General features: G+C 38.5%; 8 protein-coding genes across 8 annotated transcripts in view; 2 read left to right on the top strand and 6 right to left on the bottom strand.

Annotated features, from left to right (window-relative positions):
- LOC134647358 (translation initiation factor eIF2B subunit delta) overlaps positions 1-10,018 on the bottom strand; it is a 13,874-nt gene extending 3,856 nt beyond the window's left edge. The window contains exons 1-9 of the mRNA XM_063501693.1: positions 10,005-10,018; positions 9,878-9,911; positions 8,409-9,203; positions 7,911-8,075; positions 6,715-6,842; positions 5,948-6,047; positions 3,903-4,082; positions 2,464-2,591; positions 1,484-1,661 (exon numbers count right to left, since the gene is read on the bottom strand). Of these exons, the coding sequence (XP_063357763.1) occupies positions 1,484-1,661; positions 2,464-2,591; positions 3,903-4,082; positions 5,948-6,047; positions 6,715-6,842; positions 7,911-8,075; positions 8,409-9,203; positions 9,878-9,892 (1,689 nt within the window). The 5' untranslated portion in view covers positions 9,893-9,911; positions 10,005-10,018. The remainder of the gene's footprint in view (positions 1-1,483; positions 1,662-2,463; positions 2,592-3,902; positions 4,083-5,947; positions 6,048-6,714; positions 6,843-7,910; positions 8,076-8,408; positions 9,204-9,877; positions 9,912-10,004) is intronic.
- Positions 10,019-11,125: 1,107 nt separating this feature from the next.
- LOC134647357 (N-acetylgalactosamine kinase) lies at positions 11,126-12,847 on the bottom strand. Its single transcript, XM_063501691.1, has one exon. It carries the CDS (start codon positions 12,630-12,632, stop codon positions 11,166-11,168), a length of 1,467 nt encoding a protein of 488 aa, XP_063357761.1. The 5' UTR covers positions 12,633-12,847; the 3' UTR covers positions 11,126-11,165.
- Positions 12,848-16,011: 3,164 nt separating this feature from the next.
- Positions 16,012-22,766, top strand: LOC134647668 (oocyte zinc finger protein XlCOF6.1-like). Its single transcript, XM_063502023.1, has 8 exons — positions 16,012-16,242; positions 16,857-16,979; positions 18,480-18,601; positions 18,857-18,992; positions 19,608-19,832; positions 21,069-21,224; positions 21,639-21,756; positions 22,498-22,766. The coding sequence occupies exons 1-8, from the start codon at positions 16,123-16,125 to the stop codon at positions 22,734-22,736; spliced, it is 1,239 nt and encodes a 412-aa protein (XP_063358093.1). The 5' UTR covers positions 16,012-16,122; the 3' UTR covers positions 22,737-22,766.
- Positions 22,767-24,728: 1,962 nt separating this feature from the next.
- Positions 24,729-29,616, bottom strand: LOC134647542 (zinc finger protein OZF-like). The gene is made up of 6 exons (XM_063501895.1): positions 29,398-29,616; positions 27,941-28,235; positions 27,360-27,405; positions 27,012-27,165; positions 26,186-26,413; positions 24,729-25,202 (listed from the first exon to the last, which is right to left on the bottom strand). Exons 1-6 carry the CDS (start codon positions 29,509-29,511, stop codon positions 24,747-24,749), a joined length of 1,293 nt encoding a protein of 430 aa, XP_063357965.1. The 5' UTR covers positions 29,512-29,616; the 3' UTR covers positions 24,729-24,746.
- Positions 29,617-30,991: 1,375 nt separating this feature from the next.
- Positions 30,992-34,251, bottom strand: LOC134647356 (zinc finger protein OZF-like). Its single transcript, XM_063501690.1, has 6 exons — positions 34,066-34,251; positions 33,354-33,591; positions 33,070-33,145; positions 32,830-32,986; positions 32,035-32,268; positions 30,992-31,618 (listed from the first exon to the last, which is right to left on the bottom strand). Exons 1-6 carry the CDS (start codon positions 34,183-34,185, stop codon positions 31,154-31,156), a joined length of 1,290 nt encoding a protein of 429 aa, XP_063357760.1. The 5' UTR covers positions 34,186-34,251; the 3' UTR covers positions 30,992-31,153.
- A 3,248-nt stretch (positions 34,252-37,499) lies between these two features.
- On the bottom strand, positions 37,500-39,480 carry LOC134647541 (uncharacterized protein DDB_G0290685-like). Its single transcript, XM_063501894.1, has 2 exons — positions 39,375-39,480; positions 37,500-39,184 (listed from the first exon to the last, which is right to left on the bottom strand). The coding sequence occupies exons 1-2, from the start codon at positions 39,478-39,480 to the stop codon at positions 37,500-37,502; spliced, it is 1,791 nt and encodes a 596-aa protein (XP_063357964.1).
- A 4,473-nt stretch (positions 39,481-43,953) lies between these two features.
- On the bottom strand, positions 43,954-66,663 carry LOC134647350 (probable peroxisomal acyl-coenzyme A oxidase 1). The gene is made up of 13 exons (XM_063501687.1): positions 66,411-66,663; positions 64,020-64,179; positions 60,833-61,001; positions 57,324-57,447; positions 56,561-56,805; positions 54,833-54,993; positions 54,131-54,293; positions 52,889-53,079; positions 50,549-50,701; positions 48,483-48,588; positions 45,943-46,095; positions 44,529-44,645; positions 43,954-44,167 (listed from the first exon to the last, which is right to left on the bottom strand). Exons 1-13 carry the CDS (start codon positions 66,535-66,537, stop codon positions 44,024-44,026), a joined length of 2,013 nt encoding a protein of 670 aa, XP_063357757.1. The 5' UTR covers positions 66,538-66,663; the 3' UTR covers positions 43,954-44,023.
- A 2,022-nt stretch (positions 66,664-68,685) lies between these two features.
- The window catches only part of LOC134647346 (large ribosomal subunit protein eL19), a 6,569-nt gene continuing 4,057 nt past the window's right edge, over positions 68,686-71,197 (top strand). The window contains exons 1-3 of the mRNA XM_063501683.1: positions 68,686-68,799; positions 68,995-69,101; positions 70,789-70,952. Coding sequence (XP_063357753.1) covers positions 68,795-68,799; positions 68,995-69,101; positions 70,789-70,952 — 276 coding nt within the window. The 5' untranslated portion in view covers positions 68,686-68,794. The remainder of the gene's footprint in view (positions 68,800-68,994; positions 69,102-70,788; positions 70,953-71,197) is intronic.

Below are 71,197 nucleotides of genomic sequence, written 5' to 3'. Positions count from 1 at the left end.
TAAACTATTTATTTCAGCATTATAAAAAATATATATTTGAAATCCCCACAATGAGCCCTTTTATTTGATATACCTACCTATGACATGATTCAGTTTAAAAACTTTTTTTTCCGTTTTGTCATTTACCCCCCAAAAGTGACCCCTATATTTCAAATTGATTTATTTACGTAACATGTCTTTGGGTCATACACTTATATTTGTGTACCAAATTTCAACTTAATTGGTCCAGTAGTTCCGGAGTAAATAGGCTGTGACAGGCGGACAGACAGACGCACAATCCTAAAGGGTTCCGTTTTTTTTCCTTTTACCTTACCTTTAGGTACCTCCTACGGAACCCTAAAAACGAATTTAGTAACTGCTGAAAACTATCCTATTTCAATTATGCCGCCGTGATCTGCCATGGGGGTTTATTCTATACCTCGAACTTAACATTCTAGTTACTAGAATATTTGACTTACCTTCTGCATGATATAGCTGGCAGTAGTGATATCCAGATTATTCCAGATACGTGCAAGGCACGCCATACTAGACCAATCTTCGCAGCATCTCTCTGCCATGGGGGTGTATTCTATACCTCGAACTTAACATTCTAGTTACTAGAATATTTGACTTACCTTCTGCATGATATAACTTGCAGCAGTGATATCCAGATACGTGCAAGGCACGCCATACTTCACCAATCTTCGCAGCATCTCTCTGCCATGGGGGTGTATTCTATACCTCGAACTTAACATTCTAGTTACTAGAATATTTGACTTACCTTCTGCATAATATAACTGGCAGCAGTGATATCCAGATACGTGCAAGGCACGCCGTACTTCACCAATCTTCGCAGCATCTCTCTGCCATGGGGGTGTATTCTATACCTCGAACTTAACATTCTAGTTACTAGAATATTTGACTTACCTTCTGCATGATATAACTGGCAGCAGTGATATCCAGATACGTGCAAGGCACGCCATACTTCACCAATCTTCGCAGCATCTCTCTGCCATGGGGGTGTATTCTATACCTCGAACTTAACATTCTAGTTACTAGAATATTTGACTTACCTTCTGCATAATATAACTGGCAGCAGTGATATCCAGATACGTGCAAGGCACGCCGTACTTCACCAATCTTCGCAGCATCTCTCTGCCATGGGGGTGTATTCTATACCTCGAACTTAACATTCTAGTTACTAGAATATTTGACTTACCTTCTGCATGATATAACTGGCAGCAGTGATATCCAGATACGTGCAAGGCACGCCATACTTCACCAATCTTCGAAGCATCTCTCTGCCATGGGGGTGTATTCTATACCTCGAACTTAACATTCTAGTTACTAGAATATTTGCCTTACCTTCTGCATAATATAACTGGCAGCAGTGATATCCAGATACGCGCAAGGCACGCCGTACTTCACCAATCTTCGCAGCATCTCTCTGCCATGGGGGTGTATTCTTTTACCTAAAACTTAACGTGCTAGTTACTAAACTTACCTTCTGCATAATATAACTGGCAGCAGTGATATCCAGATACGTGCAAGGTACTCCATATTTGACCAATCTTCGCAGCATCTCTCTGCCATGGGGGTGTATTCTGTTGCCGACAACCACGACTTCGAACTTGACGCCAGCGATCCACGCTTCGCGGAAGATGCGCTCTATTAGGGATGAACTGTGGATGGAAGAATGTAGTGAGAAAAATAGGTAGCGCAATATTTATTTAAGTACAAACAACATCGTTCAAAGTGAACAAAAAAAAGCTGTAATAATAGATATTGGGAGTAAAAAATATAGCTTTTAATTGGCAGATTGTAATAATGTAGAAAAAAATTGTGTTTATGATTTTTATCTCCATTTTATAGTCCTGAGCAGCGTTTCCCAACCGGCAGGGAGCACAATTAAGAAGTCTTATACTATGAAACGATATGATTGAGTGAAATCTTTTTAGTTGTCAGTGTCAATAATTTGTAGTATGTATTGTGTATGTGTGCATTCTCCACCTTACATGGCGACCCTGCCCTTACCATCCGTAGGTGAGTATCTTGTCCCCGTGCGAGATCTTGTTACATAATAAAGACCTATATAACCTATTATCTATTATTCTTCAGCAGTAAACACATTAATCTCCTCTATCAACTGTCCTCTGGGTACCCTTACATGGCGACCCTGCCCTTACCATCCGTAGGTGAGTATCTTGTCTCCGTGCGAGATGTTACATAATAAAGACCTATGTAACCTATTATCTATTATTCTTCAGCAGTAAACACATTAATCTCCTCTATCAACTGTCCTCTGGGTACCCTTACATGGCGACCCTGCCCTTACCATCCGTAGGTGAGTATCTTGTCTCCGTGCGAGATGTTACATAATAAAGACCTATGTAACCTATTATGTATTATTCTTCAGTAGTAAACACATTAATCTCCTCTATCAACTGTCCTCTGGGTACCCTTACATGGCGACCCTGCCCTTACCATCCGTAGGTGAGTATCTTGTCCCCGTGCGAGATCTTATTGCGTACTGCGATGCTGATGGCCTCGCCCGCCATGTCAATTTGTTCGCGGATGTATCGGTCTATTTCTTCATGTAGAATTTTCTTGGCCTGCCAACAACAAGTCATATTTATATTTAGAATACATTTCTTACGCCTTCTATACATTAATACGGTTGTTACGAAAGCGACCTTCCAACCCAGAGGAGAATCTAAGCTTGGGGGTCATCCATTAATTACATCACACGTATAGGGGGAGAGGGGGTCAAGAAAATGTGACATGTTGTGACAGGGGGGAGGGGGGAGTCACAAATTTTGTGACGTCACTTTAACTTATGTATTTAATTCGCTGTACAGTTTAATAACAAGTTTTTGGAATGATATTAATTTTTATTCGTCTAATTTTATTTCCTAATCAGTTTTGGGTTATAACTAATATTTATCTTAAAAAATATTTTGCTTAAATATTAATAAAAGGTACACCTACCTACACCCTAATTCGATTTGCCGATTTCGTTGAAAAAATGTGACGTCACACCAGGGGGGAGGGGTGTGCCAAATGTGACCAAGTGTGACAAAATAACTAGAAATTCGTGTGATGTAATTAATGGACGACCCCTTAATTGGGATCATTCCAAATTTCTAACTGTGTTTTCTTTCACCGATCAAGTTCAGATAAAAACAGGTGCCTGTGCATTTTTTTTTCTTAGCGAGCCGTGGCAAATTTAGGTACAACGATATGAGTTTTTAGTGGCCTAGTCTTCTAAGCCTGGTTTTATGTTTTAGATAGCAAAAGATGTCGCAGATTGCAAACTGGGACTGGAACCTCAGGTGGCATGAGCTATCTCTAGGGTTGCCATAATTAGTCGGAACTGATAAGGGACAGTGGTATTCTAGAGCGCTATTAATAAATCAATAAATATTATAGGACATTTTTACACAAACTGACTAAGCCCAACGGTAAGCTCAAGAAGGCTTGTGTTATGGGTACTCAGACAACGATATATATAATATATAAATGCTTAAATAGGTACATAGAAAACAACCATGACTCAGGAACAAATATCTGTATCACCATACAAATAATTGCCCTTACCAGGATTCGAACCCGGGACCATCGGTTTCATACTATTCATAGGCAGGGTCACTACCCACTAGGCCAGACCGGTCGACAAAATACGAGAAATTAATATACGGGACAAAAACGGGACCAGTAAAAATACGGGACGTGATATTTAAATACGGTGACAGTCCCGTATATACGGGACGTATGGTAACCAAATGCTATGCTATCTCTGCCAAAAATGTGGGAGATCGCGTCGGCCTCCACAGTCACCAAACCCGTTGCCTAAACAGCAATGCATAAATCGTCTGCAATAGACGCAAAGGCCTGTGATGATGAGTCTTCTAGATGAAACTTACGTCAAACTCGTCCACATTATGCGGCAGCTGCGTCAGATGGTGCCTGAAGAACTTGACGGCGTTCACTTGCGACGCGGTGGGTTGTCGCATGCCCCAGAGGTAAGTCAGACTCTCTTTTAAGTGCGTCTCGAGGCCTCGCGCGTATTCCGTGCGCGCTGGAAGGGTGTAGTCTGATACCATCTGAAAGAAAATCAACCTTTTTCTACTCCAGCACTTAAATGTGTCAATTAAATGACTGACAGTGATATCTAAATCAATGTCATTTGAAATGATTTGTCTATAGGCTCATAAGATGACTGCTAGCAGTCATCTTATGAGTATAATACAACTGCTTTATTTTTTTTAAAGATACAAGTTCCGATCATCTTGATTGAAAGAGGTATGTTTTCATTTACAATAATAACTCTTTTTTTTTTAAATAATAACTCAATTTTTTTTAAATAATAACTCTTTTTTTTTAATAATAACTCTTTTTTTTTGCTGCAGCTGTCATAGAAAAAGTAATGTATGCAACAGCTCATAATTGGTTCTTAAAATTCTCAGGTCTTTTTTTACAAAACTCGACTACGTCTCGTTTTGTAACTTCGACCCTTGAATTTTAAGAACCCTTATTATATCACTGTTGCATAAACTACTATTTATACCTAGTTATATATAGTTAGTTTTTTATAGTGGCGCGGAGGGCTTCGGCCCGCAGTCTGCGCTGGTCAGTCACCGTTAACGCAAGCTCCTGATGATACTACTCGGTACGGAGTGAAACAGTTCTTGGCTGTATTTGTTGCAAAAAGTTGAAAGGATGCAGAAAGAAAGGAGTTGAGGTTGTAATTAGTTAAATATTAAAATTATTTTTAAATGTGTTACTCAGGTAATTTTAGTCTATCGGTAACGACATTTTAGCACATATCGAGCGTTAATCGACTTAAATTACGAGAGTAACCGGTTTTAATATAATTACATTATGAGGTGAGGTTATTTTTACAGTGTTCTTATTTCTTTATTTCTCTATTGCACCATGGTAAATAATTACAAGATGTTAAAAACATAAAACGTATCTCATGGACCCGGAACGGGTATGGCAGTTAAAACTTAAAACTAGGACTAGTGCTATTAAAAAATAAAATACATTTATGCAAACTATTACATTCTGCAAGTGACATACATACAGTGCTATTAAATATATCTTGATTTGATCTAATTAGTAATTACTATAAGAGTTTAAGAAGTTATCGAAGAGTTCACGTATTTCTTTAACCCTTTGTCCCCCAAAGATGTCAACTGACGCGCGTTGCTACAATCCAATCCAACCTTCGAGCATTCCGACAAAATTCACAATGACGCGCAGTGCACAATAGGCGTGGCGTTCGAAGGGTTAAGACATAAACATCACTATCACTACATAGTATACAACAAAGTCGCTTCCCTGTCTGTCTGTCTGTATGTATGCTTAGACCTTTAAAACTACGCAACGGATTTTGATGGTTTCTTTAATAGATAGAGTGATTCAAGAGGAAGGTTTATGTATAATAGGCAACATGACTAATTTTTTTTATGGTATCAATCGATCGGGTTTGTTTTTAGGATCAAATGTCTATATGGGACCCATTGCATTAAAGTAACACAAAAGTCAGAAATTGTAGTCAAAGTCCGATAGTCGCACTTCACTCGCGAAACGCCCTATACAAAACGGCCAGAGGCCGTGACGTCATCGCCCATCTTGTAGTATGGACAAAACAAGAAAATTGCGTTTTTGTCGGTGAAATATTGCGTTTATGTATATAGTTGCTATACAATATTTTTTTTGGTGAAATGTAAGGAATCGAATGGTACACTTACTTTTATCGTTATTGGAAGTTAAAAAAAACTTAAATTTTGAAACTTTCAGGTCCTGTAATTTTGCAATTTTTCAATATTTTATTTTAATATCCACATTATTGTGATAAATTGCTCGCTTGCTATCTATTTTACTAGATTTTGTTATAAAATTCAACATGTGTCATCATCCCTATTTGTTAACCCGTGCGAAGCTAGTATTAAACAAACGTTACCTTCTTCAAAGCATCGAGCAACGCTATGCACCTGGCGTTGGACCCGGACACCACTCGCGACGACAACTGCACGCCCAACTTGATGACCGCGGGGTGCAGGCTGCAACAACCACATTACATCACGGACTAATTACCAGAGATATGTAATGAGTAACAAGGAAAAATAGGATTAATGATATAGAAAATACCCCATACATGTTGATAACATTCAAAAACCGATTTAGATTTTTTTTTTGTTGTTGTCCTATTAACCCTTATTGAACTAGATGCGTAATGTAATGTTGTATAGATTGTGGGAAAAATAAAGAAAATAATCATAAAATAATATATGCATATTGAGCCACGGGCTTACAAAATGTACGATGTAGATCTACATCATTATGCATTCCCATTGGGAACCGAGAGAACTCTTCAAATACTTACACTAGGCACACTGGCACATATATGTAGGTACGTGATATCGGATTTTTTTAAACTCCTTTATTTGCTGATGAAGACCATTAAATGATGACCTATTATTCTAAAATCTGTTTTTTTTTTTTTGTAAAAAGTACCTATTAAGAACCACGAATTTCGATATAAAATGTTATAATTAAGTGAATTTAAAAATACCGACATCCATTTTATTTAAAAAAGAAATGTTATGCTCGTTTATGGATTACCTGTAATTTATGTTAATATTACTAAAACTTTGTTTGTTTCTCGTATAAGTGATTTATAATCTTAGAGAAATAAATATATTTGAACTGAACTGAAATGCAACTTACTTTGAGTTGATGGGGATTGTCTGCTGCTTGTCGGAGTCCACGCTGAGGTGCTGGAACCAGCTCACTCGCGGCGCCACTTGCGGTTTCGGCTTCACTTTCTCTAATGTCTTCGGTTTGGGAGATTTCTCCTGAAACAGAGATTATTTTTATTGTTGTTCAATACTGGTAGAGTTTTAACTTGTAATAAACTTCATAATGTAGGTCAGGAGCTACATAACTTTAGATCTCATTGTTGCATTGTTTCCTAACCAGAATCGTAAGGACAATTGAGCGTTAATGAGGATTGAACTCACAACCTTGGCAAAATTTCGTTCCGTTTCGTTTCGTTTGTCGTTTCATTTTCGTTCATCCTGGCATCGCCATCAAATAACAAGATTCTGGCGTGTTATGTATCGTTTCGAGCAGGTGATAGGAGAAGGTATTGAAACACCTAAGTTTGATTGTATACGAATATATATGTCTGAGAATGGCTGAATTGTGCCATCTATCGCCTTGAAGAGGCGTTTCATCACGCAATCTTTGACAAATAGAGCAAACTAGGGTGTACACCTGAGTGGCGTTCGGCGCAGTTCCGCCAAGGCATCATAGAGTGCGCTGTCAAAAACAAATGAAAGCCAGAATAATTGAAGTGATGCTGTCAATCAATCTTCAGATGAGAACATGATGAGAAAGAATGGGAGAAGATAACGTCTGTGGCGGTTCCTGGGTCTAATCCACTGGTTTGCTTTGAATAAGAAGTGTAACGTGTGCTATGATTTGTAATCCTAATCAGTCTTATCCAGTAAAGACTGAGTTGAATAAAGTATTTCATTGACGAGGGCTCGTCATCCATGATTGAAGGTCCTGATGTGCTCCTGATAGTATGATACGACCACGATTCCGACATATAAATATTCCCTAAATGCCTGCCTATAATATACATGTTAATATACAGGTTGCACTGACACAAGCAATATGCGTTTATGTTACGGTAAACAAGAGTGCCACCGTTAAACACTGAAAGTGGCTAATTGCCATATTACAGTTTTAACCCTCTGAACTCCACACCTAGTGTTATACAACGCACCAGCGTTATACCTAATCGGAATGCAGGAAATTTGACAAAACCGTGCGCGTCAAGATGACAATCATTGGCGGTCAAAGAGTTAAGTTTTGGCTTTTACCAGAAGGGATAGGGCTTGGAACATGTATCAAACCTTGTCAACAGCAGATTGGGCAGGTGCGGTAGTCTCTTTAGGCTTGTCAGCGGGCTTGGTTGCAGGCTTGGCAGCAGTGGTAGCCTGCTTTGCTGCTCGTTGAGCCTCCTGCTTGGCTCGCCGTTCGGCCTTCAGCTCTGCTTTACTCTTGCCTGATTCTTCCGACTGCAAAAGTTAAGATTTTACGAGTAATGTTTATCAGAATTCAAACTTTTGTGGTTTTTTGATTTTCAAAGAAAGGGCTGAAAGGGCATTCTGAGTAAGAAATACATATAAAAGTAGGATCTGGTACAAAAGAGTTTGTGCATAAACTTGTTTGTGATAATCACTCAAACCAAATCAGAGTGTAAAAATATTGATTATGTGATATTAAATAATAAAATGAAAACTAAAATATTTTATGCTTCTTTCTCATGAACTTTTGAAGCAACAAATTTAATGACTACATACTTAATGTAATACTTCAACATAATTATAATATAAAAATAGTATAGGTACCTTTTTGCCATCCAATTGAATTGCCTGCACCTTAGCAGTGACATCTTGCACTTCTTTAGCTACAATGGCTATATCCTTCAATGTGTTGACAACATCTTTAACAGTCATCTCCCCATCTCCTTTATGAGCATCTTCTGATCCCTTCTTCTTAGCTTGCTTAGCTGCTTTCTTTCCTGCTCTTTCAGCTTTGATTTGATCTTTAGCCTTATCATCTGCGGATGTAGCAGCACTTTCTATTTTATCTGCTTTTTCAACAGGTTTAGGAACTATATCTACTTTAGCCTTGATTTCTTCGTTCGCTGCTAGATTTCTTTCTCTAACTATAGGTCTCTCTGCATCAATGAGAGCCTTGTCAACCTCATCTTTGCCTTTGACAGGACATACTTTAACATTTTTTGCTGTGCCTGCTAAATCTTTAGCAACCTTTCCTTCTGGTTCTTTCTTCTTCTGTTTTGCTAATTTCTTAGCCTCTCTGGCGGCTTTAACTTCCTCTCTAGATTTCTCTGTAGAAGACATTTTTGATTCTTTAACTTCTTTGGGTGTTATAAGTTTTTCTATATCATAACTTTTGCATTTAGACTTGATTGGTAAGGAGTCTATTTCTAGTACAAGGGAGCTGTTTGTGGCTTGTAAGAAGGAGATATCTCTTCGGATGCTGTCAATAATATTGATGGTTTGATGGGTGGTGATAGGATTAGTGGTGCGGGCTGCGTGGAGCCGCTTGCGCCTGATTCTTCTCTTTTGTGCTGTGCTTAAGTCCTGTGAAGACTCCTCTGGACAGTATGCAGTAGGTTCCTATATAAACATTAAAGTTACATTGGCAAATTTTTTTATTCAACATGCAATCTATGGAACAGGTTCATATATCATAATCATATAGAAACTGAAAATAAAACAGGATGTGCAGGACAAAAGTAAACACATGAATTTGATAATATTTATTTGATGTCACAATATTGCAACATTAAAGTAAGTTTTTTTTCTTTGTTCCAATATGCAATATTGGATGCAGAATGTGCAATGGTTGTAATAGGTAATGCAATTTAAACAATATGTATAAATTTTGAGTTAAGAAATTTTAATTTTTGGGGTACACAGGGAAATGCCTTTTTTAAACCTTAAATCAAAAGTAAGAGATAGGAATTAGGATAGGATCAATAGCAATAAACCAGTATTTGCATGGTTCCATAGTTTTCTATTTAAAAATTTGTCAAACATTAGGAATTCATAAAACTTGGCAGGGAAAGTAAACATTTATATTTAACTAAAACTACTAACCTAACATTATAAGAAAAACACTTTTTGTTTAAATATGACTAACACAGATCGAGAAGGTTCATTCACAGACATTTCACGGATAAAAAGCACTCAATACGATATAAACATTACTATTATTCAGGCACAAATAAAAAGTTTGCATTCTATAACCTCAAATACAGTGACACATCAATAGAAAAATTATAGTATACCTTATACAAGAACATTGCTGGATTCCTTAGTAAGCTATGAAATAAATTAACATGAGAAAAATAAACTCATAAGAATCATAAGTTTTCGATTTAGTTGAATAAAATAGAAAATATTGCACTTACTAACCTCTTTTTATGGGAACTAAGTTACAATCACTGCATACTAACTGCATAAATAGTTATGAATTACAAAAACTACAATTTTCGATAGGAATTAAGGAACATTATATTATCACACATTAATCTGAAAACTAAAAATAAATAGAAATTTTCATAAGAATTACAATATACAGCTGAAACGAGTGAAATGTCAACGTCAAATTTAAACGTCAAGTACAGAGGGGTTTGACAGCATGCAATAGCGCGTACATAGCGCGTAACTGCGTACCACCTGCGTTCTATTTTTTTGAACTCCGCAATACTCGTTATACAGCATGTTGTTATTTTCTTTTAATTTTATAAATTATAAGAATACTATTAAAATTTACGATTTATAAAGTATAAATAACAAATACATTTTAATTAAATTCAAATCCATTTATTGAAGACCAAGTAAGGATCAATTTTATTTGTTATTGATATTTTTAGTAATTTAATTTAGTAGGTATTATTTCGGTTTTTATATTTTTAAATTATGTTTGTCTATAAATTTGTTTGTTAAGTAGAACTTTTCTCACTGAATATAAGCTGAAGAGTTTAGTACCTAGATAGAGTATATCGTATATCTAGTAAAAATCTCATCTAATAGTGGAAAAAAGACACTACAACCGCTACAAAGGTACTAGCTGCGTAATGGCACCTAATTAAATAGGTCAACTGCTTCCGGTTTCCGGTATTCAGTCGGATCATGTAACAAAAATAATAAAACAACATGATTGGTGATATACAATTTATTATCAAGTACAATCAATAAATTATATTTTATGAATAGTATACTTTAATGCATTTAGTTAATTAAGATATAAGAAACTTAGATAACTACATGGCTCTCATATTGCAACGCTTCATGGAAACTTAATAGACTTAATTACATTATAATACAAAGAAGAAAGTGATGCACAATAGCACACTAAAATAAATTATCTAATATATACCTATTTCTTACACATTAAATTGAAGTAACTGATTAAAAAAAACTAAAGTAATATCTCAACATAAATTTACAACCTAATAAACAATAATTGGCACCATAAATGCATTCGATGGTAAGTTTGATATACTAGATTTAAAACGATTTATACATATGTATACTATATTACATTAAATCAAAAGAATTACCGTTACGTTATTAATTTTCATAAATTATAGCACCATGGTTAGGAGTGGTAGCGAAAACATAGAAATGCGCATTACCCTTATCTATATTGCAATGTTTATCATAAAATTCCTCTTTTAATGTCTCAATATAATTTTCTAACATATTCTTTGGACAAAGAGCCACAGCGCAACCACCCCATCCTGCACCAGTTAATCGTGAATGTACTCCCAATTTTCGGGATATTTCTACAATGCGATCCAAGTTTGTATGAGAACATTCGTATAAGTTCTTTAGGCTTTCGTGGCTCTTTAACATCAATTTCCCCAGAATAGCCAAAGTTTCATTCTGAGATTCTCCGTTAGTCGGGTGACCATTCGTACCATTGACTTTGCCATTACCAGAAGACTGGTTGCAGATATTCCGAAATTCCTCTACTCTCAACGCTTCCTCATAAACATGCAGAGCTCTCTGCTTTAATTTAAATTCATTGATATGCTTTGTATTTGCAGTAAGATACAGATTTTCCAATTCTTCTTCGCCAATCTTCAAAATTGTGCAAACTTCGTTCTTTGTATAAATATCTTCTGGTAAATATGTATGCACCAACTCTATCATTTCTTTTAAGCTTTTTCCGATTTTGTTATGAGCTCCGCTAAGAGTTATAATCTTTTTATCGATTGGTATTCCGTTTAGTGTAAGCAATATTTGTGCTGCCAGTCTACATTCAATAACTCGTCGGTTATAATCATTTGTTGCTGCTTTGTTGGCTTCAGCTAAACTGTGGGCTACAACGAAAACAGCATCTTCTGGTAGACTCACTGATGTTGCTTGGAGAGGCTGAAACGTAATGTATTGTGCACAGTATTTTTCTGCTAGAAAAGCAATAGCTTGATCCATTCCGCCTCCTTGAGTACCGATATATCTTTCGCTTTTAGCGCACAACGACGCTATTTCAGTTTTGCTCATAGATACATTTTGTGCATATAAAAATGATAAGCAAGCAGCGCTTACAAGTGCCGACGAACTAGAAAGACCAGAAGCTGGAGGAATATTTCCATCAATATAAAGTTGTAAGCCATTATCCATCTTATTTTCCAAATGCTCTAAAGCCCCTTTTATACCGCATAGTACGTAGTTATACCAAAATGGTTTTCCATCACCATCCGGTGTTATCTCAATCTCTTCGTAAGTTGTAATTTTCGTATTAAAACTTTTGTATTTACTGTTGGCATTTCGAAGATAAATTGCCGGTTCTTGTATCAAACTTGCCGCAACTAAAATATCCTGCTCCAATGCCATGGGCAACACTGGGTAGCCACAATAATCAATATGTTCACCAATAATATTTACACGTCCCGGAACTCTCACGTAAAATGACGGCTTGTTTCCAAATTCATCTTCAAATAAACGAGATAAACGATTTATTCTTTCATCATTAGGTGTGATAGCGATTGGTACTTTATCACTCTTGAGTTCACTTTCCATTTCCGTTGGCATTAATTAGCACTTGTTGTATACAAAGCGACCGTACTGCGGCACCGCAATAATATAACTGAAAATTTCGTTTATCAGCAATGGGATTTTATGCCACTGAACTACACACTTCACTCAGTTACACGTACACAATCATAACATAACAAAGTGATGTCGCGCCCGTTTATTCACTGCAAGATTGTCTCGTATGAAATATTATACATTTTGGTTCATCTCCACCGACAACATCTATAATTTAATTGATTCATGGGTTGTGAACGACCATATACAGTTATTTAATTTTTTTAAATGAATCTACTTATATCAAATTCAACTCAAGGAATAGAGAGGAGAATAGTAAACAATAATTACAGAAACATAACCTTAAATAAAACTATGCTATATAGTTGGGTGACGTCTTCGTTTACGCTTCTTTCTCGGCCGATGTTGCGAGTCGAATTTACAGTTAGGAAAGGAAACATGTTATCAAAACTAGTATTGCTCGAAGGCATATGTGTACATATAATATACCTACATAAATTAATAAATAGGTACAGTCTTATGAAAATTTCAATTAGTTATTCTTAGGGTTTGCAATCCGGATCCGAAATGTATGAAATTATCCGGATCCGCGGATCTTCCCATACATTTCGGATCCGACGTGCAAACCCTAGTTATTCTTGATAAAATTTGACTTAATTTTTCTTGATATTATGCTGAAGAGGAGAGTGGACGAACAATTTCCATTATGAACCTTATAGATATGCCCATTCGGTTAACTTTTTATAATTAAAAAACCGGCCAAGTGCGAGTCGGACTCGCGTCCCAAGGGTTCCCCGTACATTAAATCCGACCCACGCTTCCTGTCATCTATAGGTAAAGAACTATTTTGTGTATTTTTATGATTTTTTTTCAAAAAATTTGACCCAGTAGTTTCGGAGATAAGGGGGGGGGGGGGGTATCAGACGGACAGAGAGACGCACGAGTGATCCTTTAAGTGTTCCGTGTTTTCCTTTTGAGGTACGGAACCCTAAAAATCGAAAAAGTAGCTATAAAAGTGGCCTTGATGCAAGTCAATCATAGGCTCAACCGAAAAATGAAGTAGAATATTCTAAATTATTTGTGCCTTAATTACTATTTAAACTTGTTGCTACAAAATATAATGTAAGTGATTAATTTAATACAAACCTATAGTAATTAAGAAATATTTCTCACTGTCCATTGCTTAATCAATTGGTTTATAGCATCCATTGCGTACTTACATAAAGTAGATCTTTATCATAAGTACCTTGATTAACAGGATTAACTAGATTAAGGACATGACACGTAAACACCAATAGGTTTATTTTGGAATAGTATTACTGGACACCGCTTTTATACTTAATTAGAAATAGGGGTACCTAGCCAGCAGCCAGCCAGTAGGTAGTTAAATGTTATCAGCAAATAAAATGCATCATATTTAAACATTTATTGCTCAACATCCGTTTAATTGCAACGAAGCGATAGTGTACTTATTTTCATATACATGCATATCTTATAAGTACTAGGTATCCCGGCTCGCGGCTTGCAAGTTATTGATATTTTGTTTTTGTTCTATACTTTATCTTTATTTTTTGATACACAATGAAGTCGGTTAAAAATATGTTACTATTTGTTATTGAATCAATTGAATGGTTGAGTGGTGGACAATACCTGTTACTAAGTACTTTGATAAACCTGAGGAAATTCTCAACTCCATAAATGCCCATTGTTCCATTCAAGTATGCTCAACATTATCAGAAAACGATACCTATAGAGAATTCTCAGAAGGCATGTGACTAGTATAAATTCATTCAAGTATGCTCAACATTATCAGAAAACGATACCTATAGAGAATTCTCAGAAGGCATGTGACTAGTATAAATTAAAACAAAGCGATGAATTCTATTTCTATCAGTAATTCCATGTTCTAAACTATGTATGCTAAATTTAAAAAATGTGTTTCGTGTAAGACTTAAAATAAAAACAATTATGTAGGTAAGTACCTACCTATCCTCACAATTAGAAAAAAAAATTTTTGTTTTTATGAATAAATAAATACTCATTAGAAAAAACCCAGCCAAGTACGAGTCGGACTCGCGTTCCAAGGGTTCCGTACATTACACAATTTTTAACAATGTAATTTTTATGTGAAACGTGAGTGAAATTTCTATTAAAACGCGTAGCCCGTAGCCCCGGGTCGGATCAAAAACTTAAGTAAATTAAGTCCGGTCCGAAACTATTGGTAAAGAACTATTTTGTGTATTTTTTTTTTAATTTTAGACCCAATAGTTTCGGAGATAAAAGGGGGGGGGGGGTAACTTTTTGCCAATTTTCTTGAATAACTGCTAAACTATTAACTTTAAATTTATAAATAAATATATATTTCAGATTCTTACAATGAGGTCTTTCATTTGATATGTAACACGATATAGTTTGAAAAACTTTATTTTTTAATTTACTCATTTACCCCCAAAAGTGGCCTCCATATTTAAAATTCATTGGTTTACGTTACATGTTCGTCTTTGGATGACAAACTTAAATATGTGTGCCAAATTTCAACTTAATCTATCCAGTAGTTTCAGAGAAAATAGGCTGTGACAGACGGACAGACAGAAGCACGAGTGATCCTATAAGGGTTCCATTTTTTCCTTTTGAGGTAGGGAACCCTAAAAATATATAATGTTATAGAATAGAATAGAAAAACGTTTATTGCAAAAACTTGTATATACAGCAGCATAGAAGTAAAAAAAAAAAGATCTTATACACTAAACAAACAGTTAAAACTACTTGTAGCTTATATATGTAGCTTAATGTTCGTAGACAATGCAGATCATTTCGTTATTACAATTTATTACTGATTCACATTATAACAATAAACATACTATCAATTGGAACACTATGGACGGAATAAAGATATTATTTACAAAAAACTAGGCAGCAAACCATCACAAAACAGGAACACTCTGTATAAATCTTGTTTTGAGTACATTTAAAATTTTAAGTAATAAAATAATATTATGTTTAGTTACATTGTGTATATATATGTAAATGTAATATTTCAGTAATGTAACTAGTACAAACCAATGATTACTATTGATTACAATAAATAAAACCAACGACCGTATTTTTGATAATTCATAGTTTTCGCGCCATTTTTTTTTTTAAAGTTAGTTTGAGGCGAGTTTTAAAACTTATTATTCCATGTTACGTTTTATTAAAAGAAAATGTAGCAAAAAATGCTGTTTTATTTTTGATAACATTTTTAAAGTTTCTTTAAATATAAAATTAATTTCTTGTTTTGTAACACTATTTAATCCTCAGCGTATTTGTGCATGTCTTAAACGTGCTCATATTGTTTTCATATTCAGTTTTGTTTGACAGAAAAGCTTATTGTAAATTGCTAAATTCTAATTTAAATAATTTGTGATTATTAAAAACAATTCTCGTGTACTACTCATATAAATCGAATGTATGTTTAATATACTTATACGAGATGGACGAAGCGCTTGACTTACAGAATGTATGCAGAGCGTGCTTAGCGAATGGAGAACCCTTGAAGGACTTGTTTTCCGTGTGTTCTTCCGATGTATTTAAGTACTGTACGTCTATTGAGGTATGCTATACTTTTTTACAAGATCTATTACCCGTATAAGTTAAGTCTTCCAATATTTTTAACCTTATTAAACATAATTTAAGTTCGTTTTTTTTAGCATTAGAAAGAACTTGCATGAAGGTAAGCGATCTTGACATGTCTTTTAATTGAAAAACGCTTTTTTAAAATCAAAAACTATCACTTATGAAAGCAGAAGAATATAAAATGATCGCATTAGATTCATAATTGTTACATATTTGCTGTAACTTATTTTTAAATAGTTATTTTCGATACAAGTGCGAAAAAGAGGAAATTCGAAACGAGTGGCGATAAATTAAAACACGACCGAAGGGAGTGTTTTAAATCGACACGAGTTGCGAATTACCTATTCGCACGTGTATCGAACAACGTTTTACAGTACATATGGCACTTTAAAGTTTCGACATACGCACGAAAAGTGCTATTTTACGCACTAGTGCGGAAAAGTAGCCCCATATGTACTGTAAATGTGTTTTTCAATTAAAAGACACATCAAGATTGTTTACCTTATCTATAATGCTAAAAAAAAACGAAGTTTATAGCATAGAGTTAACAGCAATGTAAGTTCCCACTTTATCAATTTTTGTTTATTCCAGATTTCCGAAAGTGATCCCTTGCCGAAACTAATATGCCAATCATGTCTAGACTTATTAAACCAGCTGTATTATTTCAAACAAGTGGTTTCCAGGTCCAATTCTATACTGAGGCAACAGTTAAAGGTACTATGCTACACATATTTTACTAGATTCACAATACAAGAAACAGGAAAAATAAGTGGATGTTCCTTCTAGTTTGCTTAAGGATAAAAATTATGCTAAAGCTGGGTTAAGTATGCGGAGTTAATAGCGATTGCTATCCTGTTCTTGCTACACAACACTTAATATACCGCACTGAGCTTTAGCACTAGCTAAGCACCACCATTATGGTTTCATTTAATATCTTTTATGTTGAAATTCACTTCTTGGGTTGTGCCAGCAGTCATCGCTTTCCTCAACATGTGAAACAGTACATTACATACCTAGGGAGGTGAATTCGTAAATGCTCCAGATCGCAGGTGTTTGTAGTTGTCCATGAATATGCGATCTGGGGCTTTACGAATTACCGCCCGTGGTTTGTATAACGTTTCACGTCTTGCCTTGGCCAGGAAGTGAGATTTTCTTCCAGATAGTGGTGACCGGTTAAAAAATAAATAAATACAATCTTCTTCTTCTTCTTCTTGTTAGGGGCTATATAAGGCTCCAAAGCCTATGTATCACTGCGACCATCGCTGATCTATTGTGATCGCCACCTACTACAACTCTCGATCCAAACATGCAACTTCAAATAGCTGCAGGATCTTTTTGAACTCGAGAGACTTTACCTCCTCCGGGCGCAATATGTGCCCGCCCAGGATTAAGTCACGAGTACGCATTAGGCAAGGGCACTCTGTGAGGATGTGCAAGGGCGTCTCCTCTGCCTCCATACAGAGTCTGCACCGCCCCATGTCACGTTTCCCCATGGTGTGCATGTGCTTATTTAGGCAACAGTGCCCAGTAAGCACCCTTACCAAGTTGCGCAGTTGGTTCCTAGACAGCGCTAAGGCGTTCGAGGACGCCTTTTTGCTGAAGGCCTTGATAAGCGCTTTGGAATGGTTCAAACCTGTTGTTTCCCTCCAGAGTTGAATTGTTGTGTATTGACAGTAGGTCTTTAGGATGAGCCGCGTTAGGCTTTTGGGGATACCACAAAACGGCTCAGGACTGTAGTTTATCCCTTTAGCCCCTGCTCGCGCGAGCTCGTCGGCCTTTTCATTTCCTACGATACCCGCATGCCCTGGGACCCAACGTAGAACAACTTTGTTCCTGGCTCCAAGGTTGTTCAATAGTTGCCTGCAGTTCTCAACCAGCCTCGATGTGGTGACATCAGAGGTTAGGGCTAAGAGTGCCGCCTGGCTATCCGAATGGATATAGATTGTGTGATTACCGTAGTTGCTTTGCAGATTGATTGACGCACATTCTAGGATGGCGTATACCTCCGCCTGGAATATAGAGCAAAAACGTCCTAGGTTTAAGCTGATGCTTTTCCTAGGCGCTTCACCGTATACTCCGCAGCCTACTTCAGATCCGGATTTGGAGCCATCAGTGTACCACCTTAGGCTTCCTTCTTTCCACTTAATTTGACTGTTTGACCAGTCCTCCCTCCAGATAAATACAATACTAATTGATGAAAAATAATCACTTCAGGTGAAGGATGAAGGTCAATCTACGGAAAATAATATAAATGATGTGCTAGCCGAGCAGGGCCTTCAGGAAGACTCCTCATCAAGTCCTGAATCCAGTGAGCCATATGAGGAAGCACCAAAAAAGTTTGTTTCTTGTTCTTTAGTTCTATATTGCTACGTTTTACAATTAACATTATATTTTAATAGGTGGTTAGTTTTTAGTTATTTTTTTTTATTGAAAACAACAATCATCCCTGTTTATGTTATTATTCTGAGCTAATTTTAGAGCTAAGGAATTTGTTGAAATATACCTAAAATAATTTATTAATTGAATCATAATAAACTAATGGTGACCCCTATGCTGTACCTAAATGATACACATGATGTTTTTGTTTGAAGGAGAAAAAAACGAGTGTACAGAAAAACTACAGAACAATCAAGTAAAAGGGACCGCATGAAATGTGTTAAGTGTGATAAGAGATTCCAAAAGTATGAGACCCTGGAGGCTCACATGCGGAGCCACTTTGGAAAGAAGGTAAAATATTTAGTGTAATATTTTTATACATGGGTGCAGGTTTTAATTATTACAAAAGTGATTTGTGAGGGAAAATTAGGCCTTATTGGGATTAAACCATTGACATATAATATCTAAGGACGGGCTAATGGGGCACTAAAAATCGTACTAGTTCAGCGGTGTTACTCACGAATTCCAGCCAATCGTGCAGTCTAACGCGTGATGCGAACTCATCAACCAATCGCGTTGTAGCAGTTTCACACCGCTGTACTGGCCCCTGTTTTGCCTCATTTTTATTGCCCGTAAAGCCAGTCCCTACATATCTATGTCAATGGATTAAACCTTATTCTTCAACAAAAAGCGATCAGTCGTAAAAATCCGCACATAAATTCCTAAAAACTAATTCGAATTCGCAACACCTTGTTTGAAAGTCTCACTCCATTATAAAAAATTTCACCATACGGTGATAGCTGTCATCTGCATACAATTTATCACCTTAGAACACAAAATTGTATTGAGATGACAGCGTTCACCGTACCCAAGCTCTGTAAAAAAATATTACAATCTGCCTAAGGTTCAACCCATGTTAAGAGGTACCTGTCTTTAAGTGTTAATTTACCTAAAACATCCCCCCAGCCAGACATCAAATGCAGCGAGTGTGACAAGACGTTCCTCACGTTCCGGAGCCTCACCAGCCACTCCCGCACCCACTCCGGAGTCAGGAAGTACCAGTGCCTGACCTGCGGCAAGGACTTCGCTTACCTCAACGTGCTGAAAAATCATGAGTTGATACATGCTGGGATTAAGAAGCATGCCTGCCATTTGTGCGATGCTAAGTTTGTGCAGGCGCATAATTTGAAGGTAGGTTTCTTTAATTTTTTGGACGCCAATGACCGATATATCCGCACCGTAGGTTCAACGCCAAAGACCGATTAATCGGTCACATATCACAGAGCAACATAGACCTACGTGCATATGCATAAAGTTCAATTTCAGTTTTGACACTTCGGTGACGTGGCGTCAGCGTGACAGGTTAAAGGTTAAACTCGTCGCGTCGAAAAGGTTAAATTCTTGAAGAGATGTAAAATCTGACTGTGCCCGCTGGTGTAGATGGCGTTGAACTGTGTCATACGTGTGTCATGGACTGTCAAACGTCAGCTTTATCCTCCTGACGACGGACGTCCTACACGTAGTACGTACATGGGCCCCAATTGAATTATGTATTCATGAAAATGTATTTAGTGTGAGATCAGGCCCCTATTTCACCACGGTGACAGGTGCGACAATTGTCGACATCACTGTTACTGACGTCACAGGCCTCCATAGACTATGGTAACCGCTTACCTTCGACGGGCGGTGTGCTTGTTTGCCATCATAATATTAATTTAAAAAAAAAACTTCATTATATCGCCAATAAATAAGTACCTACTTATTTTGCGAAGCTAATGATAATTGTCACAAGAAACACGACAATTGTCACGAAATTCCGACACAGTACCACAGTACTCATTTCCTATCAAGAATTACCGAAAGTTCTATTAAATCGTGTGACAATTGTCATCATCGTCATCATAAACTTCGAAAGAGAAATACCTGTTTTTTGCCGATATAAGTTTTTTTAAATAATACAATGATGGTGGCAAACAGGAATACGGCCCGCCCAATGGTAAGCGGTAACCGTAGCCCATTTGTCGAATTGTCGCACCTGTCGCCGTGGTGAAATAGGGGCCAGATCATACATGATCCGAAATTATCCTGACAAATCAAAGGAAAACTTAAAAAAATTACACTATTAACAAATTGATGCAAAGCTTTTCTGCCCATATTGCTCTATCTATTCTATAGTAACACACGTCTGATACTGAGCCGCTACGAGCTAAATTGAGTTAGTATCACACGTGTGTTACTAGGGCGCTCGACTTGTATAGCTGGTCAACCAAATCTTGTCAGTAAAAAAAAAGCGCGAAATTCAAATTTTCTATGGGACGATATCCCTTCACGCCTACATTTTTCAAATTTGCCGCCTTTTTCTACTGTCAAGATCTGGTTGACCAAGTATAGTTAATAACTTTTGTAATGAAAGTTTTTTTTCTACAGATGCACATAGAAACGCACAAGAACGAGAGGAACTACGGCTGTTACCAGTGCGGCAAAAAGTTCGCGCAGCCCGGCAACCTCAAGATACATCTCATACGGCACACGGGCATCAAAAACTACGCCTGCACACAGTGTGACATGAAATTCTACATCAAGGTAACTTAATTATGGGCCAGTCTTGGCCGAAATCGGCTAGGACTGCCTTATCATCATATTTCAACTATATAAAGTTGTATTTCTGCAAGTGAAACGTTTTCTTACAGAAATGTTTGATAAGAAATTTACTTTACTATTTTAAATTCGATCGTTACCATAGGGATAGTTCTTATTAAAATAGTTTATTTGTTTATTAATGTTAAGTCGGTTAAGTAAGAGTTCTTCCTTAAATGGCCATGGCACCTCACTATTAAGAGTTCAGTCAAACATATCTTCAAAACTATCACTAATATCACTTTCAATAGAATGAGAAATCATTATGGTTGTCGTTTCTAAGGTTTTTGAGTACACATAATATTTCAGGTTTATCCAAATACAATTTTTCCCTCAATATAGTTTAAATTGTGATTGCAGGCAGATTTAGTGAAGCACATGCGATCTCACTCGACCGAGAAGCCGTTCTCGTGTCAGCTGTGCGACAAGACGTTCAAAAGTAGGAGTTTCATGGCGATACACATGAGAACACATACAGGTAACGCCGTTACTATTAATTACTACTACGTTTGAAATTGACCGAGTTCCTAACAGTTGTCAAAAATCACACAAAAATTAACTCTATTGCTTTAGACCAGCGGTCGGCAACCCTATGTGGCCCTTGCCTGCTAAAAGGTTGCCGACCGCTGAGATTATGACGTATAAATTAACAATTGCAGTGTGTGTGCTATCAAAATCTTTGCAGACTTATCTTGGTCTAACTCTAGTAATGTTTGAAGTACTTGAAATCTGGGATGTTGCGGATGCAGATTTTTTGACATCCGCGGATGCGGATGCGGATATTTAAAGGCTCACAGCCGCGGATGCGGATGTCAAGATTAGGTACTTAGAAAACGTCAAATATTACATTTTTAGTATTTTTTTATTTAAAAAACCGAAACGTTTAGTATTTGAGCAAGAATATAGGTACCTATTTATAGGTGCGTTATATTTAATAAAGAGTAACTTGGCCGACTTTTCTGGATCTAGACCATTTCGTTATAGGTAATGACGAAATTACCTAGCACTTACGCCGCCGCTAAGACGTTCCTGTACCGACTTGTTCGACATCCGCATCCGCATAAGCTCCGCATCGAATTTATGCGGATGCGGATGCAGATGCGGATGTTGAAAATAATGCGGAAGTTCCGCAGTTGCGGATGCGGATGTTCGCAACATCCCTGCTTGAAATATTCACTATAGTCTGTATGAGGCATAAATTAAATATTAATGTTTTCAGGCGAGCGCCCATACGCCTGCGACCTCTGCCCCAAGAAGTTCATGGCCCGCAAGGACCTCCGCAACCACCGCATGATCCACACCGGCGAGAAGCCCCACAAGTGCCAGCTCTGCTCCCAGGCATTCATACAGAAGTGTGCTTTGAACAGACACATGAAAGGACATATGAGGGACGACCGGCCGACGATTCCGGACCATGCGCCGCTCGCTGTCACTTACGAGTGGAGGAACGATACGTGATTGTGGAGGTAAAGCAGCATCCTCTGAGAGGTTTGTCTGTTTCTACAACATTGGTGTTAAACAGTGAAGCTGTGTCATATTAATGAATTTTAAGTGATAGTTGTGTAGTGCATCCTTTGGGTATAGGATATATTTTGTTTAGAAACCCCACAAGCGTTTGTTTTAACTGTCGACATAAATCCTGGTCACGGCACCAATTGATGAACATATCATGAAGTTGCTATAACCATAAGGGTAAAGAAACAGATACAAGATGATACCCAAAAGTCTTAAACCTTACAAGTGTCAGCTCTGCTCCCAGCACTTCATACAAAAATGTGCTTTATATAGACACATGAGGGATGAGTGGCCGACGATTCCGGACCATGCGCCGCTCGCTGTCACTTACGAGTGGAGGAACGATACGTGATTGTGGAGGTAAAGCAGCATCCTCTGAGAGGTTTGTCTGTTTCTACAACATTAGTGTTAAACAGTGAAGCTGTGTCATATTAATGAATGTTAACTTTTCCACGCCGTGTCAAACACAAAAGCTGTCACTCAGACGCCACATCATTGAAGTGTTAAAACTAAAGTTGAACTTTATGTATAAGCATGTAGGTCGATGTTTCTCTGTGGTCTGTGACCGATTAATCGGCCTTTGGCGTTGAACCTACGGTGCGGATATATCGGTCATTGGCGTCCAAAAGGTTAAGTGATAGTTGTGTAGTGCATCCTTTGGGTATAGGATATATTTTGTTTAGAAAGCCTCAAGCGTTTGTTTTAATTAACTGTCGACATAAATCCTGGTCACGGCACCAATTAATGAACATATCATGAAGTTGAAGTAAAGAAACAGATACAAGATGATACCCGAGAGTGCTAAACCTTACAAGTGCCAGCTCTGCTTCCAGGACTTCATACAAAAATGTGCTTTATATAGACACATGAGGGATGAGTGGCCGACGATTCCAGACCATGCGCCGCTCGCTGTCATTTATGAGTGGAGGAACGATACGTGATTGTGGAGCTAAAGCAGCATCCTCTGATAGGTTTGTCTGTTTCTACAACATTAGTGTTAAATAGTGAAGATGTGTCATATGAATGAATGTTAAGTGATAGTTGTGTAGTGCATCCTTTGAGTATAGGATATATTTTGTTTAGAAAACCCACAAGCGTTTGTTTTAACTGTCGACATAAATCCTGGTCACGGCACCAATTGATGAACATGTCATGAAGTTGCTATAACCATAAGGGTAAAGAAACAGATACAAGATGATACCCAAAAGTGTTAAACCTTACAAGTGTCAGCTCTGCTCCCAGCACTGCATACAAAAATGTGCTTTATATAGACACATGAGGGATGAGTGGCCGATGATTCCGGACCATGCGCCGCTCGCTGTCACTTATGAGTGGAGGAACGATACGTGGTTGTGGAGGTAAAGCAGCATCCTCTGAGAGGTTTGTCTGTTTCTACAACATTAGTGTTAAACAGTGAACATGTGTCATATGAATGAATAGTCACAGTAAGTATGTTTGTAAGTCTAGCAATCATTTCATTATTTTTGTTCTTAGTAGATAATCATGGAAATCTATGTAATTTATAATTAAGTTTCTATCTAGCAAGGAAAAGACAATATTGTATAAATAATTTATTTGTGAAACCAATTATAATTATTCTCCATAAATTACAACAAAAATCTTTCTTGTCTACTAGACATTAAGTAACGGCAGCTAAGTTGCAGATGAAAGATAAAATTGATATTTTATTCTTGTAAATTATAAATAAACATAAATATCGTTATTAGTATTTTTTATTTTAAGTTACAGTCTCCATCAGTTACATCGGAGCGACGAAGGTGCTCAGAAATAGCTAAATGCGTGCCTCCTATTGTCAAGGCGTTAGGTTAGGTACATTTGTCCTATGTAATAGGCATTCCATAGCTTGTTACATGTTAAATCGTATAATACGAACATTGCATCCGGGCCCATAGCACATAAATAAAGTTATGTTTAGATTTTTCTTCTTACAACCTACTTATTATGCACCTTCATATGCCGCCTCCTAGAATTCCGTCTGGAGAACCTCATTCCACACACAACACACTCAAACGGTTTTTCTCCAGTGTGGCACCGTTCATGCTCCTCCAACCCGTGGTGGCCAGCAAAGCTCTTCGAGCAATACTTGCAGCTGTAAGGTTTCTCGCCAGTGTGCATTCTTTTGTGGGCCTTTAGAGATGGTTTGGACGTTAATGACCTTAAACATACGTCACATTGGTACATAGGATTTCTTCCCTCGTGGCGCATAATATGTTGTTTAAGGTAAGCTTTCTCTGAGAAAACGTAGCCACAGTAGTCGCATATGTACTGTCTGTTCCTGTGGTTTATGAGGATGTGACTGCCGCAGACCTTCTTGTTGATGAATTTCTTGCCACAGTACTCGCATGGATAGTTGCGTTCGCGGTTTTTGACGTGCGTGTCTAAGTGGTGCTGTGGATGAAGGAGTTTAGCTTAATAAAAGCTTTTATTCTTAGGGCCTACCTTACAAAAAAAAACTATTTTAAAGCCATACACTAGTATGTGATGTGATGCACATTAGGCCTTAGGATAAGATAGCTAGTTATGATGGATATTTCACTGTGAAATAAAAAACCTTGCCGAATAATAGCAATTGCATGGCACCTTACAAAGTTAAAGGATATCGCCATCTAGTGAAATTTTCATCAAAGTTGTTCACTATACAAATAATTCTTTGACTTTGGCACTCTGATTAACATCAGCAATATCAACATTACGAGTCAGTTGCACTAAACCATCTGTCAGTTAAGGAGAAATTAACGTTTATATGAAAATTTAACTATCCATTCTTCCGTTGTTACCACTGATAACCGGAGGGGAAAAATCCCAGTTGTTACCACTTACAAAAACTTGGTGGTAACAGCTGGGAATAACCCGGTCTATCTTTTTGAGGGCTTTCCCACATTAAAGATAATAGTTATTTGTACAACAAAAGATCAAAGTTTGACATTTCTTCGAGTGCTTATTTTGAGTCCCGTGCAAGCGAAAGATTCTATACTAGATTCACGAGCGTAGCAAGTGAATCTAATTTAGAATCTTGAGCGTAGTAAGGGACTCAAAAGCGCACGAGATGTAAATAACTTTGATCTCGTGTAGTTCACAAAACTTTTCACCTCAGCAGTGAGAACATATTAGAGAACCCGAAAAATGTATTCCTTCTTCATCACTTACCTATTCACTCATGTTTTCTTAAGATATACTAACAATTAAGTTTTCACCTCAGCAGCTCGAACAAATACTTTGCTACTTAAAAACAGTGAGCAAAATCGCATTTTGCTCACTGAGTGAGCAAAATCACATTTTGCTCATTTTGTCTCACTCAGTGAGCAAAATGCTCACTGTTTTTAAGTAGCAAAGTACCCTTGTTCGAGCTGCTGAGGTGAAAAGTATCTTACCTTATATGTAGCAGTGTTCTTAAACACCTTCCCACACTCCTCGCAGACCCGCTGCCATTTTTGCTCGTGAGTTCTCTGATGACACCTGAGAGTGTGCGGGTTTCCGAAGACTTTAAAACATATCTGGCATGTCACATCCTTGAGAGTATAGTCGGTGTGACTAGACTTTATATGGATGCGGAGCCTCAAAGCGCTCTTGAAGGGTTTGTGGCATATGTTACACTCTATCTAAAAATGCATTTTAGGTCAATACTGAGTTATTTTGGCTCAGGACCGCTTCGTCTACAACCACAATCCTATTTTGGTCACCTTCTTAACTTGTTGTTATTGTCATCACTACACCTTATAAAACAAGTCCCCCGTCGCGTCTGTCCGTTTTCACCTATCAATAGAATGATTGAGGAAGGTTTAGGAGTATAAGAGAAAGATCCCGGCAATTTACCAATACTGCTTTTCAGTTGGATAAAAAGCTATTTGCAAAAGTTAATGAAAACTGGAAAAGTGCAGATTTACATATGGCAGTCAGGATAATGGATGGTACACCTGCAAATTGCAATAAGTAATATGTTACTCTTCGAAGGCTGCAAAAATTGATGACACGTTCTTATGTCTCTATAAGATCGTGTCAGATATTTTTGCGGCCTTCGTTGTGTAAAATATTATTGCAGGTGACTGTAGAGGCATTGTAGATGATTTAAAAAGGTGACGAAATAGGATTGTGGACGAAGCGGTTCTAAGACGTTATTTTTAACATATAAATACGAAATATATTATCTGAAAAATCTTAAAATAAAATATTCTGGCCCTTAGACAAATAGGAACTTACAAATTCCCCATTTCCTTCCTTGGGAGGGCATATTATCATATGGTTCTCCAGCCGTTTTTCAGATGAAAATTTCTTATTACAGCGCTCGCAATTGTAATTCTTCGGGTTTTTAGCTTTTATACGCTTTTTGGTTGACTTCATAAGTTTTACTGAGCTGAAACAGACATTTGTAGCACTAAAAAATAGTTTTAATGAAATTTAATTTAGTAACACATACATTGCCAGCGCCTCTCGCTACATACGGGTTTTCCTGTGTTGGCTGTGTTATGTGTCTGTGTCCACCGGAACTTTTGTTATTTAAATGTATCATAAAACTTAGGGAGTCATATTATTTTAATATTAAATTACCTCGCACTAGTTTCCTCAACACGTTCTTTAATATCCTTCTGTGCATCTGAAAATAACAGATGTTAGCTTGTCATATCTAGTTAAAATGTTCCACCCTGAGACTCAAACTATCTCCATACCATATTTCATCTAAATTTGTTCAGTGGTTTAATAGTTACACAAACCTGTCGCCATAAAACTGCTACCATACTATCAAAGTTCACAAAGTTTTGCTCTCATTTTAAAACAACATGCTTAAATTACATGAAACTTGGCATGAACATTTACATAACATCAAGTAACATATATCAGTCTGGTACTTTTTTTTGTTGCAAATTTGTCATACAAAGAAAATAGTGAGTATAAGCTGTGTAAAACTACTACTAAGAGTGTTACTTCGATTGTATGGTGGCAGCTAGAGATGTGTTTGCATTTATAATCTTAAGTAGGGATATAATATATACATGTGATATAATTCAATTTTAATTAGGTACCATCGCCCACACTGTTAATTGACAGTTCATAAACCTTATTACAAAAGGCATAAGGTCCACCGATGGACAGTTAAAAGTGTTGCTGTTTGTACCATAACAAGTACCTACCATCATTATGGCTGTCACTTAAAATTTCTTCCGCTTCTTCTTTAGCATCTTCTATTTCAATTTTTACATTGTATGTTGTTTCTAGAGCAATCAGCTCGTCTCCACTCATATTCTGTGTCGGTGCCACATCCTCAGATGTATTTGTTTCCAACTTCAAAGTAAGTTCTTCTCTTAATAACAATGTATGTAACTTGTTTTCTGACTGAACACATCTTGATTTGAATTCTATAAACTCATTAATAAATATGTAACAATGGTCACATAAAGCCTTTGGAAGTTCATCTTCGTATTTTACCTGTAATATAACATGTACAGTCAGCAGCAGAAGTTGCTAAGCCGGCGAGGTGTTCAAAATTACCTTGAGGCGCTCTTCACTACATAGTATAAAACAAAGTCGCTTCCTGCTGTCTATCTGTCCCTATGTAATCTATGCAACGGATTTTGATGCGGTTTTTAGGGTTCCGTAGCTAAATGGCAAAAAACGGAACCCTTATGGATTCGTCATGTCTGTCTGTCTGTATGTCTGTCCGTCCGTATGTCACAGCCACTTTTTTCCGAAACTATCAAAAAAAAAAAAAAATCAAAAATGTTTTATGTATAAACAGTGCTTATCACATAAGAACTATACTGTTGAAACTTTGGTCAGTAGATGTATTCTGTGAACCGCATTAAGATTTTCACACAAAACCAGAAAAATAACAATAAATTTTGGGGGTTCCCCATACTTAGAACTGAAACTCAAAAATTTTTTTTTCGACAAACCCATATATGTGGGGTATCTATGGATAGGTCTTCAAAAATGATATTGAGGTTTCTAATATAATTTTTTTCTAAACTGAATAGTTTCCGCGAGAGACACTTCCAAATTGGTAAAATGTGTGTCCCCCCCCCCTGTAACTTCTAAAATAAGAGAATGATAAAACTAAAAAAAATATATGATATGTACATTACCATGCAAACTTCCACCGAAAATTGGTTTGAACGAGATCTAGTAAGTAGTTTTTTTTAATACGTCATAAATCCCCTAAATACGGAACCCTTCATGGGCGAGTCCGACTCGCACTTGGCCGCTTTTTTTAATAGATAGAGTGATTCAAGTTCAAGAGCCTTCCTCTTGTATAATTTGTTAACCTGTGCGAAGCCTGGGCCGGTCGCTAGTATTCTATTAACAATAAAGTTGCGTCAAGATCCCATTATGGAAAACGCTTGTAACTGCCATAAAATTGTATGATTATTTGAACTATCGTAAAATCAGGATTTTAAGTGACCCAGGCGATCGTAACCATGGCAAGTGACAAGAGAAAGTAGTTGATCTAGTTGATCGACCCAAATAGTAAGAGAAAACTAAATTGAGTTTTATGATTGTACATAGGTTTATTAATTAACAAATATTCCGATAAATACAGTTTTTGTACGATATTTAGCGGTATGTTAACATAAATAATAAGATAACATACCTCGATTGATGTACAATAGAAATACTGTTCAGGACTTATGTGTTCGTAAATAAAATGAGAGAAACACTCTGCTCTACCGAGGCAAGCACGGCATGAATTCGTCCATTGTTCCATATTACAGATGGTATTGGTTTATTATTCTAGTTAATTCATAAAATAAACTACAATTATAAAGATAAACAAAACTACGATTACGATACGTTTCGACTTTCGTTTGACAAGTGAAGTGAAGTGAGTGAACCAATGACCTACGAAAGTGCGAATGAATGAAAAAATAACGAAGTGATGAACCGGTAAATACCGATAAACATGAACTAAATACATAGAAGGAAATAGTATCGATTGTTTTTGTTATTTTGATATTAACTTTGAACTATTTAACTGAAATATAGTTGGTCAAACCAATTTGTCAGTCATTAAGAACCAGGAAAACTATACTCATCTTTTTCTTTTGGGTACTAGTGTAAAACAAAGACAGTATGATTCTTTCTGTTTGAAGGGTCATTTGCAAATTTATTGTACCTTTGTCTAATTTTTTCTTAACATTCTCAGTTTCGTAACGAAAATTAACCATACAAAAATGCAAATTTGTATAGCTAACATTCGTAACGAAACTGAGAAAATTAAGAAAAGATGAGATTAAGTTTTCTTACGGTACCTACTAAAGATTTCTAAAGGTACAAAAAAATGCAAATGACCCTGAAATAAGACAGTCCTTTGACAAACTATATTTACAACAAGTAAAACAATTCCAGTTTTGAAATGAGTGAATGATTGATTATTTCATTTTTAAATTACTTACAAAATTAAAAATTAGAATAAGAAACTTCAAAAATGGCTTGCTCATATCCCTCCCTTCTATTTAATAATAGTAGTTTATGCAACAGTGATATAATAAGGGTCGAAGTTACAAAACGAGACGTAGTCGAGTTTTGTAAAAAAAGACCCGAGAATTTTAAGAACCAATTATGAGCTGTTGCATACATTACTTTTTCTATGACAGCTGCAGCAAAAAAAAAAGAGTTATTATTAAAAAAAAAGAGTTATTATTTAAAAAAAATTGAGTTATTATTTAAAAAAAAAAGAGTTATTATTGTAAATGAAAACATACCTCTTTCAATCAAGATGATCGGAACTTGTATCTTTAAAAAAAATAAAGCAGTTGTATTATACTCATAAGATGACTGCTAGCAGTCATCTTATGAGCCTATAGACAAATCATTCAAATGACATTGCTTTAGATATCACTGTCAGTCATTTAATTGACACATTTAAGTGCTGGAGTAGAAAAAATATTATATCTCGTTACTTACTTGCCGATTAAATTTAAACTTTAATATTTAGTATGGCTATCAGCTATCACTATAAGTACCGCTGCCGAACGGGATATGGAGATCCATTATATCAGTTATCCTTTCAAGTGGCAGGACGCTGGCTCGTGGTCGATTAAGTCATTTAAATTTAAAATTTGATTAATTGAGATAAAATCAAAATTCCAACTACTAAAAAACGACGTATGCCACTTGAAGGGCTAAATCTTTTTCTTTATGATACCTATCCATAACATTGCATAAGTCAAATAAAATATGCTTATAAAAAATCACTTTTAATTTCCACAATTAATACAAATTCATAATATAGTATTGTCCTTAAAAAACGGACGACACAATGAATTACCTAATCTTTCAATTTATTTACCCGTTTCAGAAGATTAGGAAATCGTTTTTATGTCACTTGTATGTTGTTCCAAGTTCTTTTACGTACATATCCTTTCATGCACCTTCATATGTCGTTTCATAGTGCCGCGCTGCGTAAAGCTCTGCTCACACACCGCACACTTATGCGGCTTTTCACCCGTATGTATCCTATGGTGGTCGACTAACATTCGTTTATTAGAAAAGCTCTTCGGGCAAAAGTTGCAGGCGAATGGCTTCTCCCCAGTATGTATCCTTTTGTGGATGACTAGCGACGAATGTGCTGCGAAAGTCTTGAGACATAAGTCGCATTTGTGTAGCAGTTGTTTTCCTTCGTGTATCATGATGTGTTTGGTGAGGTTGCTTTTGTCTGTGAAGGGGTAGTTGCAGTGGTGACAGATGTAGCGGCGGTCGCTGTGGCGGCGCGCGGCGTGGGATGCGCAGGTCTTTTTGCTGAGAAATTTCTTGCCGCAGTGTTGGCAGGTGTGGCGACGCTCGCGGTTTTCTACATGTGTTTCTAGGTGAGCCTGAAAAGGAAGATTGTCTTTTCTTATAATATTGGAGGCAAACCAGCCGACGAATCGCCTGATGGTAAGCGATTACCCTCGCTCATAGACACCAGAGGGATTGTTAGTGCATTGCCAGCCTTTAAGATAATAAGGGAGTATGCTCTTTGTTTGATGGTTGGTTTTGAGAATATCGTTACAGTATCTAGACTCAGGCGTCACATCGCACAGCTGTTTTATTGAATGATCCAGCAGGAATGTTAGATATGACTAGTAACGCAATCTATGCTGGGATAGATCCATTTTTGTGATTGTTCGAACTGTTCGAAGAACCTGGCGTCCGTTTAACTATGCCTGATTGCTTTATATAAAGACTGAGTAAACAATGCAATTTTAAGATCTATCTTTATTAAATAATAATAAAGTTACTGTCTTACCTTCAAAGTCAAATTACTTTTAAACCCCTTCCCACAAACGTCGCATATCCTTAGCTTCCTCTCCCCATGGGTTGTGCAATGTATTGCCAGTGTGCGGGGGCTCTTAAAAACCTTGGAGCATAACTTGCAGGTCAGCTGGTCGAGCGACAGTCTCGTATGTTCACAGTCATTGTGCCGTTTCAAACCTCCCCAGGTGGTGAATGTTTTTTTGCATGGTTCACAGAATATTGAAGTCTGAAATGAAAGTAATGTTGGTACATTAGTTATGTAATATTGATGTTCCATTCTAAATATAATATTAAGCTTGCTCAGTCACCAACTAACAACCATACCAGTACCAGTTGTCTATGGTGTTAATAGAGTCTGTGCGGAAAGAGACGAGTTGTAGAATCATGAATCTAGTATTTTAACTGGATCAGGCATGAGGGGTGGGGGGGGGGGGGGAAATAACCGAACGGGATAGTCTTATGTATCTTTCAGTAGGAGTAGCAGCGAAAGCGCTATTATTGTTTGTTCTTGTCACAGTCTCACATATCGTCGCTATACTTACTCAACCTCATATCTGCAACAATCATTTGATGGAAGTATTAAGGGCGATATTTTTTTATTCCCCACCATAAATTAGTATGGATCCAGGCATGGTAGGCAATAAATATATTCGACCAATCATAGAGTCGCATTGCCTATGTTTTGTCCACACCACACCTATTAGGATCCTACCATCTATGCGTAGAATGTATTGGATCCTATACATTTCACGACTCTTCTCTCTCCGCACAGACTCTAGTAACTTACTGTTTTTCCTTCATGCTCCAGCAAGTGGGCTTCAAACCGCTCTTTAAAGCCAAACTTTTTGTAACACAATTCACATGTGAATTCAAACTTTTTTCTTGTCTTCTTTAATTTTGATACCGGCTTTGCATATTTCTTTCTAGTTTCTGTCTTATGATTTCTGAAATAAAAACCTTTATTATAAGAATAATTGTAAATAACCTGCATCATTAGGATTAATTTATATTTTTGTAGTGTTCTTACTCTGTGTTGTGTGTATAAAGTTTTTCATGTCTATCTTCTTCATAAACATCATTGCAAAAATCTGTTTCTATATCATCTGGAACAGTCATATAAGATATTAAATTATTATTTTTAAATTAAATAATAAAAAATAAATAATAATAATATAGGTAATAGTATAATATAGGTTTCTGCAGGTTATTAAGGTAGCTGCCATATGATGAGTCAAGTCTCCAACAAAGTAGACCTTTTTTGGAATGCTCTTAGTTAAGATTTTTTTATATCTAAAACAAAATTAAATGTACCTATATCAGCCAAATCTTCATTCTTCACAAATACATTACTTTCAAGTGTTTCTTCATATTCATTCCCTTCAAGTTCAGATTTTAAGTTAAGATAATTCTTGTTTTCTGGTTCACTATTGTTAAAAATATTATATAATATATTCTCTGATTGTATACATAACTTTTTAAACTCTGAAAATTTTGTGAGTAAGCCATAACAACTGTTGCAAAGTGATTTTGGAAGTGCATCTTGCTTTACCTAAAATAAAAGTATCAATTGTGAAAAATTTATTGAGTCTTTGTTTAGATTTCATTAAAGTTGTTGTCCTGAATGAATACCAATTTAAAATAAAAAAACCGGCCAAGTGCGAGTCGGACTCGCGCACGGAGGGTTCCGCACCATCAACGAAAAATAGAGCAAAACAAGCAAAAAAACGGTCACCCATCCAAGTACTGACCCCGCCCGACGTTGCTTAACTTCGGTCAAAAATTACGTTTGTTGTATGGGAGCCCCACCTAAATCTTTATTTTATTCTGTTTTTAGTATTTGTTGTTATAGCGGCAACAGAAATACATCATCTGTGAAAATTTCAACTGTCTAGCTATCACGGTTCGTGAGATACAGCCTGGTGACAGGCGGACGGACGGACGGACGGACGGACAGCGGAGTCTTAGTAATAGGGTCCCGTTTTTACGCTTTGGGTACGGAACCCTAAAAAAGATTAACACATACCTCAAGGGAAGTACAAAACCAAAAGACTTCGGGTGAAATGTTTTCACATAAGAAGTACGTGAATGATTCCGACGTCGATAGGCAAGCACGGCAGCTATTATTCCATTTCTCCATATTCATTAAGAGAACCAACCCAATTTATATATTTTATAAATTAAACTTTTCACAATAAAATAAATAAACAAACTTCGGGACAAATCAATTTACTCACATTCGCTCAAAAATGACATTTGAATGGAAAGACTTGAATGAGACAAGTGAATGAAATGGTCGACTATGAATAGTGTTGTACACTTCGCTACATAAAAATACCGGTAATTCAAAATAATCGAGTGAATGTGAGCATAGATTAGTATATGTTATTACGTTGTAGGTGGTTGTGAGTGAGGTAAGTACACACATTAACATTTGTGTTGTGAATATTATGATGTGAAAGGGCCGATATTTTTTTTTGTAGGCGATGCGTTTCCCCTCTGCCAAAGGTACGAGATTGCCGGTCATGCCGTTTATATAAAACTAGTTGCGACGCGTCCCGCGCCGTATTCAGCGAATCTCAGTGAGCGTGGAATGACGTGAGCTAGAAATGCCGAGTTGCAGCGTGTTTTCGTGTAAAAAGAGATCAGACACGTCTAGTGTACAAAAGGATAACGTTACTTTTCACATGTAAGTATCCTTGCACCTAAATATTATCAAATAGTGCACTAAATTAGTATAAAAATAGATAAATATTGTCAATCTAAAAGTGTTGCCACTTAATGGTACTAGATCTACTTTAGGGTAATTTTTAAAGTTGGCTGAATTTGGTTTGAATATTGAAGTGGACTTAAAGTCTATTTTTTAATTCGGTAGACTGAAATGACAGTTAATAGTATGAACATGAAATGTCATTTCATACTATTAACTGTCATTTCAGTCTACCGAATTAAAAAATAGACTTTAGGTAACAATAGATTACTGTTCGCAAATTCATTTATTCCTTTATTTTTTACACCTTTTATTTTTATTTAGCACTAAGGTATTTACGGTCGTCACTTTGTTCTGTAAATAGGTACTTATAGTTTGTTACTCTGGCACCACCGTAGTTAGGTACTAGGAAAGTTAGTGATGTGATGGGCCAGCACAATAACAAATGTGGTGGTACCAATACCAAAGTTAATCTTTTAGGAATTGTAAACTCTGTTAATAAATATTTTTTTCATATTCAATTAATATGTTATATAATATTTAAAACGTTCGCGTTTTGAACACATATTAACTCACATTTATAGATTAATTTCGCGTTAGACCCGTCTATAAATGTGAGTTAAGAATATGTTATACTTATTATTTATTTTTCAGATTTCCAAAAGTACCAATGATCCGGGATGTCTGGATCCGAGCTTGTGCCAATCATGTTACATGGACTCCTAAACGGACTAGCACAATGTGCTCCCAGCATTTTGAAACTTCCTGTTTTATAGTACAATCTGGTAACAGAAGGAAATTGAAACAGTGTGCTGTGCCAACTTTGAAATTGCCAAAGGTGAATCTTATTAATTACTAGGTTTTGCCCGTGACTTTGTCCACGTTGAACTGAACTTCTTTAACGGCTCAAACTATACTTAAGCATACACTTTATTTCGGTTATTTTAACATACCGAATGCAAATGAATTTACCTAGTCCAAAGGAAATATGAAAGATAGCTGATTAGCTTAGGCGACTATCCTTAACTTTTAAAGAATTGATTTTATTATACTTTTGTATTCACGATTTCGAGAAATGCAGTGTTTAAGAAGTGGCTATGGGTAACTCTTGATTTATTTTGTCAGGTTGAACGTTGTGAAGAATCTGAACCAGGAACGTCTGTTAAGATTGAAACATTCGAAGATTCTCTACCACCTAAAACTCAAGAATGCAAAAGTATTAAAGATCAGCCCCTTGCGTCACAGTCAGAAAATCACAACTTACATATATGTGACACAATAACGATAAAGTTAAAAAAGAAGCTACAGATGAAAAATATAAAAATAAAAAGACTTCAATCACAAATTAGATATTTAAAGAATAAAGTTGCTGAAATGGAAAAAATATACAATATCGACTAAATATACAAAAATATACAATACAAAATATACAATATTGTCTTCGGTTACCGCGATAGTTACTCACGAAATAAAACTATTAAAACGAAGCTGTAAAGTAAAGGGTTCGAAACGTCGGGATGTAGAATAAATTCAATATACGCGATATAATATAATCCGTTTTAATAGTTTTATTTCATATACAATATCTGATAAATCGTTAATTGATAAAGAAAATCGTCAAATTTTAGGCAAAATTAGCGTAGAGGAAAAAGTGAAAAGTATACTAATATTAGAATAAATTATTTGTGTAAAAATACTAGATAAATTATTTGCAAACGTGAAAGCTGCAATAACGCTTAATATTTTCCAAATAAACGATTTTTTTTTTAAGTTGTTTTTAGTTCACTGTTTCTTGTTTATGCCATCTTCAATAAGTTCAGGTAAAAATGTAAAACGTTGGTATGCGTTCCCTCTTGCGTATTCGAGCAATAAAGAGGCAGATGACGAAATTTAGATTTTCGTGTTTCGCGTTACGGTAGGCCCTCTGACTGAACCGAGATTTGGACCAGTCATCCATGTTGAAAAAAAAATTCTGTTACCTATCCTTTTATAATATTTGCATTCGTATGCTATTTAAAAACACATTATAAAAGAAAGCCATTCTAAACCCTAGTTCTATCCTAAACAAATAGACAAACTAACATACATACAGTTCAAAATTGCAAGTTAGTAAAATGCTGGTACAAAAACTTGATATTTAACTATTATTATTAATTGGTAAAACTGACCATTTATATATGATCATGCGCCACGTTGCAGAATTTCACTGAAACATGTTTTTTAATACTATACTGAACCGTCACACTATACATGAGAATAACAGCGCCCTCTTGACAATGATCATATATATATGAATCATATATAAAATATCGATAAGTATATTTTTATTGACGCGTTCTCGCACTATCTACTAATACGTAGATAGTGACGTCATAGCAAAAAGACATTGGAGCATTTGCCTCCGTCCCCTGCGCCGAAGACAACAGAATTTTTCAGATATACTTGGTCAACCAGATCTTGACAGTAGAAAAAGGCGGCAAATTTGAAAAATGTAGGCGCGAAGGGATCACGTCCCATAGAAAATTTGAATTTCGCGTCTTTTTTTACTGACAAGATTTGGTTGACCATATATATTTATTAGTGCGCGTAATTTCTTCGGTTGGTTTAATGCTCTAAAGAGTCTAAAGTACTCTAAACAGTCTAAACATCTACAGGATGTCAAATAAAACGGATCATTTTTTTTAGATCATATAATAGTAAATTGAATTTATAATAAGAAATATTTTACAACATGACATTATCATTAATCATTAAATAATACCAAAAATACTAAGCAACTTCAAAAATAAATATGTCCATGTGCTTTGTTCTACAGGTAGTGTGCGTGTGTAGCGAACACCATCTTTATCCTCCTTTTCGTTATCTGAATGGCCGTCGCCACCATTGCTACTTCCTTGGTCACCATCAACATCATGGTCGTTATTTTCAACGGGAGAGTCTCCGCTTTTATTGTTCTCCTTTTCATTATTATCTGAATGGCCGTCGCCACCATTGCTACTTTCTTGGTCACCATCAACATCATGGTCGTTATTTTCAACAGGAGAGTCTCCGCTTGTATTATTAGACTTTTCATTGTTATCTAAATTGCCGTCTCCATCACTGTCACTTTCTTGGTCATCAGTTTGGTCGTTATTTTTAACAGATGTTGCTTCAGTTTCACCTGAGTCATTGTTTTTCTCACCTTGAGCATTGCCTTCGTTCCCATCTTTGACTTCGGAATGTTCTACATTGTCTACGGATCGTCGGCGCCTAACTTTACCGCCTGTATTTGGAACGCGTTTGTCTGCTCCATGACCATGATTTCCTTTACTCTGTGAATTGTCCCGTCTTTGCCTGACATCATCATTCTCCTTTTCATTACTTACTGAGTCATCGCTGTCTTCGTCGCTTTTACTATCTTGGACAACATCAGTACTATTTTCACCAGGTGACGAGCTTTCTTTGCTTTCACTTGAATCGCCGTTGTTATTATCATTGTCTTTATCTTCGGATTGTTTTATATTATCTTTAGATCGTCGGTGCCTACCCGTACCATCATAATTTGGGGCACCTTTGTCACCATGACCCCCTTGATTTCCTTTGTCACGTCTATGACGACTACCATCTTTATTCTCATTTTGATTACGATCAGAATCATTGCTGTCTTCGTCAGCTTTTCGTTCATCAACACGGTCCTTATTTTTAACAGGAGGGCTTTTTTCGTTTTCACTCGAATCACTGTCGTTCTCACCATCACCGCTAGAGTGGTCTACATCTTTCACACTATCTTCGGATTGTGCTTTAGTATCTGCATCGGAACTGTCCTTATCGTCACCGTCATGTTTTCCTTTAGCACCTGATTCGTTATCTCCGTTACTCTTTCCATAGTTTTTATCTGAGCCATGATCGTTTCCACTTGTATTAGCTGCTCCTACAGTGTCTTTTTCGCTTTCATTCGATACGCCTTTGTCATTTTCACCATTATTACTACCCTGAGCGTTGCTATAATGGTCTCCAACTTCTTCAGGATTATCTACATTGTCTTCTGAACGCCGAGGTCGCCCACCCGGATTTTTACCTCCTTTTCCACCTCCACCAGGACCGCCTCTGCCACCGCTACTACCTTTACCACCATTGCCTCCATGACCTCCGTGATTTCCCTGGCCACGTGATTCATTTCGTTTGTGTCGACTAGCACCTTTATTTTCCCCTTCATTATTATCATTTTCATTATCATCATAGTCACCATTTTTTGCAGCACCATTGCCGTTGCCATTTTCTCCTAATTTATCGTATCGACTACTTCCATCGTTATCATCATGAGCGTTGCTAGTCTGTCCATCTTTAACACTAGCTGGATGTATGTTCCCAGCATTTCCACAATTGGCACCTTTCCCATCATTTTTTACATCCTCGGCGGAGCCGATAATACTGGCTTCATCTTTCCTTATACCACCTGGAACACCACAAAAATAAAATTGTGTTGACATGATACTATTTTTTGCCAACCTATTATAGGTACTTATTAAGTTATTAGGTATGTCTGCATAACGGGGCTATATAGGTATCTATCTGATGACAGGGGTGAGGATATTGATTACTTGCCCGTGCCACCTTCCATCACCAAATAAGCTATCGAGATTTACGCGTCTGCGGTGAATAAATATCCTTATCAACATACAGTCCGGACGGTGTATTCGTATTCCATTTGTCGCCGCCCCAAGTGACCGCCGCCATAAATGAGGCGGGCATGTCCCAACCCCAGAAGACAAATGGGAATAATTTATATGAAATCACCTATTCCACATAGGAAATGATAACACGTACATGACGTACATCATTCGAACACTCTCATACTATCCTTAACAAATTATCCTCCAACTTCATTAATTGTTCCCCAAACCGACTGTCACCGTTTTAAACTTCGCAAAATGCATTCTATGGGAAATTTCATAGTCCACTGCTGATTGACGTTCATCAGTCCGTTAATAGTGGTTTGTGCAACTGGCCCTTAGTAGTACCGTCTACAAGTATCGATAACATTAGGATAGGTCGTGTTACATACCTGGTGCTGCATTGGCACGCAAAAGGAGCCCAACACATATTAACAGTACCAGTCGAGCCATACTCCGCAACTGTACAAAAATTACCAGCAACCCATCTTTTATACATCTATCCTTTAAGAGGACCGGAGGAAATGACTGCCAAAATCAATTAACTTAACGTTTTTATTGTTAGATGTTTGTCAATTGTTCTTCCTTAACAAATCTATGTCACAAAAAATAAATGCTATTTCGGTTTGATTCTTATTGTCATAGTGATTGTGAGATACGAGTATATACCTAGTTCGCCATCAGATATATCGGAGCGCACGAGGTGCTTTAAAATATCTACCTCTCTGAACACGCACTGTGTTCAGATACCCAAGTATTTGTCAGCACCATGGCCACTCCGTTATAGGCATATGATGGTGACTGTGTGGAAATTAACCCATTTTGTTTACATAGTATATTACCTACTCTGCTAAATATTCAAATTTTAATAAGACGAAAAGTCTCAACAGCGATTTGCCGTACGAAACTTATATATTTTTATGTTAGAAAAAAAAAACAACTCGAAAATGTTAGGAATATTAAATTCTGATGTTTTTTTATTTTATTATTTAGATTAATATTTGTGCCACTTATTCAAAAATGTGATTCAATAATTCTAATGTGTTTTACAGGCATTGCGCTTTTATTAGTATTGTCTATTAAAAGAATACTTACATATACCTACATGTAAAAAAGCCTATAGGTACCCGTAGAATCCTACCATACTACATATCGAGTTCACGCAGACAGATATTTTCACTATGCCGCCAGCGGTGATCGCCGTGAAATTAGCGTACGATTGTTGTTTGATGACGGAAGTCTAATCGAACAGTTCTCGGTGACTTTACACTTTTGGGAGGTTTTCCCCGTCGCAGCGTGTACCATCGACCATTCGTAAACTTTATTAAGTCGTGGTAAGGTCGTTTATAGGTTATTTTATTAGAAGGAACTCCGCTAAGCACACACTTTTACGCGAAGTTTACGCGTATTCTTTTGTAGTTACCTGTTACATCCTAAAGGCCCCAGTACACAATGGGCCATCGCCGGCCACTCCAAGGGACGCATTTATGCGTTAGAGGGAGCAAGTGATATTGCTATCTCATTCTACCGCATGGCTGCGTCCCTTGGAGTGGCCGGCGATGCCCATTGTGTACTGGGGCCTTTATAATCATAATCAACTCGCACATTTAAAAAAAACATGCAACGTATATTGTACAAAAATAGTAAATATTGTAGAATGCTTATACCCAATTCAATGAAGGGACAGCATAGGGACAGTACTTAACAGCGGAAGTTACGACACGGGCGAGGTGTACAAAATGAATTTATATTTTGTACACATTTATATTTTGTGTATTGAACTAGTTTATTGTTAAACCCCCAAGGCTTTTGAAATAGAATGAAACAGAAGAAATGCAACTCTGTTCCGATTGAAAATGGTTTAAATTACATTGAAGTAATTAGTACATCAAATGTATCGGAGCGGCCAACATGCTCAATAATATCTGAACACGCACTCTAACGCCTCGACAATATAGGCGTGTTCATATATTTGTGAGCACCATGACCGCTCCGGTATATATGATGGCGACTGTACAGTAATTACTGGATGTTTGATTGTTAAAATAACACAACAATTTATAAAAGTAATATAAAATTTATTTCATAGGTAACATTGAAATTTAAAAAAATCTCATGATTAAATCTCTTAGCACTTAGCAACTGCTTAATTTATACTTATTTAAACAAACTTTCCTAACAGTCGCTTATGGAATGTTTAACATCCACCACCTATACTTATAACTAAATATATGTATAACCTCTGGCCGCCCAGAGGCCTATAAAAGGTCTCCCGTTCCATTCTAATTTGAACCTTATTTTTACTAATCAAAATTGCATTTGTAATAGCAAGTTTTGATGTCTGGGCGGCTATAGGATATCTATTTATCTATAGCGATTCAGTTCAACTTTCGTATAAAAGTATGATATGCGACCCTTATACCATTACAAGATAATCTATTAGCAATAATACCTATTACATAGGTCCGTTTCTCACTTTTAGGCACAGACAAGACATCCTCTAGACTGAGCATAGTAACGCTACCTCTGCCACTATATACGGTAGTTTTACTCCATCTTCGAGTCAGTGTCAGAATCCCGTGCCGTGATTGGTCCGTGTCTTTGAACGGACCAATCACGGCACGGGACTCGCTCACCTCGTCCCCCGCACCCCGGTATTTTTGGCAGTATCGGTTTCATGAAATAATTGCTCTAAACTCCGTCTAGAGGATTCCTAGTCTATGTTTTTAGGACATGTCACGCTTCGCCATTGTTTTACAAGGTTTTCCTAAAAAATCCAAATTCCAATGAATCCAGCTCTGCCCTAGTAGCACGGTCGCATTTTTATCATTTGTCACCATGCCTGTCACGTTCTAACAAGTATGTAAGTGCGAAAGTGACGGGCATAGTGATAGTCGTTAAAAATGGAACCGTGCTGAGCCCGCTGATGTTTAATTTGGAAACAAGTTACATTTCGCAAAATTGCAATCTAATTTCAACCTTAAATCGGAATGCTAAAGATGAAATTCTATTGGCGCGTATCTGGTCGATAAGTGGTACTATGTCTGGAAAAGGGTTAAATACATTGTTACAAACTAACATTGGATGGAACTACATTTTGGTATTAAACTCGGACCAAGAATGACAACGTGTGGCAATGTCATCATTAAAGTCAAATTTATATGATAATATGATGTTTTTATGACACTCCCTCACTTTGTTATATTCAAGTGTGTGCAAAGTTAGCCTAGACGCACTATATACGTGATGTTCTACGGGAAAAAGTACTTATGGCGGCTGGCGCTTACGTCGCATAGCACCGCAATACTGGAGCGGCGCCAACCACCATAAGGTACATTTACCCGTGGGACGTCACATAATAGGGATGATGACACATGTTGAATTTTATAACAAAATCTAGTAAAATAGATAGCAAACGAGCAATTTATCACAATAATGTGGATATTAAAATAAAATATTGAAAAATTACAAAATTACAGGACCTGAAAGTTTCAAAACTTAAGTTTTTTTTAACTTCCTAAAACGATAAAAGTAAGGGTACCATTCGATTCCTTACATTTCATCCAAAAAAATATTGTATAGCAACTATTATAACAAAAACGCAATTTTCTTGTTTTGTCCATACTACAAGCTGGGCGATGACGTCACGGCCTCTGGCCGTTTTGTATAGGGCGTTTCGCGAGTGAAGTGCGACTGTCGGACTTTGACTACAATTTCTGACTTTTGTGTTACTTTAATGCAATGGGTCCCATATAGACATTTGATCCTAAAAACAAACCCGATCGATTGATACCATAAAAAAAATGAGTCATGTAGCCTATTATGTATTATCGACCTTAACACACCGACATATTGAATCGTCAAGCTACTTTATGCCCTAACGCTTTATAGTTAGAGTTCAAATCAGCTTTCCCTGATGTTGCATGAAGGGCTTCAGGTATTTGTGGAAGCTCTCGCTGACGGGCTCGGCGTTGAGCGGATATCAAAATCTTTTGTAGGTTTGAACTGCAAGCTGTTTTAGACTCTAACACTACAAATATAAGGTTCAATTCACAGCTTCCCCTGCATGAACGGCTTCAGGTATTTGTGGAAGCTCTGGTTAACGGGTTCGGCGTTGAGCGGATGTCAAAATCTTTTGTAGGTTTGAGCTGCAAGCTATTTTAGACTCTAACACTACAAATATAAGGTTCAAATCACAGCTTCCCCTGCATGAACGGCTTCAGGTATTTGTGGAAGCTCTGGTTAACGGGTTCGGCGTTGAGCGGATGTCAAAATCTTTTGTAGGTTTGAACTGCAAGCTATTTTGGACTTTATCACCGTGAAGTTATGGTTCAAATCACAGTTTCCCCTGCATGAACGGCTTCAGGTATTTGTGGAAGCTCTGGTTAACGGGTTCGGCGTTGAGCGGATATCAAAATCTTTTGTAGGTTTGACCTGCAAGCTATTTTAGACTCTAACACTACAAATATAAGGTTCAAATCATAGCTTTCCCTGCATGAACGGCTTCAGGTATTTGTGGAAGCTCTGGTTGACGGGTTCGGCGTTGAGCGGATATCAAAATCTTTTGTAGGTTTGAACTGCAAGCTATTTTGGACTTTATCACCGTGAAGTTATGGTTCAAATCACAGTTTCCCCTGCATGAACGGCTTCAGGTATTTGTGGAAGCTCTGGTTGACGGGTTGAGCGTTGAGCGGGCTCTTGAGAGCCTCCTCCATGAGGCGCTCGTACACGCGCCCGTCGTACGCGCCCAGCGCGGAGTGCAGGATCTAGAAAAAAAGTCACATACTCAATGTTACAAGATGCTAGGTTTGGCCTGGTATAAACATAATGTATTGTCTGCCCGCATTTTCGTCAGTCATAATTAATTTGGCTCAGAAACGCGACACTTTTCAGGATTGTCCTAAAGTGGCCCAGTTAGAACAAAAAGTTGACAGTTCCGAGCAACTGACAGGCCGATATCGTCCGGCGGACTGTTAATCAGTGGGCCCCTTAAAACAAACCTAACATAACCTTACGAAAATCCTGAAAAGTTAACGGTTTCAGTTTTATGACTAATGATAATATGACAAACATTATGACTTAAAACTTTCTAGGAAACAAAGGGACCCCAGTTTATTTTTTCCTCACCTCGTCTCTAATGTCGAAAGCGTCGACAAGTCCCACGGCGTTGACTCGCAGCTTGATGAGCAACTCTTCGTACCAGCTCTGCAGTTGTTCGATGTCGCGCTCAGATATAGACGTGAACTGTGGACAGACAAATTGTTTTCATACGAGTATTTTCAGTATTCGGGTTCAGGTCTATATGTCGGCGGTCGATCGTAAGATCAGGCAGATCGTAATGTTTTGACGATAGTGACATTAAACCAATATATAGGTAGGATAGGTTCGTTAAGTTGCTTTAGATGCCCGAAGGGCAAACTGCCCAGAAATAGGAGCCCCGCTTAGCGGGGCTCCGTCGACTCAGGGAGCGGGTCAAAGATTTTCACGTTTCACGATATGCCTGATCTTACGATCGGCCGCCGACATATAAATATACTCCATTGGGGTTAAATATCTAAATACACTAACAGAAATCGACAGAAAAAAGAACATTAAATTGCTTTGGGCGGGACATATCTGTCGGATGCATCCGGACAGATGGGCCAAAATAGCGACCTAATGGGCACCACCGATCACCCGAGGCAGAGGCAGACCAAAAATGAGATGGCGAAATGACCTGGGCTGCACAAAGCCGTGACGAGTGGCGAAAGTCAGGGGAAGCCTTTGCCCAGCAGTGAGACACAATATAGGCTATTATATAAAAAAAAACTTTGAACTTCTGTAGGTAGTTGTTGTATTATGTATTTTGAGCATTCGAACTGCCAATTTTTTAGAATAGTTTTTCAGGAATACTTGATGGAATTATATTAAAACATGCCGCTAACACTTTTTTAAATCCATTTTCGATTCATTAAAATGTACTGTCACTTTAGTTTCCACCAAAGAGAATTTGAAATAGAGGCGGATTGTCAAAGTAAATTATGTAGCCACAGTAAATTCACTGCCATCTTTCGACATCAGATTAAAACTGTTAGAACGCCATTTGACTTTGACCCTTATTCTTTTACTGATATGTGTTCATTAGTTAAATATTGAAATTAACGCCATCTACCCGACATCACAGAATAAATAATAGTACTAAGTACAGAAGACTCACTCTCTAACAAAACGCGTCTGTTACGATCAGCTCAGCACAGATATGGCCGCTAGGTGGCGACAGCGCCACGCGCGGCTTATGGCTTTCTCCAAAATTGGGGCCGAACGGATGTACTTTTAGCTACCTGTAGCAAAGCGACGAAATCGCGGAGTGAGACACGCCTGCCGACAGTAGGTCAAAGCCTCAAAAGTATGGTGCAATCTTTTCGAGAGATGGCGCCATAACCTTTGGCAATAAATTTACTGTGGCTACATACATAATTTACCATGACAGTAACTCTCTATACACTCTATTATCTTTGGTCTTCACCAAAGTGGACAATGAATAAAGGGATCATGGACTTACCCTAAGCAGGTCTCCGACGCGCTGTAGAGCCCAGTACACGACGTACAAGTCGACCAGCTGAAGTAGAACGGCCCTTAGAGCTGGAGACACGGCCTTGATCTGGTTCTCGGTCTCGTTGAAGTAAGTGGTCAGGATGAACGCGCGGCAGTGCGCCTGGAAATTAGGTAATTTAACTAGCCATGGCTAACTGAATCAATGTTAAAAACCACAGTACAATTTTTTTTCAGCGTCTTATTTGCTAAAAAGTAAGTATTTACGTGAATTTTCTTTAACCCTTAAATGCATAGTGATGCATTTATACACACAACATAAACATCAAATGTTATGCATTATTAAACAAATTCTATTTGTTCTTGTATATTATTTCAATAGTAAAACTAATAAATTTTCCGAATTATTACATAAATTTACGCAGTATTTTAATTTATAAAAGTTACATTTGTTTATAGACGAAATGTCGGAAAACTTGGAAAAACCTGGAAGTTGATGATTTTTAGTATGTGATTTTGGGCAGATTTTTCGGGGTTTGTAATTATTTTATATTTACAAATTTTATCATAGGAACATCACAAATAGTGTACCTTTCTGTTGGCAGTTAAGATTTTTCCTATACCCCTTACTAATAGCTATATATTTCCAAAAATATGATTTAGACTATGCAACTTTTAACACTGATTTCCCAGTGAAAATCGATGATATAATTTTTTTTACTATTTTTCCTAGAAACGGCAAACAATTATGTGATATATATATTAATTTCGGGCAAAACGAAAAAATCATGTATTTAAGGGTTAAATAAATTTTGGGGTTGCTGGGGAGATGCTCTACAGCAAGTCCGAATTGAGTTTATTGTACTCTCGGTCTATTGAGGTACAATTTTTTTAAAGTATGTACTAATTCAGTACATATTGTGTACATCAGCATTACGTTTCAATAAATCACAAAACAGACAGTGGGGTTTCCACGGAGCATGACGTGAAAATTCACGTTAATTGGGTACTTTCCTCTACTTAAAATAAATTAATTCACACCGCGCACGAAATAAAGCACCAGATAATTATTAGAAAAACACGGATAGCAGTTATTTTTAAACACAATTTCTATTTAATAAATCGGATAGAAGTATAAAAAAGTAGGTGAGTTGACTGTGACGTCACTACACACTTTTTCATATAAATTCCATATTAGGAAATCGTTGACAGTTCTAAAAAAGAAACTAATTTGACTAGTAGGAAAGTAGCCAATTTAATTCAACCTCCTAAGGCCCAAGGTCCTACCTATAGTACTTCTTCAGTTCGGTGAAATTTAAATCATATTCAATAGGAACAGTGTCACTTTTGCTTTGCTTCGTTCAATTTTCAAACAACGCAAATCTAACCCTATTTCCTACACCATAGGTTCACAGTAGAAAGTTTTGGATTTCTGATTTGTATAGCTGGGCCTTATACTTCGTTTTTTAACGTTTTTTTAAAAAAACGAAGTATCACATCAAGATTGTTTAATCTTGATGTGTCTTTTAATTGAAAAACACATTTTAAAAATAAGTTACGGTAAATACGTAACAATTATGAATCTAATACGATCTTTTATAGTCTTCTGCTTTCATAAGTAATAGTTATTGATTTTTAAAAAGCGTTTTTCAATTAAAAGACATGTCAAAATCGCTTACCTTCTTTCAAGTTCTTTCTACTTAATGCTAAAAAAAACGAACTATAGGAGGTTAATCGTAAATTACAGATACCTTGGAGGATATACCGGAGACACCTTGTCTGTAATTTTCCGTACAAAACAGTTTGCCGATATTTGCGGGGGAGGGGCACGTCAAATGTATACGTAACGTAAAAATAGCCCTGCCAGATAAACCTCAGTGCATACAATGTGTATGACCGTTGGCCGCCTATTTTCGACAGAGGAGAAAGCCTGTTAGGCTATTCCGTTTGGTTATATCCTCTAAGACAGATACAGAGCAAGTTATGTGATTGCGTTAGGGTGGTATTCCACTTGTCCAATTTCTTTGTCCAATGTGCATTGCGTCTCACTCTCTCTCTAAAGTGTCATTGTATGGAACTTGCTAACTATGTAAACAAAAGTTACTAGTAAATTGACATTTAGAGACAATTTCAATATGGCGGTTTGTTTACATAGTTAGCAAGTTCCATAGAATAAAATGACACTTTAAGCAAAATGTGAGACAAAATGAAGAATCTGTTCTTGTATGGGACACCCTCTTCATACTTACTATTGAGACTGTCAGCAGCAGACGAACGTATACGTACATCATTTTTATAAAAAGTATAGTTTGGCAAACCAGTTTATCATTAGACAAAAGCGCGATAAGTAAAATTACTTTGGCAGGCAAATTCTCCAATGAATTTGACAAATATAGTTGGTCAAACCTATTCGTCAGTCAGTGAGAACCAGGAAAACTATACTCGTCCTATTCTTTTGGGTGCGTACTAGTGTAAGACAAAGATAGTACATATATAAGATTCACTCTATGTTTGAAATGAGACATTTCTTTGACAAACTATAGTTCGTACCTCTGAGGCACTGGTGAGCTGAACAGACGTCATGTTCCAGGCATCCTCATAGGACATGCCGGTTCGCTGTCTCTTCTCGATATTCGCCACGCACGCTCCTATTTTACTGCAAAGCAAATATGGTTGCTTGATACCAGGGATGTTGCGAAGATGTTGGGATCCGCAACCGCGGAACTTCCGCATTATTTTCAAAATCCGCATCTGCATCCGCATAAAAACGATGCGGAGCTTATGCGGATGCGGATGTCGAACAAGTCGGTACAGGAACGTCTTAGCGGCGGCGTAAGTGCTAGGTAATTTCGACTTTACCTATAACGAAATCGTCTAAGTAGATCCAGAAAAGTCGGCCAAGTTACTGTTTATTAAATATAACTTATATAACGCACCGATATTCTTGCTCAAATACTTCGTTTTTTTTATAAAAAAATACTAAAAATGTAATATTTGACGTTTTCTAAGTACCTAACCTTGACATCCGCATCCGCATCCGCATCCGCGGATGTGAGCCTTTAAATATCCGCATCCGCATCCGCATCCGCGGATGTCAAAAAATCTACATCTGCAACATCCCTGCTTGATACTATAGTCCGTTTTTTTAGCATTAGAAAGAACTCCACAGAAGCAAGCGTGCAGTTTTTATCAGGCTCTTTAATTGTTAATAATTATGGAATTATCTAATGTAGCATGGTCAATACATATAATTTACTTCAAATTATTACCGCTAAAAGTGCCGGATTTGGAACCACAAGCATAATTCTGCGAAGTTCTTTCTAATGCTAAAAAAACGAACTATAATGTCTTGGTGAATGAATGAAAATAAATGAAGGAGTGAAGCCGGGGTTATTTTACAGTCATATCGGAACGATAGATTGGTCTCAAACAATAAATAGATATGGCAATGGCACTACTGAATACTGACATAGAAAGGACTGTGAAATAGTTCCCAAGTCAATGCGTATATTTTTTACAGGTTCTATTGGACTATTAAATAATAATTCTCTAAATGCAGATAAATGCGCAAAACTAAACTAAAAAGGCACTGATATCGGTAAAAAAATCGACTACTTTCATTCAGTTCTTACGGCAACAGAACATCCTATAATTTGCCTTCATATTGCAAACTTATATCATTTCGTAAAAACAAGCGGGGCGAATAATATTTATACAATACAATCAGCTACAGAGCTATACAAGGAGTTGGGTCAGGTATATCTGCAGCCTGTAGCCAACGCGCCCAATGAGGTGAAGGGGTGATTTCCCCAAGGGTCGGGTCCGAAAGAAAAGGTTGCGGAAGAGTACTTCGGCGTTCCTGGGACCTCGCCTTATAGCAGCGAGGCGGCAACAGAGGGGTTTTAGTGGGTAAACCTGGGGTCTCATTAGCCCACAACAGGGAGTCCCACATAACCATCCCGGCCCGTCCCCGCGCCGGGTGGTATGCGTAAAGCATTTCCCCTCTTAAAAAAAAAAAAAAAAATAGGAGTCGGAATTGTATGGATTTGAGAGGTCCTGGGAAATGAGGGGTTAATAGTACAAACGTACCCGGCAGCGACCTGTTGGAAGCCATGGATGATGCCCTCGACGGTGTTGTCCCAGGGAGGCGAGCGGCGGCCCGCGCTCACTGACGCTATATACGCTACCGTGGGCGTCAGGGGGTTACCGCCTTTGGCTTGTTGCCACGCCTTCACTAAGTATCTGTTAATAGTACAAACGTACCCGGCAGCGACCTGTTGGAAGCCGTGGATGATGCCCTCGACGGTGTTGTCCCAGGGCGGCGAGCGGCGGCCCGCGCTCACTGACGCTATATACGCTACAGTAGGCGTCAAAGGGTTACCGCCTTTGGCTTGTTGCCACGCCTTCACTAAGTATCTGTTAATAGTACAAACGTACCCGGCAGCGACCTGTTGGAAGCCATGGATGATGCCCTCGACGGTGTTGTCCCAGGGCGGCGAGCGGCGGCCCGCGCTCACTGACGCTATATACGCTACCGTGGGCGTCAGGGGGTTACCGCCTTTGGCTTGCTGCCACGCCTTCAGTAAGTATCTGTTAATAGTATAATCATAACGTACCCGGCAGCGACCTGTTGGAAGCCGTGGATGATGCCCTCGACGGTGTTGTCCCAGGGCGGCGAGCGGCGGCCCGCGCTCACTGACGCTATATACGCTACAGTAGGCGTCAAAGGGTTACCGCCTTTGGCTTGTTGCCATGCCTTCACTAAGTATCTGGTAACAGAAAAGACATGTCAGTGAAATCTGTTATAGAAATCGTGATGGAGGGGCTGCCATCTAGTGGTGGAATGATACGATGACAGAATTAATGACACCAATAGCATCACCAAGCTAATCGAGAATTTGTCTACTGACCACCTACTGACGCGTAAAGACACATCCCTTCACATTATTTGGCCTGGTGTCTATACCCATTCTTCTACTAGAACTAGGGATGTACCGACTAGTCGGGAAAGCCGACTATCTGGCCTCATTTGTAGTCGGCGATTAGTCGGCGACTAGTCGGCACTTTATAAGTGACAGAAAAACAGGACAAAAAGAAATAAACAGCACATATTTTCATAAGTTTTTTACCTATTTTACCCAAATTTTTATTTAGGGTGATTACGAAAACTTTTGTTCGAAATTATTGACCTCGTGGACCTCGTGGTCGCTTTTTTATGTCCGATTGTGCGGTCGCCGTATGAAATATAACCTTAGGATTTTTTATTTAATTTTTTATTGTTACTATATGATAAATAGCGCGACGAAAGGGGTAAAACGATTGTTTTTTAGTGCATTTGAACCGAACTTAGACCAAACTAATGATCTGACCGACTAGCCGACTAGTCGGCCGACTAATCGGCCATCCGAGCGCCGATTAGTCGGCTAGTCGGCCAAATCAATAGTCGGTACATCACTACTAGAAACCCATTTAGCGGTAACAAACATACAGTTAATGGGCTAATTATAGTTTGTCAACGCACTGTCTCATTTCAAACATAGACAGAGAGAATCTTTGTCTTACACTTGTACTAGCACCCAAAAGAAAAGGATGAGAATAGTTTTTTTGTTCCTATTTACTGACAGTTTAATTTGACCAACTATAAAGAAAATATCTGGGTAAATTAATTTTAAGAGGGGGAATTAAGTGCAGTGAGTGTTCACTTTTGTCTCAGGCGATGCTGCTTGGCATCTAAGACCCTAGCCACGGGTTTCTCCTGGCTACCCCCAAAAAGGGAGGGGGTAAAGCCAGCTCCATCGGTCAAAAAAAACTCACCTGGCAGTCTGTAGTAACATAACGGTGTTCTCCCCCTCATATGTGCAAGCGGCGGTGACCATGCCGTACATGAGAGGGAAGGACGAAGCCAGCATGTACCCCTACCCGTGTCCATCGCACAGATGGCAGCACTCTGTATAAGTCTCACCTAGCAGTCTGCAGCAACATTACGGTGTTCTCCCCCTCATATGTGCAAGCGGCGGTGACCATGCCGTACATGAGAGGGAAGGACGAAGCCAGCATGTACCCGTGTCCATCGCACAGATGGCAGCACTCTGTATAAGTCTCACCTAGCAGTCTGCAGCAACATTACGGTGTTCTCCCCCTCATATGTGCAAGCGGCGGTGACCATGCCGTACATGAGAGGGAAGGACGAAGCCAGCATGTACCCGTGTCCATCGCACAGATGGCAGCACTCTGTATAAGTCTCACCTAGCAGTCTGCAGCAACATTACGGTGTTCTCCCCCTCATATGTGCAAGCGGCGGTGACCATGCCGTACATGAGAGGGAAGGACGAAGCCAGCATGTACCCGTGTCCATCGCACAGATGGCAGCACTCTGTATAAGTCTCACCTAGCAGTCTGCAGCAACATTACGGTGTTCTCCCCCTCATATGTGCAAGCGGCGGTGACCATGCCGTACATGAGAGGGAAGGACGAAGCCAGCATGTACCCGTGTCCATCGCACAGATGGCAGCACTCTGTATAAGTCTCACCTAGCAGTCTGCAGCAACATTACGGTGTTCTCCCCCTCATATGTGCAAGCGGCGGTGACCATGCCGTACATGAGAGGGAAGGACGAAGCCAGCATGTACCCGTGTCCATCGCACAGATGGCAGCACTCTGTATAAGTCTCACCTAGCAGTCTGCAGCAACATTACGGTGTTCTCCCCCTCATATGTGCAAGCGGCGGTGACCATGCCGTACATGAGAGGGAAGGACGAAGCCAGCATGTACCCGTGTCCATCGCACAGATGGCAGCACTCTGTATAAGTCTCACCTAGCAGTCTGCAGCAACATTACGGTGTTCTCCCCCTCATATGTGCAAGCGGCGGTGACCATGCCGTACATGAGAGGGAAGGACGAAGCCAGCATGTACCCGTGTCCATCGCACAGATGGCAGCACTCTGTATAAGTCTCACCTAGCAGTCTGCAGCAACATTACGGTGTTCTCCCCCTCATATGTGCAAGCGGCGGTGACCATGCCGTACATGAGAGGGAAGGACGAAGCCAGCATGTACCCGTGTCCGCCGCAGGCCAGACGGCAGCGCTCTACGGTTTCGGCGGCGTCGGAGGTGCTTATTGCTTTCAGGCAGCACGATAGGGCGTGTAACTGGAAATTAAAATAAGTAATGAAATTATAGTAAGTAATTGAGCTACCCTAAAGATACACGAATGCAAACCTGATGATGAATATGTAGATCTCGAATATACGAGCACATGTAATGAAAAAGGAATTGTAAGTGTAGAGATCTCCCCAAAGCTCCAAACTGCCCATTCAAATACCAATCTTAATGTCGGGGACTAAGGTAGAGAATAGATTTCGGGGAGAGTACCTCGGGCCCACAGAACATATTAAAGAGGTTAGAACGGCTATCGCGCGCAGTTAGTATCGGAACCGGTGTCGCCGCTCGTTCCTCTCCACATTTCCACATTTCTCGTGCAACGGTAGTAAAAACTTGTGTGCGTGGTGAATGGATACGCCTCCTTTAGACAGATTTGATGTCTGGCTTCTAAATCTGAACGTTATTGTGGAGCAAAAGGCATGTTTACGTTTTTCGGTCAGCGCGGGCGAGTACTAGCATGCGAGCGTTTGCTCATAACCGGCGGCGACACGTAGCCTGCTCGCATCGCCATTCTACTTGTTCTGTGCATAGCCAAAGAGTCTGGTTCGTTGCTTCCTATTTGAATCTCGACCTTAATGTGGATGAATAAGAGCTATTTACCTCCGGCAGCCTCTCCAAGTCTCCTGCATCTAGCTCGGCAGTGACATTGTTGTACATGTTCCATATCCAAGAGGCGCTGAGACGAAGCGCGTGGACTGTCGCGATGCCGATGGCCAATTTGTGTTGCTGGGTCACGTAATCCAGGATCTGGGGTTCTGGCTACCTGTAAACCTTTCATTCAAATATCGACCTTAATGTGTATGAGTAAGAGCTATTTACCTCCGGCAGCCTCTCTAAATCTCCGGCATCTAACTCGGCAGTGACATTGTTGTACATGTTCCATATCCAAGAGGCGCTGAGACGAAGCGCGTGGACGGTCGCGATGCCGATGGCCAATTTGTGTTGCTGGGTCACGTAATCCAGGATCTGGGGTTCTGGCTACCTGTAAACCTTTCATTCAAATATCGACCTTAATGTGGATGAATAAGAGCTATTTACCTCCGGCAGCCTCTCCAAGTCTCCTGCATCTAGCTCGGCTGTGACATTGTTGTACATGTTCCATATCCAAGAGGCGCTGAGACGAAGCGCGTGGACGGTCGCGATGCCGATGGCCAATTTGTGTTGCTGGGTCACGTAATCCAGGATCTGGGGTTCTGGCTCACTGTAAGAGAATGGTAAATAAGTTTGTAATAGAAGTTTACTAGCGAAGTAGCGACTGTACTTAACGCCACCAAAAGAGTTCCCCTATCCATTTTCTGACTCCATACTGTTACTAATTGTCGAGTTAAAGGTGTAATAGTTAAACATAAGCTAAACTTAGACGATTCATTACAATACCTTGTCGGAATGCACAAAGTTTGATATTGGATGGTAGTTTGGAGCATAGCGCCCGGCCGTAGGTGCCATTCCACTATAAGGCACCAATCACTAACCCAGTACAATTTGACACTGAGTTAACGGTTTAACCGCTTAACCCAGGGTTAGTGGGATGGTGCAAGTGGGTTTAAGTGTAATATTAAAAAGGACACTCGGGTTTGGGTTGCGACTGGTGCCGCACCGCACTGTATCGGGTGGCGATAGTGACCGCCTTCGCCACGTAACTGCACAGTCGTTGACGAGCACTACTCGCACGAACATCATGGTGCCGTAGGTTAGTTTGGAGCTTGTTCCACTATAAGTGTAATATTAAAGAGGACTCACTCGGGTTTGGGTTGCGACTGGTGCCGCACCGCACTGTATCGGGTGGCGATAGTGACCGCCTTCGCCACGTAACTGCATACGTCGTTGACGAGCACTACTCGCACGAACATCATGGTGCCGTAGGTTAGCTTTGAACTTGGCGCCCGAACGTAGGTGCCATCCTGGAACGAATATATTCGATTTAGAATGTAATGCTATGAATAGTGCTATCTTCTTCAACTGTCTCATGTCTGTTCTGGTTTAAATAGACACATACATATGTCCGATCTTCCTGATTAGATACATATTCGTTTTTAGAAGGAATGATATCCTCTGACGCATGATGTTTCAATATTTTACCAATCTGTGTAATTACTGAATGTTTAGTAATTATCTGTTTATATCTAAAAGTAAATTAGATATTAACCAAGTTTTGTGATTCGAGATATACATTCCTAATGAGTTATTCCTAATAACTTATAACAATTATAACAAATACAAAACTTGTCATGTTTTAGGTACATTTCATTTCATTTCCTTTCATTTCATTTTTTATTCAGTCACAATTTACATTGTATATGAATATAAATTATAATTAAAATTAAAAATTTAAATTAAAAATAAATAAAAAATAAAAATAAAACTTAAATAATATCATGCAACTATAACAATTATTTACAAACTTAATAATATTTACAAATTTGGTATGTAGGTTGTAGGTTTAGTCAATAAAGATTATTATCATTAATAAAATCCTGGACAGAATAATAGGACTTCCTTAAAAGAAACGCTTTAAGCCTTGCATTAAAAATACAATGATCTACTATGGATTTCAACTCGATCGGTAATTTATTAAATAATTGAATAGCCTGGACACAAGCAGCATGCTTCGGTATATTGAACTTGGCTATAATCTTATTGGGGATGTCTTTTCTTCTAGACAAGAGCCTGCTCTCTCTTTCGCTCTGGTTTTCAACCTGATGTAAATGTTTTATTAGATCAGAGAGCAGGACAAGAATATACAGGGACGGCACTGGCACATTAGCACAGCGGAAATTATGAGTAAACATGCGACGTACCCTGGTTCGTGAAACTTTGTACTTACTCACGTGCTAGTTTTATTGCCAGTGAAAACCATCACCATAAGTATTATGTAGCATCCACAATGTGTACCATTGTTTACTATTGAAGTCTATTTAAAGTGTGGAAAAACTTGACTTGCTTAACTTAATCATTCATTACATAACATCCAAGCTTAAATAAATAGAAATAGCTCATTTACCTATACCTAGCTTACATAATTACGTCACTAGATATATAATATCTACTAAGAAGCTTATATATTCTGGGGCACTGTTTTTCTCATCACAAAATTATCAAATTTTATTATTTTAGAATCAAATTATCATTGATTGATCGAACATATCGACAAGATACTTATATAGATATGCTAGACACCTGATACCACCATGACAGTTGCTAATTACCACAGTAGGCGTAAAACTACGATTCAATATAGTTTGATAAGATAAGATGTAGTTTTCCAATTTGTGAAATGAAATTCGCACCAAATTTAGTTCAAAATTTGATAATTCATTAAATATTATATAAACAAAAATATCGGTACATTACAACATTTAGAACACAGGATTTTCAGTTTCTTAAACAGGGCCTCCTAAATAGTAAATACCAACTAGGCTAGGTTAGGAGGCCGAAAATATGAATAGGTACTCTTTATCTAAGACTCACCTCCAAAACCTTAGCATTCTTCATCAGCATATGTTCCCTAGGAATCCTCACTTTATCAAAGCCAAGGAACCCATTATTGGTCCCATTCATGCCGAGCTTGGCCCCGATCTCACCAATCTTGATACCAGGGAGGGGCATATGAGTTTCTTCGTCCCGTAGTTGGACTATGAAGGGGTGGATGCCGTGGCATTGCCCTTTCGTGTAGAGTTGAGCTACTACTATGCAGTAGTTTGCTGTGTGGGCCACTGGGGGCACAAAATTGAAACCAAATTTTAGATTGTACACGATATTTGGTAAGTCAAAATGTTGGTGTCATAAGATACTAAATACAGGGGCGTATTTTGAAATGTGGCGCTCCGGGCCACCCAGAAGTCGTCAAGCTTGGCGGATTGGCCCCGTGGCCATGGCCCGGTTGGCCCTAGGGTAAATACGCCCCTGACTAAATACGAGTAGGTAAAGCATTCTGGTTTTTTAATGGATTTTTATTACTGCAGTAGGGTATTAACGCTATAGCCTTTATAGTCTGTATTTACAAAAGTGATAATATATACATACTACACATTTTGACGACCGAGCGAAGCGTAGGTCTACGTTCAGCACGGAGCACATTTGCGCATTTGTATTTTTTGATAGTTTTGTCTTATGATAACTTTGTTAAGTAAAGTTGTTTCGATCTTAGTTAGTTTCGACTGTTAGGTAAAAAAAGTCTAGCATGAGTAGCATAACAATCTTAGTGTAATAAAATCTATTCTGTATTACTTACATCCACCGGGCCACCATTTGTAGGAAGTAAGAGTGGGGCTGTGCAGCACAAACTCCTTGGTGTCGGGGTCGTAGGTGGCTGTCGTTTCCAGTCCGCGGATGAACGTGCCGTGTCCAAGCTCAGTCTGTAACAAATAATTACCTACATCAATAACACAGTTCAATAATTACCTATATCAATAACACAGTTCAATAATTACCTATATCAATAATAACACAGTTCAATAATTACCTAGGTATATCAATAACACAGTTGTAAAGGGTGGTTAAGAAGTGCAATACTCCTAAACAAAGTGTTTGATTCAAGAAAGATTTGTGGAAATAATGGGTCACCGAACTTGGCGGCAAATATTTTGGGTACATATATTACGTAGGCACCTACATATTGTTATGTGGTCGTAAGTCGCCGTCCACACTCCGCGCCGACCGCGAGCACTCGAGCCTGAGGAAGGAGCCCCGACGGGCCCGAAACATGTCGCCAATAGCGACAAAAAATCGAAGTGAGTGAAACCGTTGCCGTCTAAACAGTTTGTCTATTTCCTAAACAGTCCTAGACTCAATCTTTATATTACATTTCAAATTTCAACAACATCGGTTGAGTAGTTTGGCCGTGACAGGAAACTGACATAAAGACAAGAGGCGGCTCGCGCCGTGACACGCGAGCACGCCCCGTGTCAACACGCGCGTGACACTCCATAAATTAAGTAAATTAACTCTACTTGTTACTAAAATCTAAATAATTGTTACATAAATGTAAATATTTGTCCGTCGGTTGGCAAATTATGACAGGATATTATGAACCCATTCACATAAGTTCAGAATTTTCACCTGAGTCATTTAAGTTTATGATTTATGAAATGGCTGAGAAGGATACGTTCTATCCTGGAAATCATCCCTTGAAATGGAGGCTTATATGGGAGAAAGTGCTATCAACAAACGCGCGTGATGTCGCGGGAATTAAGGTACATTATTTTATACATTTAATTTTACAATTTTTCAAAATGGGGGCTCACGAGGTCAAAGTAGAACTCAAAAAAATTTGCCTACAGATATTAATGTTACCTGAGCGTAAGTGCCGATGATATCGCAGTTGAAGGCCCTGCCGATCCACAGCACTTGTTGCTCCACGGTGGCCTGCCCCATGATGGTCGGGATGTACATCACGTAGTGCAGTGTGAGGGAGCCATCATTATCTTACCTGAGCATAAGTGCCGATGATATCGCAGTTGAAGGCCCTGCCGATCCACAGCACTTGTTGCTCCACGGTGGCCTGCCCCATGATGGTCGGGATGAACATCACGTAGTGCAGTGTGAGGGAGCCATCATTATCTTACCTGAGCATAAGTGCCGATGATATCGCAGTTGAAGGCCCTACCGATCCACAGTACTTGTTGCTCCACGGTGGCCTGCCCCATGATGGTCGGGATGTACATCACGTAGTGCAGTGTGAGGGAGCCATCATTATCTTACCTGAGCATAAGTGCCGATGATATCGCAGTTGAAGGCCCTACCGATCCACAGCACTTGTTGCTCCACGGTGGCCTGCCCCATGATGGTCGGGATGTACATCACGTAGTGCAGTGTGAGGGAGCCATCATTATCTTACCTGAGCATAAGTGCCGATGATATCGCAGTTGAAGGCCCTGCCGATCCACAGCACTTGTTGCTCCACGGTGGCCTGCCCCATGATGGTCGGGATGTACATCACGTAGTGCAGTGTGAGGGAGCCATCATTATCTTACCTGAGCATAAGTGCCGATGATATCGCAGTTGAAGGCCCTGCCGATCCACAGCACTTGTTGCTCCACGGTGGCCTGCCCCATGATGGTCGGGATGTACATCACGTAGTGCAGTGTGAGGGAGCTATCATTATCTTACCTGAGAATAAGTGCCGATGATATCGCAGTTGAAGGCCCTGCCGATCCACAGCACTTGTTGCTCCACGGTGGCCTGCCCCATGATGGTCGGGATGTACATCACGTAGTGCAGTGTGAGGGAGCCATCATTATCTTACCTGAGCATAAGTGCCGATGATATCGCAGTTGAAGGCCCTGCCGATCCACAGCACTTGTTGCTCCACGGTGGCCTGCCCCATGATGGTCGGGATGTACATCACGTAGTGCAGTGTGAGGGAGCCATCATTATCTTACCTGAGCATAAGTGCCGATGATATCGCAGTTGAAGGCCCTGCCGATCCACAGCACTTGTTGCTCCACGGTGGCCTGCCCCATGATGGTCGGGATGTACATCACGTAGTGCAGTGTGAGGGAGCCATCATTATCTTACCTGAGCATAAGTGCCGATGATATCGCAGTTGAAGGCCCTACCGATCCACAGCACTTGTTGCTCCACGGTGGCCTGCCCCATGATGGTCGGGATGTACATCACGTAGTGCAGTGTGAGGGAGCCATCATTATCTTACCTGAGCATAAGTGCCGATGATATCGCAGTTGAAGGCCCTGCCGATCCACAGCACTTGTTGCTCCACGGTGGCCTGCCCCATGATGGTCGGGATGTACATCACGTAGTGCAGTGTGAGGGAGCCATCATTATCTTACCTGAGCATAAGTGCCGATGATATCGCAGTTGAAGGCCCTGCCGATCCACAGCACTTGTTGCTCCACGGTGGCCTGCCCCATGATGGTCGGGATGTACATCACGTAGTGCAGTGTGAGGGAGCCATCATTATCTTACCTGAGCATAAGTGCCGATGATATCGCAGTTGAAGGCCCTGCCGATCCACAGCACTTGTTGCTCCACGGTGGCCTGCCCCATGATGGTCGGGATGTACATCACGTAGTGCAGTGTGAGGGAGCCATCATTATCTTACCTGAGCATAAGTGCCGATGATATCGCAGTTGAAGGCCCTACCGATCCACAGCACTTGTTGCTCCACGGTGGCCTGCCCCATGATGGTCGGGATGTACATCACGTAGTGCAGTGTGAGGGAGCCATCATTATCTTACCTGAGCATAAGTGCCGATGATATCGCAGTTGAAGGCCCTGCCGATCCACAGCACTTGTTGCTCCACGGTGGCCTGCCCCATGATGGTCGGGATGTACATCACGTAGTGCAGTGTGAGGGAGCCATCATTATCTTACCTGAGCATAAGTGCCGATGATATCGCAGTTGAAGGCCCTGCCGATCCACAGCACTTGTTGCTCCACGGTGGCCTGCCCCATGATGGTCGGGATGTACATCACGTAGTGCAGTGTGAGGGAGCCATCATTATCTTACCTGAGCATAAGTGCCGATGATATCGCAGTTGAAGGCCCTGCCGATCCACAGCACTTGTTGCTCCACGGTGGCCTGCCCCATGATGGTCGGGATGTACATCACGTAGTGCAGTGTGAGGGAGCCATCATTATCTTACCTGAGCATAAGTGCCGATGATATCGCAGTTGAAGGCCCTGCCGATCCACAGCACTTGTTGCTCCACGGTGGCCTGCCCCATGATGGTCGGGATGTACATCACGTAGTGCAGTGTGAGGGAGCCATCATTATCTTACCTGAGCATAAGTGCCGATGATATCGCAGTTGAAGGCCCTGCCGATCCACAGCACTTGTTGCTCCACGGTGGCCTGCCCCATGATGGTCGGGATGAACATCACGTAGTGCAGTGTGAGGGGAGAACCATCGCGGAGTATGGCGGAGCCTAGGGATCCACCGAGCACTTCTCTGTTGGCAAAATAAATGGTTACGTCAGAATAATGTAGTGGAATGGTTTCGTGGTTGAATATTCGCGATCCCAGGCGGCCTAGCTAAGATGACAATCGCTTGCGCTTCGCCATCGAATCGCTTTGGGTCTCTCTATCACTCTTCCATATTAGTGTGACAGTGACAGTTGCGTTTCATTCGGTACGGAGTGTTAGCGATTGGCATGTTGTCTACGGGGCCAGGACGCCTTCCCAAACGACACATTGTGGGAAACGCCGGCGTGGGTTTAGCAAGAAGGCTCATTTCCCTCTTTCTCAGTAGAAAGAAATAGACTGCCCCTCCCTTCTTTCTCTTCTCAATTTTATTACACGTTACAAAACTCGCAACCCCTCACTCAAAATATTTCAACTACAGATTTACAAAAACAACACCTCATATTACAATCCAGTGACTAGAATGTGTCGACTATATAACGAAACCGCGGCCGAGAATCCTTCGGTAGACATATTCGAACGCAGCTTATCCACTTTTAAAAATAAAATACTTAAGACTTTCTGTACATAAGCTGCGTTCGCACTTATCATTTTCCAAATACGCTTTCTATTCTTAGTTGTTAGTTATTTTAAATATTTTATCTTGTTTAGTTTTAGATCTAGTTTAATTAGTTTTGTTTAGTTTTTAGACCTAGTTTAATTAGTAGATAACTCTTAAATCTTATAATTATTGTTGACATCTCATCCCTCTAGCGTTATATTTTAACTGTATGTTCCTATCCTTCTGTGCACACATGTTTGGAGTTATAGTCCAGATCTAAACTGTAAGCTTATTAATGTAATTCCTGTAAATGTCTGTAACTTGTTTTGTGAGCCAAATAAATAAAATAAATAAAATAAAATAAAAGAGCCGGGAGGTGAGAGTCAAACTTACCACCAAAAATGGGCCCACCTCAGGCCCGGGCCAGGCGTAATTGCATTCCCACATAGTCAAAAAAAGCCTGTGCCCAGCAGTGGGCTTATGTGGCGTATAGTCTGTTGAGTAACTTGACAAGTATATCAGTTTCAGTTTCAACATGTATTAACATTTAACAACACTTTACTATTGTCTATTAAGTAGCGTCGTTTCACTAAGTGTTACACCGCTTGAAGAATTCATTTACGTTCGCCGTCCCGTATAACTAATCAGGTTTCAACAAACGATTAACGACTCCTTATGACAGCTAAAAAAAAAACCGACGTTCGCAACTAACCTCGGTAAAAACATGTGACGTTTGATTTAGGAATAGCTATTGTATCTAAATAGTAAATACCTCGCGGTGCAAGTCATACCTGTCTTTTACAGGTTGTTTTTTTAATATTTTGCAATGTGAATATCTAGGTCATATTGAGCAACTTTTACTATGGGACCAATCCCGAATTCGCGAAAAAAGAATTGGCCCTCCCATAGAAAACACATCTGACCAGGCATTTTTTTTTCGTGATTAATGAGTTAGTCTCATAGCAGAAGTTGTACAGTATGACCTAATATATATTCATTCATCTCGCAAAATAGTTTCGGCAATTAAAAAAACATCCTGTATAACATATGTTGAACCCGCGGGTCGACACCGACAGCCGAATTTATTTTGTCTTTCGGTAGCGCTATTTTGTTTATCATATACCTTTTGTGGTGGGTCAAACATCAAACACACTCAACTGCCTACTGAATGAAATATCTTATAATTTATAATATATATAATATGCTAGCCTCAGCCCACGACTTCGTCCGCACATAAGTCGTTACACTACCTGTGCCACATCAATTACCGTTTACATCGTTTTTGTGCGAAGGAGGAATAAAGGCTTCGTCACATTGGCGCGTTTTCCGGGCGCGGCGTGAGCGTTTTAAATGTAAAAGCGGCGCGCCCCGCTCACGCCGCGCCCGGAAAACGCGCCTGTGTGTCGAAGCCTTAAACAAACATCTAAAGATCCAAATATATTTTTCTTCTTATTTATAACATTGGTAGGAATAGATTCTGCCCACGTTTATAGGAGTCGATAAACTGTTTTATATACAAATATAAATAATATATATTTCATTAACAACAACATAAATCGAGGTCTTATTACTCTTATTAGATAAAGACCGTTAATTACTATTCCTTGATTTGTTATCATTACGGTTCGTCAACACGATATCTTACTGGACTCTTTGTAAAATGTATTTGAGACATAGAAATCAGCGAGAACTTTAAGAGGTCGTCCTAATTCCTAATACAACGCTACGACGCGATTATCGCCCTGTACACTCCTTTTTTGAAGAACCCCATACCACAGAATAAGTATAATAGTACTACCGTACAGAAAGGACACTTCCTAAAAAACCGAAGTTTGACAGCGATTCAGGATCGAATCATAATATTCCTTTCTAACTTATGCCACTACTAAACCTTTCGGCTATTTAGGGTTGTCAAAATTCAAATCATTATCTATGCGCGTGCACGCAAAGGGACGTCAGTTGCGTCAACCCTAATAATTGCTCGGAGCAATGCTGAGTCGAGCGGGGCCGAGTTTGTCCGAAGTCAGGAGTGTCTCCCCACTGCCCATACTGTAGTCCCTCGAGAAAACCTGGTAACTTACTGGTAGGTACCCATACTGTAGTCCCTCGAGTAAACCTGGTAACTTACTGGTAATTCTCCATGTCTGAATCCCATACTGAAGTTCCTCGAGTAAACCTGGTAACTTACTGGTAGTTCTCCATGCCTGAACCCCATACTGAAGTTCCTCGAGTAAACCTGGTAACTCACTGGTAGTTCTCCATGCCTGAACCCCATACTGTAGTCTCTCCAGAAAACCTGGTAACTTACTGGTAGTTCTCCATGCCAGTGTTTTCCTCCTGCAGCCGACGGATCATCTTGAACCCCATACTGTAGTCCCTCGAGAAAACTTGGTAACTTACTGGTAGTTCTCCATGCCTGAACCCCAACTGTAGTCTCTCGAGAAAACCTGGTAACTTACTGGTAGTTCTCCATGCCAGTGACATGCCAGAAACCTGGTAACTTACTGGTAGTTCTCCATGCCGGTGTTCTCCTCCTCCTGCAGCCGACGGATCATCTTGAACAGGTAGCACGCTTTCTTCACCGCCAGCTCGTACTTCTCCTTGTGACTCAGGTACTCGGACGGAACTTCGTCTAAGTGAATACCTTCCTTGAGTACCATCTCCTCTGTAACAAAACAAGAGTCAATTTAAAAAGGCTTGTACAGGTGCCATCAGACATATCGGAGCGGCCGAGACGCTCAAAAATATCTGAATATCTAAAGCCTCGACAATAGAGGCGTGTTCAGATATTTTTGAGCACCTTGGCCGCTCCGATATATGTGATGGCGGCTCTACCCTCTGTATTTTCGAGGTACCTGAAGTACTGTAGGGTTTTTGAGAAGATGCGCCAATCACAGTAGATATCACCAGGCGGTCTAGCATTCATGATGTGTTTTGATCTCGAGCGCGAGTCTATAAAGTGTCATTCTATGGAACTTGCTAACTATGTAAACAAAAGTCACTAGTAAATTCATATTTTTTGAGTTTCAATATGGCAGTTTGTTTCACGTTTGTTTACATAGTTAGCAAGTTCTATAGAATGACACTTTACTTGAAGTCGCGCAAGATGTATGGCTATGGAGTCGCGCGCGAGAACGCAGCTCATGTAGTTCTGGTAATCGCAAAGAACCACAAAAGTTGTGTTGACTGGTCTTAGTAAGGGGTAAGTTCAGAGTAAGGAAAAATAGGTGAGGATAAGTCCTATAAATCTATGGTACTCACATGATTTAGTTCATTTGCCTTGATAGAAAATAATCGCGAAGTTAGCCCTTACTTTGCAATTTTTTCCCTAATTACCTAAACCATTACTGAATGTTTGATATTTATTTCAGTATTCTCTTATCCCTTAATTTATAGGTATTTTATGAATGTATTGTACAGGCTCAGATTTATTTAACACTTAAAATAATTAAGTAAAATCAATGAAAGCTTGGGTCAGGCGCAAGTAAATCCCCACCACGTCATACATTTCTTTTATCGGATTGGGTGCCACCTTAATGTAAATTCAAGTAATTAATGACTCGCAATTTGATTGTATAGATTGCATAGTGTTGACCTAAACTAAATAATGTAACATGCATGTCTAATGTATTGATTAAATTTATTGGAGTTTTAATGACAAATAAAATCACACTGTCATCACATTGATGTTATCATGATTCACAACACTTCTATGATGAAGTAATTATCTTTCGATACCAAGCCTTATTGCTCTAGTCAGAGGGTTCATTTTTCCTGTTTCTCTATAAGTATTACCTATGTTATTAGTGTTGTACATAAGTAATGAGTAATTCTGTCCCTGCCTAGATAACAACGACATGCAACCTTTGTGCGTACAGGTCAAGGATTTTAACAGAAATATGTAAAGGAAAAGGCTTTTTACAACTGATTCTCAATTCAACTTGTGTATTGTATAGTAAGAGTTATTGTTCAAATATTACTTAACACATTAACTGCTTTAGGGGGTCAAACAACCCCATGCAAAGTATGGCTAATTACAAGTTATACTAATTGCCACAGAGGTGTTAAGAAATGTTACATTTGACAGTAGTTCTGTAGAAAGCAACCAACTTTTTATTTTTGTCAAAGACGCACAGGTCATTGGTCGCTTTCTGCATTGAAAAAAAATAATTGAGTTTGTTGTTTTCTGTATAACTACCGCCATTTGTATTTTAGGTACTGTGCATTTCACAAAACATGTTGCAGATGTTTTGTTGCTAGATTATATTGATGAAGTCTGCATTGTGGATTTTGCCTCTGTCTTGGGAATACTAAAATACTAACATTTTCTATCTTTCGGACTCCTTAAAATTTTTTAACTAATAGCTTTCCAATGATTGTAAAGAATAAAGTGGTTAAATGAATAATACAGTTGTTTGTATTGGTGTAGATTAAAAAAAATACCTAATACTGATCAAAAACAACTTAATTATGCAGAATGTGTTAATGTAAAATGTTTTTCAAAGTACTGAAAAATATCATACCCACATAAAATAAAATAAACTGTTATTTAACTCTGTCAACATCATCTTCCTCACGTTTGTCCCGGCATTTTTTGCCACGGCTCATGAGAGCCTGGGGTCTGCTTGGCAACTGTTATTTAACTCTGTACTAATAAATAATTATATAAATTGTCAATCTGTCAATACTTATATTTCTCTAACTGTGTATTAAGTAGGCAATATAAGACTGGATGTAAAAACATGTTTACATTGTAATCATTCCAGCTATATTAAAAACGAAATGTAAACCTGTAAGTAACTTAAATTTTACAATATAATTATGAGTCTAAGCATCATGCAACAATAATAACCGACTTGTTTACCTTAATGACTCCAGAGATACAAAAGTAATTACCTCTTTTCCTCCTCTCCTCAGTTTTCTGGGCACCTCCATCAATCAAGTTTGTCAATTCTGTTACATTAAATGTGCAGTTATCCCTTTCTCTTTGGAGATCTGGATTCACTTTCGTTGCTTCCGTCATTATTACTGAAACTGTGACCGACGGCACGTCTACCGCGGTGAGAGGACCCACGGAAACTGGCCAATCAACTCAAGTGACGAAATTCACAACTTTGCCCGAGACGAGCGAAAACAAGTTTATAGTTTGTACAGAATTACGACCCTAATTACGTGAACGGATTTAAAATTATCGTCCTGATAAACTATGCTACACTGAATTATCTGAGATTTGTTCGATAACAATAGGAAATTAATATAATTTATTCGACTTGATGGGTAATCGGACGCTGCTATTTATCAAATTATCACTAGGTACATAAACTTTATAACATTGTCCACTAAACTATTTTTCTTTTCACTGTTTGTGATTCGGATTAATATTAAAATTGGATTTTTAACATTTAAAAATATAAATAAACAGTCCCAAGGTGGTCCCAAGTTATTCAGACGTTTTTTATTTAAGGACGTGACCAGTGTTGCCAGAGCGCTTCCAGCTTATGTACAGTCGTACGTCAAAAAAGGTACGATTTTGATAAAAAAGGTACGGTTTTTTTATTAGTAAAATTATCTTACAGAAACAATATTTCTATGTGGGGGGGGGGGGGGGGGGTATGGTGGGTGGATGAGTATAGTTTTCCTGATTGTTACTGACTGACAAATTGGTTTGACCAACTATAAGTGTAGTGTCACGTCATAGTTAACCAATTTTGTTTGCATTGATATAGGTACATGAAAAATAAAATTTGTCAAGCCATTTCCGTCAGTTGAAAAAAGCGGCAAATCTAAAAAAAATGGTGCGAAGGGTTATGGTCCAATAGAAAACTTAAATTTCGCGCCATTTTATACTGACTAAGTTGTTTGACCGGCTATAAATGGCTGGCTGAATTTTGACTACCTGAGTTTTGTAATCTGGATAATAATGCCAAATAAAACGAAATACACTCAGATGACTATTAGCTGGTCAAGCAAATCTTGTCAGTAAAAAAAAGCGCGCAATTAAAATTTTCTATGAGACGATATCCATTCGCGCCTACATTTTTCAAATTTGCCGCCTTTTTCTACTGACAAGATCTGCTTGACCAAGTATAAGTAACTTTCTACTGGATATGCAAATGTACATAAGTATATAAATTAAAAAGAAATGCATTTGAATAAGATTGGTGAGATAAACAAGTTGGCAGATAAGTAACAATAATTATGTAACTTCCCTTTTTATTAATAAAAGTAGGATTTAGGTACCTGACAGCCCGAGAACAAATTCTTTATCATTTTTTTAACTTCTTTTGGCGTTTTTATTATTCCTCGAGCAACTGTATTAGAAGCAATCACAAAGCAATATGAATAATATTACACATAAATTATTTAATGTAGTTTTATGGATAATTGCCAATAACCTATCAGGGTGCCATGTCATCTTTTTCCATTGTAACATCTATTCTATTGTACTGTATTGGTTTGCAATAAACGATATTACTATTACTATTAGCAAAGCACAGGTAAGAAAGACACAACTGCCGACTGCAACTAAAGAAACGTGTATTTTCTATAGTACATGGTACTTTTTTATGGTGGCTATTGTTGTCAGATTAGATATTTTGCCCTGAACAAACCATCCTGAACCAATATAACGAAAAAAAAAGTTGATAAACAATTGTACATCAAAAAGTACGGTTTTAGTACGATGTACGCTGCGTACAAAAAAGGTACGCAAGGTCAAAAAATAGTACGTAAAACCGTACTAAAAGGTACGATCTGGCAACACTGGACGTGACGTCGTGATGTGACGTCATGTGACAGCTATTTGACAGTTAGATTAATGTTGCCATATGCAAGCGTAAAGGGATTTAAGCATATATTGCGATTCGATTTCCGGTTCAAGTTTACGAACAGTATGATTGACGTAATCGATTATCTCAAAGTTTTTAAGATTCATTAAAAGCGCCAAATTTTGCATGCCAAAAAATTGTCCCATAGTGTGGTATCGTGTTGTAAAGCTCTATCATCATCGTTTGTCAAATTGTCATACCTATTAAGGAAAGATGCGACAAAAATGTTTGGGCGAATAGGTAGCACCTTAATAATATGAAATTTAATATTTCAGTCCATTACTGGTACTAGTATCATTAAACATCAACAAGGAACATCAACAAGGATATTAAAAATATCTTAATTACAATCGATTACAAAAATCGGAATAGTTTATCGATAGTAGAGCACATCACTAGTGGACATGCACGCCATATTTCTTTCTTGTATGCGTTGGATCTCACTCCGTCAAGATGAGGTTAGTTCCGAAGAAAAAATAAGGAAACCATTGAAATATGGAAAAATTAAGAAGACCAATGGATTATTTAAGTTGTTTAGCATCAGATTAATGTGTTTTTCTGTTGTAGGGGAATGTCTAGACCGTGTTTGAACTTGGTCATTATCGGCCTACCTGGGTGCCATGTGGTCTCACATGAATTTTCTTTATTTTCAGTTCCTTAAAGCTGCAGAAGAGGCTTGCAGCCTCTGTTATGAGATGTGGTAAAAAGAAGGTGTGGTTAGATCCCAACGAGATCAATGAAATCGCCAACACCAACTCCAGTAAGTATGCCATTTCAAAATTTTCGAATGTGCACGCTTTTTCGTAATAATCTATATTTATAGTAAAATATTAATGTTAAAAATACAATCCTTTGTCCCACAAGCTAAGTTTTGGGTCAGACTGTACGAAAGGGGGGGCTGGGACTTAGAATTTTTTTTGACAAAGTGGTATCATTATGACACTATTTTTAAATGATTGTAATGTGTAGATCACGTCAAAATAAGCATCTTTTATTGGAAAAACTTTTCTCTAAAATAAAAAATGGCCGAGTTAGACGCGACCAAAGATTGATGTTTTTAAAGGGAGCTGGGACTTGTAAAATTGTATTATTATAAAAACGTCGGTTCTGGCGCTTCGCCGGCCGCTGCCGCGGCACGCTCGCTTCGCTCGCTCGGCTCGCGCGCTGTATGGTCGCAGTTCTACCTAACACTCCTCCTCGCTTCGCTCGTCGTCGTACCTACTCCGACCTGCCTTAAAAGCCTGGCCTGCCTTAAGCTCTATCTCCGCCATTTTCAGTTTTAGTAAAAAGTTTTCCAAGTAAAAGTTGCTTATTTCGATGTGTTCTATACATTAAAATCATTTAAAATATATGTCATAATGACACCACTCTCAATGAAAATTTTCCAAGTCCCAGCTCCCTTTAAAAATATCAATCTTTGGAGGTGTCTAACTCGGCCATTTTTTATTTTAGAGAAAAGTTTTTCCAATAAAAGATGCTTATTTTGACGTGATATACACATTACAATCATTTAAAAATAGTGTCATAATGACACCACTTTGTCAAAAAAAAATCTAAGTCCCAGCCCCCCCTTTGCTACAGTCCAACCAAGTTTTGATAAAAAATAGCAAAAAATATGACGAAAAAGTATGTTTACCCACAAATGTTTCATACAATATTTTAGGTTAAGGTACACTAAACTTCAGTTTTCCCTTTTTCTTAGCAAAACTATATATATATACAGAAGTATCTTATGTATAATTAAATAATTTTAATGCTTTAGTAACTGAAATATTTTTATTTTTTGGATATTTTACCTTTTCTAGGCATCTGTATACTTTATTGTAGATGCTAATGCAGGTTTTGAAATAGGTAGTCAGTGTTTATCATTTAGCGATTTTCAGCTACATATTTGTTCAAGAATTCATGCTAAAAGAATCAGATTTTCCTGGTACATTCCTGAGTTTTGAGTGCCCCATGCCCCTAAGACAGCTGCCTTAAACGGCTGCTTAACCTTTTCACCACCACGTCAATTAAGTAATAAAGTGTCATCAATGTCATACCACAAATTGCATATAAACAACCCATGATAACATATCAAGTCATAGTGTATGAGTAGGGCTGCCATCCGTCTGGGTTTCTCTGGATTTGTCCTAGTTTCGAGGCTGTCCGGGGGGTTTTCAAAAAGTGTCCTGAGAAATACCGGACACTTTATATGAAACACCTTATTGAATTTAATTGTTTTTCAATAATAATATTTCGGCCACGTCTGCGGAAAAAATGCGATTTACGCGAAATGTCCAGGTTTTTTAAAGTCTGTCCAGGTTCTGCGAATTTAGAGATGGCAGCCCTATGTATGAGGCACGAAAATTACTGACTTTATATCAAGTAAATGGCAGTGAAAAAGTTAATTTGTCTGTTTAACCTGCCACTGGTCACAAAGCTTAAAATATGAACTTACCTTCCAGGACAGAACATCCGTAAGATGATCAAGGATGGTCTGGTCATCAAGAAGCCCGTAGCCGTGCACTCGCGAGCGCGCGTCCGCAAGAACACAGAGGCCCGCAGGAAGGGCCGTCACTGCGGCTTCGGTAAGAGGAGAGGTACAGCCAACGCTAGGATGCCACAAAAGGTGAGTTTGTTTAGCAAATGTTTTTTTTTTCTTTGCATAATTTTCCTGAGCATTTCCTGCACATTGTTTGGGTTGTATTATTTTGGTACAAATTTAAATAATTGGACATAGTTTAAAATTTAAATTAAATTAGGCTTTCCAGCTTTTGCTTTGACTACCTTAAAGTAAAACTACCCAACTATGGTCAACAAGTTCAATATGTAATTAAGTATCAATGTTCTTTTTGTTTTTTATTTTATTTATAA

The sequence above is a fragment of the Cydia amplana genome, chromosome 4 (genome assembly GCF_948474715.1).
Source record: "Cydia amplana chromosome 4, ilCydAmpl1.1, whole genome shotgun sequence".
NCBI lineage: Eukaryota > Metazoa > Arthropoda > Insecta > Lepidoptera > Tortricidae > Cydia > Cydia amplana.
Note: the sequence above shows the minus strand (reverse complement) of the source record. Positions and strands in the feature narration are given on the sequence as shown.

Coding starts and splice junctions, on each gene's coding strand:
- LOC134647357 (XM_063501691.1), bottom strand. CDS start 12,632: ATGCCAACGGAAATGGAAAGTGAACTCAAGAGTGATAAAGTACCAATC.
- LOC134647668 (XM_063502023.1), top strand. CDS start 16,123: ATGGACGAAGCGCTTGACTTACAGAATGTATGCAGAGCGTGCTTAGCG. Junction 18,602..18,856: donor TATGAGGAAGCACCAAAAAA/GTTTGTTTCTTG, acceptor TTTTGTTTGAAG/GAGAAAAAAACGAGTGTACA. Junction 19,833..21,068: donor TGCAGGCGCATAATTTGAAG/GTAGGTTTCTTT, acceptor TTTTTTCTACAG/ATGCACATAGAAACGCACAA.
- LOC134647542 (XM_063501895.1), bottom strand. CDS start 29,511: ATGGAACAATGGACGAATTCATGCCGTGCTTGCCTCGGTAGAGCAGAG. Junction 28,236..29,397: donor TCTATTGTACATCAATCGAG/GTATGTTATCTT, acceptor GTTATATTACAG/GTAAAATACGAAGATGAACT. Junction 25,203..26,185: donor AGAACACTGCTACATATAAG/GTAAGATACTTT, acceptor CTTCATCCACAG/CACCACTTAGACACGCACGT.
- LOC134647356 (XM_063501690.1), bottom strand. CDS start 34,185: ATGAATATGGAGAAATGGAATAATAGCTGCCGTGCTTGCCTATCGACG. Junction 33,146..33,353: donor TGAAGATTTGGCTGATATAG/GTACATTTAATT, acceptor TGACTGTTCCAG/ATGATATAGAAACAGATTTT. Junction 32,987..33,069: donor CTTTATACACACAACACAGA/GTAAGAACACTA, acceptor TTTTTATTTCAG/AAATCATAAGACAGAAACTA.
- LOC134647541 (XM_063501894.1), bottom strand. CDS start 39,480: ATGCCCGCCTCATTTATGGCGGCGGTCACTTGGGGCGGCGACAAATGG. Junction 39,185..39,374: donor TATTTATTCACCGCAGACGC/GTAAATCTCGAT, acceptor GTGGTGTTCCAG/GTGGTATAAGGAAAGATGAA.
- LOC134647350 (XM_063501687.1), bottom strand. CDS start 66,537: ATGACGGAAGCAACGAAAGTGAATCCAGATCTCCAAAGAGAAAGGGAT. Junction 54,994..56,560: donor AGAATGCTAAGGTTTTGGAG/GTGAGTCTTAGA, acceptor TATTCGTTCCAG/GATGGCACCTACGTTCGGGC. Junction 46,096..48,482: donor AGCTCACCAGTGCCTCAGAG/GTACGAACTATA, acceptor CCTAATTTCCAG/GCGCACTGCCGCGCGTTCAT.